Here is a 72,089-nt window from a genome sequence, read left to right as displayed (position 1 = left end):
AAAAACAGGGCAACCTCTGGTTGCAGTAAGTTAGGCAAGTTTCATGCTCTACCTTTGAAGGATTTCTCACACAAATATTTATCGGCCTTTTGTAAATTATTTATATGCTGCATACTATTAACGAGAATTCGAACATTTGCATTAATCTGTTTGTCATTAATATTAGTTAATGGTAAGTCACCATGGGTACTAACTGCTAAGTAAAAGGCAATGGTTTTGGCATCTTTTGCAACACACATAGTACCCGGGATTTAGATATAGGTAAAACAAAGTCCATATTTTCTTCTATAACTACTACCAATATTCCTTCATTCATCTTGTCGATTTCAAATGACATACATGTATGTTTAAAAAGTTTGTTTTTTATGCGTGAAAAAGGGCTTCTGCGTATTATACACTGTAAGTATTCAAGGCACTGGCTTTACCAAAACATTTTTATCAAAGCTGATATTTGACAGGGAATAGTGAAGCATAATATGCACATATATGTAAAGACTACCACTTAATTTATATATTACTTGGGAAGGTGATACAGTTATTGCAAGATTTGTGACCGCTAGCTTTCCACTAACAATGAAATTTTTCACAACTTTCAAGTTAACTTTATAAGTCAAAGGTGCTTAACATCGAGTTCTCCTCAAGCCGCCTAAATAAGATTATTTAAGACTCTCAGTCTAATACTCTCTAACTAATGGAAGACCCAGCGATACCCACAATTTCTTCCAATCTGTAATCAGATATCCGTATATAGGTAGATGTTTGAGGGGCTGGTTCTCAGGAACCAGGCAGAGCTTTAAAACCAAATATTCAAATATTTTAGTGACCTGACGGAAGACACGTACCACATGCGTGTGAGGCTTGGACAAAATCAAAAAAAAAAAGTGAAAATGTGTATAGCGTTTATGTGGACTAACAGACAGACACGCAACGACAACGTAGTATTTACTAATGTAAACTTGATTTAGCGTTTTGAATTGGCGGCTACAATTACATAAAAATGAGAAATGTCAGCTATAGCTGGAATACTAAGTGTAGAGAATTAGTCAGTTATAAGTGAGATACCAATTTTAAAAAAGATGCCTGATATATATGAACATGTAGAGAAGATGCATGTTATAGGGTAGACTGCTATTATTTTGGCAGCATGATAGAGTTATGATTGATTACTGCAATTGCGTATTGCTTCTTTGTGAATATATATGTAACGGTATGAATAATGTCTTTCTGCAGTATCTGCATGTACTCTCCTTGTTGTATTGGGGAGTTGTTTCCTCGTATTTGAAAAAAGCACAAACTAGGCATTCTGAAACTAGCCCCTAATGAGATGACAGAAACTTTTAAAACTTGTTGAGTTCCACCGCTTCTAGTGAAACAAAAGTACAAAACTGTCTAGTGTGAAAAGAATAATTGTCCTACTGACTCAATATCAAGTTGATGGCTCAAAGTTGGTAAATTGAGGCAAAATTAAAAGTTTTCCTTAGTGTCGATTGAAGCATAGACATCTTTGTGAGCACAGCTTATCACCAGCTATACACGCATACATTTTTGCTGTTTTAGGACAGTAGACAAAAGACATACTCATAACACATCCTTGCAGTCACAAAGCATTGACTTGTTGTTGGTTCAAGTTGTTTGAACTTGGATTGTGTTGTTAGCCTGCGTTTGAAATCACAGGCTACAGTTCCGTAAGTTAATGAAGGCCTTTATGACACCAGGCTATAAAAACATTTCTCTGAGGTGTTAAAGTGTTCCATTGTTTGCGCTAAACTGTTTGTAAGGGATGCTGGGGTCCAACTGATTGCTAGACAAACAAACAAGCAAAGAGCTATTGAGCTGTAGAGACGTTACTGCAGGGCTATGGATTACCAATACATTTAATCATTCACATTATAATATGCATCCAAAATGGTGAGTGAAATGATCTTGTTAACTTTAATTTTTCAACTGTGATATATGTTTGTTAGTTTCTATTTGGCTGTTTTGGTACCAATATTAGCAGTGCCGCAGGTACGTCAGAGATAGCACTTAGTCAGTGCCGCAGGTAAACGCAAGGTAGCACCTAGTCAGTGCCGCTGGTGCACACAAGGTAGCACCTAGTCAGTGCCGCAGGTGCACACAAGGTAGCACCTAGTCAGTGCCGCAGGTAAACGCAAGGTAGCACCTAGTCAGTGCCGCTGGTGCACACAAGGTAGCACCTAGTCTTTAACATCTCGTAAGTACCCTGATCCTAGATCATACTAACAACTTTCCATCTACAATGAAAGCACTTAAGATAACACAACTCCCTGTAAAGCACTTAAGATATCACAATTCCTTTTGAAATGAACTATATTATTTTGAAGATTCAAGCTTGCTGACAAAAAGGAAAAAACTCAATGAACAAAACCGAATTCAAATAGAGTAAATAAATCTTTTCACACATTTTTAAAGACGTGAGGTTTTAGAGGTAAATGAAGAAACAGAATGATAGCACTACACTGAGTCTGATAGAGTGTGTATATTTGTTATGAATAGAAAGATAATCAGTGTAAAGCTCTTATTTCTGAGGAGAACCTTTTTAGTTTTGTCTATCTTTGATCTGTCATTACTAAGAATTTCAATCAGTGTGTCATTAGCAACTAATATTCTGTCAGCGGCAATTTTTCATTTCTCAGTTGGTTAGAAGCGATCTCGATATTTTAGTAACATCTCAAGAATTCCATATCTCCAGTCCATTCTACCTAAAACTTACGAATTCCGCTAAAAACACGTTTGGCAAAAAGCGACAAAACTTTCATAACCATATATAAACTGAAACTGCAAAAAAGCGAAACTATGTACCGGTAGCCAAGTCTGCTCGGGCTGAAATCAGGTAGAAAAACAATTCCCCAGATGATCTCAGACCCAAGCTTCAGTGTGCTAAATCAAATCTTTACACAAAGGCTATGTATATTGGAAACACAGTATAATAGAACTACTGACCGATGGCAACTTTGTTAATGTCGCGCAGTTAGTAGATCGCATTGACTGTTCATAAAGCGTCAGTTTTCACGATTCCTACATGAATATTTAATCTGTTGTTAGACATGAGCTTCTACTCATGAGTGAACAGACTCAACTCAGCATCCATTACAGAGTGATAGAATTGGGTTGGGTGGATGATGATTATCAGGGAGTCCATTGCATGTTGAATTTTCCTGCTTATGTTAAAGATAGATCCTATATCTACATTGGTAAATCCCACTCTTTTATTTTGTGTCTGTCTGGTAGTATGTGTAGACACTATGCGCTTCCACATTTTTTGATCGATTTTGTCCAAACTTCAGAAACATATGCTTTGTGCCTTCTCCAAAATGGAGAATAATATTTGGCTGTAAACTATATTGGGTTCTTGAGAACCGCCTCTAAACACCTCTGGCTAACTGATTGAGAATGAAATAAGTCTCAGGCACTTCTTGGCTCACAACTATAACGAGCTGCAGGCATTTTAATTTCCAACATAGGCGTTTGAATTGAATGCCAGCAAGCACTCATCCTTTGCAACAACCATTAAGTTTAGCACAAAGCAGTACACAGTCTTTATTATAAAATAGCCATGTCCTTCTGAAACCACGGCTGAAGTTTGAGAATACAATATTGATTATTGGATTCATTGTAGTCATGTGTCCTTGGTGTGTAGTTTTAGCTGTGGCTGTCTCAGGCTTTATAACTAGTATATCAGTGAAGCAAACTAATTGTTTATTTTTGCTATGATAAGAGCTGTGTCTGTCCATTTGTCGGAAGCCACAGTTGGAAGTTGGAAAAAGGATTTTGACTTTCCACACGGTAGACTAACGCCCTAACAACTGCATCAATCAAGCATATCCCAGAATCTTGTATTAACTGTGCACTTAGTTATTACACCTGACTGTTTCTCAAGGCGCATCAAACTGCAAAGGTAGAAACCCTGGCAGTTTCCACTGGTTTGATCACTCTGGTGGACCACCCTGGTGGGCTACCAAGGTGGGCTACCAAAATGGTTTAACTGCTCTTAAAGGTGGTAAATCTGCTCAAATGAGTCCATACAACAATCTATAAAGGCGGGCGTTGAAGAGGGGCGGGTTTGGGAACGAGCTGCTTGAGTCCGGCTCACTTGACTTAGGAAGCAAACTGCATCACACTGAGACATTGTCTGTTCAATCACATATGACCGATAAGTCTGTGTGACATGTTTGCTTTTGAAAGCGTTTTTTCTTTTTGTGTGTCATTCTTTGTGTAGCAGCTTATGTATCTTAGACAGTCGTAATAGAAAGCTCAAGCATGCACTAACAGTCATTCCTAGCAATATATCATGACAAATGAATGGTGAATGTTACATGAGGAATGGTGATTTAAGCATGAACGATCAGTCTGTGTGACAGCTGTCTTCATTGCTTCAAATCTGTCTTTTGAGTACCTAATGTCTATCAAACTCTGTCATTTAATCAATAAATAAATATACAATGTATTCACCTTTAAACAAATACATGTATATGCAGGTTGGATTACTGCAATTGTTACTCCAAGATATGATTGTTAACGTATCCGCTCTCATCTGGCGCCAGACATACAGACACTTATAGCAAAAATTAACCACATTTTCAGTCTAAATTTGAGTATGTCTATTTTATAATATGTTTCTATACTAAAAAATGGCTCAACTATGTACGGTTAAATAACTATAACAGCCAGACTTCAAGTATATACTTTATTGCTTAAAGCTTAAAGCAAATCAGACCATGAGGCATAAACAAAAGTAAAGTAAAGTAAATTATGTGTATTGTAAGAAAAAACTTTCTCTGCATAATACTGTTCTATAATGTAGATTGGCAAGGTGTTGGTGTCTGGTGTAGTGTCGTGGTTTTTTGGGAAAGTAGGAATGTAACACCCTGATAATTGGTAACAAGAGGGTAGCATGTACGCCCGTCTTCCCAATCATCTTACATTGGTCCATAGGTTATGGAACACTTTATTTTTAGTTTTACCTTTAGCATGTATTCTTGTTACTAGCTAAATAGTAGTCTTTACATACACATACTTAATTATGTAGAATATATATTGAAATTTTATATAATATATATATAAATTATATATATAAAATTATAAAATAGGCCTATATACAAAATATATATTGAAATTTTGATATCATTCTTATACAAGGAATGTCTTTACTACTGATTAGCAACTATTGGCTAGGAGATAGTCCTAAAACTCATTTATTTCTGTAAAAACTCGTAATGCCCATAATATCCTTTTAGTAGGGTCGCCAACAAATTTAGTTTAAAAAAATTAAAATGTTGATAATAACAATAATAACAATATTAGTAATCATTAATATAAGAGTGTGTCTGTCTGTCCATCCTAAGCTTCTCTAAGAGTGTTGTGAAAAAAGGATTGTACAACACTAGAATTGAACTTTGATACTCAAAATACCAGCTGATCACACTACCACCATGGTACCGTATCATGGTAAACATGGTATGGTACCAACTGCACCACTTGACCAACTTTCCACATCAAAGAATAATTGTTCACATAGTTATTACACCTGATGATCTCTGACGGTGCACAGGACTGTCTGGGTACTAGTTATAATAATATTAACTTATAAATTACCATAACTGCGTTTATGACATTTATAATGAATATAATGCATTGACGCAGCGTGAATACAAGTTAAACAATGAGAAGAGGTAGATTCTGTGTTCTTACTTTCTACTCTCTACTCAGAGATTTCAAATTATGGAAACTAGTACTCAGTAATACTAGTACCCAGGCAGTTCTGCGCGCCGTGAGAGATCATCATGTGGAATAAGTATATGCACAATTATTCTTAGAGGTGGCAAAGTGGTTGAGTGTTGAGTGGTGCAGAGGTTATAGTATGACTGGTGGGGACTGTGCGGTACAATTTATTTTCCCAAAATTTTTAGCATGGCATCGGACATACAGACAGACAGGACTTTTATTTTAGTAACAACTAGTATGCTTGCCGGTCTCATGCGTTGTGAAAGATCGTCATGGCATCGTCATGGCATCGTCATCAACATGATTATTTAGTGTAGTGGTAAGAGAACTGAGAGGTGTTGTGGTAGCGTGCTTGCTTTTGAATCTGATGCGCTTGGTTTGACTCTTGTGTGTGGTACAATCTGTTTTTCCAGCACTTTGAGCGTGACTTCAGTCATACAGATGGAAACAGCTTTGATTATAATAACGACTAGTGGAATTCCTAGCGCTGCACGAGTGTTAAAAATCAGCTTATAAACAGTGAGAGGTAATGTAGTTGGCTAATGGCTAATTTGAGTAAGCTTACCAATAAGAGCGCCGGAGAGCGGTAGCATGTTTGCACCCTTATAACGACATACATCGCCTATTGAATCCTTCAAACTTGTGTGGCTTATTTGGTAAGGGGTTGGACTGGTGAACGGAAGGGTCCGAGATCAAATCTTCTGCGACATGGATTCTTCATTCCAAGGTTTTAGTAGCTATAGCCGGACATACCGAAGGACACACATACATACAAATTTGGAGAAATATATACATGTACATAGATGATTCAGTTGTTGTTAATAGAAAGCTTGTAGACTTCATAAAAATCGATACGAATTCAAACACTGTTCCTTGAATATGTATAACTTATTAATATCAGCATTGGAAGTTATTGATTTTATGCAAATAATTGATATAGTACAGCTTGTTAGTTCAATGTACTCAGGATGTTATGATCTATGCTTCATAAGATTTATACCACCTCAGCAAGCCATTTGTCCAGATCATTGCATATATACAAACAAAGGACGTGTATCCATAGTCCATAGTTGGGATTGGTAGATAATATAGTCACTGCCATCAGATTGCTCGGCCAGCGATTGAGCTACGATACAGTCCTACCAACCCAATCTCTGGAGTTGGCGTGTTATTACACTATTGGTGCTGCCATTCTTCATGTGTATGTAAACCTTTACTGACATGCTACTGATGTCTGGTATGATATATCACTTTTATTACTGTTTTACCTATTGTAATAGTTTAATAACAACAAAATACACTCATTTAATTTATTGTGATAAATTGGCATTGTTGGAATATGTTGCTGTTCTGTATTATAAATGTAGTAACCTAAATTCATGATGCAAGGTCATGTGAAAGGTCATGACCTAAGGTAGTGTACAAGGTAGTTAAGTAGTAGTAGCTAATTAATTACGGTTATTGACTGAAAATCTTTAAGGTTTTAGTGAATTGTTTATTTGTTGATGCAAGTTTATTTATTAATAGTTAAGTTTTTGAGACACTTCAAAGACTACAAATTGCATTTTTCATTGATTGCAACAAGTTGTTGTTATTAATCGAATGTATACATTTTTCTGTATTAATTTAATCCATGCTTATAATAATAACATTATTAAAATAGTCTTGCAATCTTGCTTGAAACCAATGCACTGAAGAATTGATAGAAATAGTAATGAAAGTGCTTTGTAAAAGGATGCTTGGCATGGGTCTCAAACTCGTGACACTCAGCATGATATTCTAATATTCTACCGATTTAGCTAATAAACCACCTGCGAACAGCCATAGAATAATCCTTGCTATAACAAGAGCTGATTCCATGATGTCAAAACTTCTTGCAAGAGGGCGGAGTTGAGCCCGGTTCTCATCTCACCGTGAGCAGCTATCCTGTGTAGCAGGTGTACCTGTGGCCTTTGGTGGTACCAGAGAAGGCTCTACGTTGTGAGCGCCTGTGGTACCAGCAGTAATCACGCAATTAAAGAATTGTCAGCTCCTAGACAATTGTATTTTTTACGCTTGAGGTTAAGATATAAAATGTGTTTTCAGGTCAAAGTTGTATTGGTTCATTTACCATAATCAAAACATAGAAATTAGAAAATCGAAATCATGTAAATGGTTCAAACAAAGCATTCTGGGCGCGCGAGTCGCCTGTGCACAGTTCTTATTACTAGCGACATCCTGCAACCTACACAGAGGACTGTGGAAAATTTCAACTCACTGAGCTTTGGTGGCGGCCATCGCCAGCAAAAAAATTGCCGCTGGCTCTTGCCGGTCCGCTGTTTCTCAGCAACTGCTCGTAGCCACCGGTGGCACCACCACCCCTTTTAACGGAGGGGTGAGAATAAGGCTTTATAAGAGCAAACTGCCAGAGCGCTATGCTGAGAACCAGGCTTTATGAAATCCGACTGCCAGGGTTCCATGCTTTATCTACAGCCTATATAATATAAAAAGCAAGCCCACTCTAAGCAATGCTGGGCTCAATTGGCAATCCTAAAATTTTCAGGCTCTGTATAAATGTGCCACAATTTACCTGGTTAAAAACTTGTAAATTCGTTTTCACACATTACGTACTATTGCCTTCTATGAACATGTTTATAGATTGTGAAAGCGGTTTAGCACTTTGAGCTGAATATGAAAGAAATTCCCATCAATGCCAGGCCTACTGCTAGCATAACAAAATAGTTGTGACTTTGAATGGCTTGATAAGAATGCATAAGACAGAGTTTTATACCCAAACATGATTGAGAATCACTTTAGGCCAATTAAATACCGTCCTGGTTAGCATATGCTACACAACGAAATGCTATTTGAAAAAACACTTCTTTTCGATTTGTCAAACCTCGATACAATGCTGGTTCATGCCAAAATCTGTACAAACAGCGGTAGGCAATTCATTTTCAAGTTTTCAGTTTGTTGGCGGTCAAGATCCAAAGTTAAACACCAATTTCAACTAAAAAAAACATTTAAAATGATGACAGAGGTTAATTATGAAAAACTGAGAAAAATTGTATATATGAACTTACAAAGGCCAATACTTACGATACAAAAAGCTAGTGTTTACATATTTTCATAGAGATGTAATAGTTAGTGGGCTCTGAGCATTTAGTTTTTGACATTAAATTTGTCACTGATCTATTTGACAAAAGTTTTTGGCTCATTGAAAACCCCTTAAATACAAGATAGGCTATATCAAAGACAGACTATTCTGAAGCTGCCAGGCCTTAGCATATTCATCAACTAAAAACATTGTGATTTACTTTATGTGATTTACTTAACGTTCCTATGGATTAACTTAACGTCAAGCTTCATGGGCAAGTCACCATATTGAATAAGTGTAGTGCATGGTTTTTCTCACTTCAATTGAAAAGCATTTTGGTTATTTCAGTCACAAAGCGGCGGTATGACGATCTGCATATGTGAGTTCTTTTCACTGCTCTACTATAGATAGCCATAAAGCAGGTTGACTTAATGCGCTTGTGCAACGGTAAATTATTAGTACCTGAGTTATAATTTTCAATTTGAAGTCGAGATTGATGTAAGATTTTGGTTAACTTTTAGCTACATGTACATGTAACAAAGCTTAATTTTGTACTCTGAATTTGCTTTCTTGTTTCGTTTTACAAGTGTCTTCTACTTACATGTACATTTACTTTCAAACATTGCTAAATCAAACCTCTTATTAATAAATCTCACTTTGTCATACTGTGTGTCTGTTAGTCTCCGTAAACACATGGTCTAATTTGCTTTAAATAGCATAGAATTGTGAAAAACAAATCATAACTATGTTTTTTCCACATTTTATGGCAAATTTTGTCCAAACTTGATCCAAACTTTGTCCAAACGTAAGAGTTTTGCCTTCTGTCAGGTCGCTAAATCATTCGGTCCCAAAACTTCATCTGGTTTCTGTAAGCCAGCCTTTCAAACACCCACCTGCTGGCAACCTGATTAAAATGGGAAAAAATCCCTGCCATTACCTGGCTTACTACTAGTGTGTAATACATCATTGTAAAATGAATGTTTGCAATTTATAAAAATTCAGTCATCATTTTAATTCGGCTGAAATCCAAAGTTAAATCTGCCAAATCTTAAATTAAAATGAAATTATATAAATTTTAAACCTTTATTTCTATCAGTGTCAATCAGATAGCCAGCAGGTGGGTGTTAAAAAGGCTGGTTTTTAGAAACCAGACAGAGTTTTGAGACCAAATGATTTTAGGGGCCTGATAGAAAACACAAAGCTTACGCATGGGAAGTTTGGAGTGTGATGAAATCACCCAAAAAGATATGAAATCACATCGCATTTACGCAGACTAATAGACACGCAATGGCACAGTGAAATATATTAATATAAAGGTAGATGAGGTAGCATTTTTACTATTGACAGAATCTCTAGAGGAGGTTGTTATGGCGTTTCTAACAAACGGCATCAGCACGCTTCCACTTTTTCATTGTCATATTTATCCTGATGCTTCTCTCAAACACTAGTGATTCTAAGCATCTCATCGGCTAGTTTAGTGATTCTAGGCATCTCATTAGCTAGTTTAGTGATTCTAGGCATCTCATTGGCTAGTTTAGTGATTCTAGGCATCTCATTGGCTAGTTTAGTGATCCTAGGCATCTCATTGGCTAGTTTAGTTCTCAATACACAAAATCATCTGCTTTTGTTATCAGCTCAAATCACACTCATATATAATAGATGTTTGCTGGCACGCTTATAAATTCACCTTGTAAAATTTGTAAATTTATGCGTGCTATCTATTGATTGAATAGAAAGCAAAAATATTTTTATGCAAAATGGTTTTGCCTTTTCATAGTAGATGATAACTAGTTTCTTTTATACTATTGACAAAAGTTATTGTAATGTTGTAATTGTTAATTAATTGTAATGAACATTGATTTTGGTTTTTATCACAGGTACTTTTTATCTAACCTAAGTCTTAAATATGCACAATCCATGTACATAAATTGGGTGAAATTAAATATGACATCAAAATATTCAAAATATGTATTGAAACATTACTCTACAAAAGCTCATCTAAAAAAATTATTTAGAAAAAATACTTTTAAGAACATTTAAATCAAAAAGCCAATAAAATTAACATTACTTCCAAAGTGTTGAACATAAGTTTTACACATGAGCTACAGCATTATCGGCTGGCATCAGCAGCCGACTAAATCATTCCTCCCTACCATTCTTAACACCACTAGTGCATAGCCTTGCTTCCCAAAGGGTTCCAATAGAGCATGCAGCGACATGACTTGTTACTAACAATGGTCTCACATATGTTGGCAACTAAAGATATCAAGAGAAACTTAGATTTTACTTTTAGAGATCTGTATTGTGGATGGAATTAAAGGTAGGTACATGTGTGAAGGAGCCTACTTACTGTAGGTTAGGTCTCGCAATAGATGTAGGTTAACAGTTTTTTCATGATTTGTTAGAATAAATTACAAATCATATGTAACTTACACGGCGTGACATGCTTTAGTTGAAATGATGGGAAAGCTACTGTAACTTTAGAATACACAAGAGACTCCGTCACAATGTGATGCGCATCCTTATTAATTCTATAGTTGTAATTAAGAGCTTTTCCTTTGCTAGTAGCTATCTTTCATTGGAGGAAGTATTATCAACTATATAACTGTAACTAACGGTTTGGTCAATACCTAGCTTCTACCTAACCACTGGTCTCCGACTGCTTTATGTGCTTAATTAAAGGCATTTGGTACCTATAGTAAGAGCAGTATCGGTCTATCTGTCCCTCTTATGTCACGCCTACAGGTTAAGAAAAAAGAGTGCTTTGAATGCATTCGAACTTACAACTTTCAGCTTGGAAGATCAACGCTTTACCACTTGCAGCAATTAACTGCCTTGACATGTTTTGGAATAATTATGCATTTTGTGATTACACCTGATGGTCTCTCACAGGGTACCGGACAGCCAAAGTACTAATGCGTATAGTAGCTGGCAAGAGCTCTTTATTCGAGGTTAATTGTACCTTGTATATGCAGTGAGAGAATGGATATCTGAGCCGTGTACGATATGATTACAAACATAATAAACACAACTCAATTAAGGTGTATAATGGTGAGTGTTTGATAAAGTTTTCCATTACTTAAGAGTCACTAGCATACAAGTGAAAACATACATACGTACATACATACATATAGACATACATTCGCGCATACATACACATGTATGTACATACGTACATACATGTGTATGTATGTACATAAGTATGTATGTGCATGCGTATGTACATATGTATGTATGTACATACAAACGTACAAGCATACATACAACAATACCAAACTAGTACGGTTTAGTACTGACCAAATAGTAACAGATTCAGCTAAAATAATGTTTGATTACAGACTTGCAGGCAACCAAGAGTTGTCTGCCCTATGCTAATAAGCATCAGATTGTTAGCAAATCTTTAAAAAATAAGTTGTAGAACATTTCTGATCATGGTCTGATGGTATTCCAGTACTATTATAGCTTTATAACTATAGATATTAGCTTTGAAAATGAAAATGCCCATCTTAACCAGCATACTGTTAAATATTTGATCTTTTGAAAACATACTGGGAGATCATCTGCACCAGCATTTGCACAAGCAAACATCTTGCGAGCTGATCGATATAAATTACTAGCATTTATTTAATATCTGATTCCTGTTGTTTTACAGGTCCAATGAAGGAATGGCAAAGCCTATTTAACCGAAGGAGTATATACCTCTGTGGAATATCTCTTCTTTGCGTGGCATCATTACCATTTTTTTACGCCAACAGTTACTTCTACCAGAACTCTAATGTGATTAGTTTTAGAAGATATGTCTCAGCTCCTACAAACACAATACATCAACTTTCTTCTATAAATAACAAGAAGATCATTTTTGGGGCTACAGATTTGTGGCAAAAACTGCCCTGGACAGATATTTTGAACTTTGAAGGGTGTGTGTATTCTAATTGCATCGGAAAGAATGCAACTGATTTCCAAGGAGTCGAAGAGGCTGATATAGTACTATTTGCCAAGGCTGCATATACTAAAAATTTCCCGCCATTGTTTTGGGAAATTCGGCAAAGACAATACTGGTTTATGCTGAGCATAGAGTCAGGTAGCTACGTACGTCATAAGTTTCCAACGGAGTTCGACGGCAAATTCAATGGATCAGTAATGTACAGAAGAGATGCAACCATTTACTATCCTTTTGGCAAGGTCGTTAAAAGGACAGAGCCTTCAAATGATATTATAGATTTTGCAAAATATAAAACAAAGGGCGCATTTGCATATGTTTCAAGGTGTATAGCAAGATACCCTAGAATGGACATCATGAATATTTTAGGGAACTATATCCAAATCGACATATTTAGCGACAGATGTAAAGGGGTAAATGTTACGCCTTCTCCCTGTTCTCGGTTACCAACTGGCAGCAACACACACTGTGAGTCAGAAAGACACCAACCATACCGGTTTTATTTGGCTTTTGAGAATTCTCTCTGCAAGGATTACATATCAGAAAAGTTTTGGGATCGTCTGGAGTCTCCTGGCTATTTTGTGCCCGTCGCTCTCGGAGGTTTATCACTTGACGATTACACTAGTGTCGCACCTCCTAACTCTTTCCTTCATGTTTATAATTTTACTTCAGTTCATCAACTTGGACGTTACCTCAAATATTTAATGGAGAATGACAAAGAATATAATGCCTACCATAGTTGGCGCTATGATTATGAAATAACTACAAAACGCAGTATGCCAGCCTGTGAACTTTGTCGTATCGCAAATGAAAAACCAGCTATGCCTGCCCTTCAGAGCATAGCCGATTGGAGGAACAATGCTTCCACATGCTGGGAGTATCAGCTACATAAAGAGGCAGCATCTGAAAATGAAACTGAGGTGTCAGATCTTCTAAGCTAACCTAATACTAAGTTCTAAGAATTATTATAAAATATTCCTGTGCTTGTTAATCACATATATTATCTCCTTCAATTTGTTAGCTTTTCTTGCCAATCTATTGTTTATTTGTACAAAAAAATGATAGAAAAATTTAACAATTTCGACTTTTTGGTTCCTCGACATCAGTGCCAAAGATCTCAGTCACACCATGAGTCAGGTTTGTGCTTTAACTGTGACCAAAGGAATTTAGTTGTGGCTGAGATGAGGCTTCAAATCTTCCTCTGATCATAGTTTTCTTTCAAACTAGTATTAATTTGCAAATCGCTAAACTAATTATTCTTAAGGATGAACTTGCATAGAATTTTAATATATTTAATCTTAAAGTGTCGGTATTATTCAATCATTTCTGATTGTTTTTGATGTTTGAAGTGACTGACTGCCTGAGTGTTTTAAGGTTAAAATCGACAAAACTCTATTCCAGTTTAAATTCTCAGACTCCAGCAAAATTGTGATTATGACGTTTATCATAATTGCACAGAGACCGACAGAATAGAGACGCTTAATGCTGTAACTTGGACACAATAGCCGATATCAACCATAAAAACTCTAGCAACTATTGGTGTCATTCCCTATGTATTTTCTCAGGGGCAGATCTAGGGAAAAAATGGTGTGGTGCAAAATTTGTGTAATTCGCCTGGGTCCACGCTAGCGGAACCTTTTGAAATTTGGGCATCTTAGAATGAAGGAGAGGAGTGTTTGAGCCCAAAAAAGTGTAATCATTTGTTTGCAGCAAACAATAAGTTTAGAGGTAAAAATAGACGTTAGATATGATTAATTAAATTGACGTTTTATAATTTCTATTATGCTATTTATATCAAGATTACATGTGAACAGAAAGTTAACAAACAATTGTGCAATAAAATTAGCTATTAGCTACACAATGATGCTCTTATGCAACAGACATAGTAAGGCATGCTTTTTGGAATTGTTGTTTTGTTGTTAAAAAATAATCCAAAGTTCGTTTTTGGCCTTTCTTCTGAGACATTTTGCTTTTAAAATTGCTTGTAGTACTTATTTTAAAAGGTTGTGGCTCAGTTGGTGTTGTCTATTGGGACCACCCTCATTTGTTTATAAGCTAAACAAATTCAGGTCAAGGTTATTAAAACTTGATCGTTATAACGAGCCCTACTAGGCCATTTTTGTTCATTTCCTCCCAAAGCAAGTTCTCAGCAAAATGAAATGTAATTCACCCAATTCTTGATGGATTTTGAACCATTTTTTAAAAGTGGTTTTGCCATATTTAGGGTGGTGCATTTGCACCATATGCACCATAGTAAAGTCGCCCCTGTTTTCTTCAGAGTGTTTTAACCGTGATCAAGTTTGTCGCTTTTAATCTTGAAACATCCTGGTAATCAGATCAACTCAACCATAAAAAAAACAATCGCGAAAAATACGGCTACTTTCTGATAAAATATACTAAAGTTTTGTGTAAGTTCAGTTTTAATAGGGAAATAGAAACAACACAATAAAGAGTGTTGTAAAACTTTAGGTTAAAGGTTGATAAAAAGCAAACATACTCATACCACAGCAGTTTTGAACTAAAGAAATTTAACTTTCTTTTTCATTTATTCAGACCACCGCTAGGAAAGGAACAGATAACACATCAGATTTTATTGCTGATAGCTCGAATTATGCAAATGTTTGTATCGTAATTGTTTGATTTCAGGGTTGGGTGATCACATCGCAAATTTCCCAAAATTTAGAAAACGGCCAACAGCCAATCTCAAAACTCCTGAAAACTTATTATAAGAATTTCTTTTGCCAAAAAACCTTTCAAACACATGTGCAGCCGGCCAACTCTAGCAAGCATTTACTTATAAGATCTATTAACTTCTAGACGTGTCAACCACTCGGAGCTGCTTCAAGAGATGTCAGAAATGTGCAAGCTAAAACTAGTTCTTTATTTCAGTCCAGCTGTTCAGAACAATATTTCTTAATGAAGTCGGCTCCAAGCATGTTATGGCCCAGGTAGAAGATAAATTTTGTTGTCTTCAGTGCCAGCCACATGTATTGTCTAGTATAAACCATTTTAGAGCAAGCCACTATCCATTAGAAATCGAAGCTATTTGGTATCTTCAAGCTAGTTCTGTTTCTGTTACTTTGACCACCAAAAACGTCAGCACCCTGAAAACCGTCAGGTCCCTTCCGGGGTCTGTACTGAACTCCCTGCAAAGAAATGACAGCGTCTGCACCATAAGCGACAAATATAATTATGCATATTTTCTTTTAGCCTCACCTGTCAGACACCTGTTATGCATTTCACCGAATGGCTAGTGGTCATAAAATAGCCATTTTTTTGCTTTGTATACTGTTATCAGGATAATGAAGCTGTTTAAACTCATATCTAGGAATGGCAAGGTAATTATAAATCCATTAGACTTTGATCATTGGACTTCCAAAAACAGGGTTCATTCTCTTATTCGGTGATATATAGTCACAAATATTTCAGTTTGTTTTATATCTGTAAAGAGCAAATCACTACCTTAATAGAAACTGTGCCCATCCAAAGCCACGATAGTTGGGAAAAAGATTGCGTGAATCAGGGTTTAAACTGGCAACTTACAGCGTGGCAGTTCGACACTAACAACTGCCCTGACATTTGTGAATCGTTGTACGTATAGTTATTCCACCTGCTGATCTCTCATGGCACCCTAAACTAACAGTGAACTAGCCATAATAATTTCCTATTTTCATGTGTCTACTTTGGCAAAGCGTGAACAACTTTATACCATAAATTTTAAGTAGGCCAGAACTATATACAGTGTGTGGACTTATTGTGGGGAAATGAGAATGTTATAGCAGACACTACTGGTCAGGTCTACTCCTAACAAATCTTGCAAGCTATGCTCAAGAGCTTGTGTAACAGGTCAACCCTGGTTTTTATGTACATAATTCACAGATTATGTTTCCACAGTTAAATACTTTAGCTATAAAAACGGTGTTCTCAATATTGAAAAATTAAACAACTGCAGGCAGGTATAAAACCCTATATCGATTTTGGACACATTGTAGAAATATTTTGTGCACATCAAACTGTGTGTAAAATCACAATCAACCTTATTCATCATAGGCTATAATAGATACCGCCCAGGCGCAGTGCAAACTTGATTGGAGAGGTATTTAACCAACAACAAACAGCAATTCATTGTAGACATATATCTGATGATCTCCTGCTAATTTATAGCATAAACACACTTATTAGCAGATATTAGAATAGATTATGTATTTGTACAAAACACAAGATGTACAGAACAATGCTATATACAATTTCTATGTCTTAAAAATAGACATGATAGCTGTACACTGAGAGATGGCTGGTTGAGAACATTATTACATGTGTTTAGCGAGTGTTACCCTGCAATCAGGATGGTGCATTCGCTGATGAATTGGATTCCAACACCCTCAATTCCTGCTGAAGTTTCTGAATTGCCTCCCTTGAATCTTTTAATCGGTTACTTAAATCCGTAATCTCTAGCCTTACTTTAGACTTGGCTGAGGTAATCTTGCTTAGTGTGGTCTTCTTCTTTTCTTCAACTATAGAAAACATATGATGAACTTCTGGAGAAGAAGCTATGGTTTCAAATAGATAACAAGAGTATTCAAGCTATTGTTTGTTGCTAGTGCTCCATACAACATGGAGTCGAAGACTCCTGAACTGTTAAGGTGAAGAGAAAATAACTCCTAATTCTTCCAAACCATCCTACAGAACTGTAAGGCATATCATATCGGTAGTTTTACAATTTTCAAAAACATCTCAAAATTCTAGCTAGCTGAAGCTAAAGCTGGACTTGTACCAGTCTTTCAATATCTGTACAATATGCTATTATATTATATTACGCACATATATGACGGTAATAATTAAAAAAAATACTGTGTTGTCTTCATGCAGAAAAGTCATTTCAAAATGGAAACTTGCTGATTTCAAATGATCAAACTTAACTAAAAAAAGATTAGTCCCAATAAAAACAAATTTGTCAGCTAAACAGTTTCTCAAATGCGCAGCTGTTATGATTTAGAGCATCCAAAATTGAACACTTTAAATTAATGGCCTAGCTGACACAAGGACCAGCGCGAAAAAGCAGAGAAGTACTCACAGTCAATCTCGTGTTTATAGACACCCAATGACAGGTGCTTGGTGTTAGACAAGCACTGTCTCATCATGGCAGATGGCTCAAGGAATACCAGCTCATCATATACCTCATTAACCAGATGTTTTTTGCCGAGAGTGGCTGATGAGTCGGTGTGGAAGAGTTTGAGTGAGTGGTAGATGGTAACCTGTAAGACAACACCTACAAACTTATACGATTGAGGAAAACTCTGTAGTAAAACAGAGAGATGCAATCTGTTGTATTACACCAAACCCTAATGCATCCACTCAGCTCCCTTTTGATGCCAATCAGCAGGCAGACTAAAAACAGTTCAACAAGTCAGTTTCCCTGGAACTTCATGTTTAACATATACACCCGAAAGTGTGTGTAAATAACGGCCAATTGTGTCATGTTTAACATATACACCCGAAAGTGTGTGTAAATAACGGCCAATTGTGTCATTTTTATTCGCTCTCTCTGTTTTGATCTCAGAATAAGTCTTAACTATACCAAACTTATGAAAACTGTATTTTTAAATCTTAACTCTAACTTATTGTTTCCATAGATGTTTCCATAGATGTTTCCATAGATGGTTCCATAGAGATGTTTACAACAACCAAAGGAGGTAAAATCTCATCCCAACATGTTAAGGCTGGCTCACACTATATCGCTGTATCTCGGCGTTGATGCCACAATACTTTGGTGATCATTGATGATAACAATGTTCACACTGTCTCAAACTCATCCAAGTTTGCATCAGGAAACACTCCGTGATGTAGTGTTCTCATTTTTCTTTTTGAGCTTTCGGGAAGAAACCCCCTTGTTTTTACCTACTTGCGTCAAATACTAGTCTTACAGCGACTATCATAAACAGAAATAAATCACCCTATCCGCGACTGCAAATTACTATCGCCGAAATGGTTCATGTTATACAAGCTGTCGTCAATGTTCGGCGAAATATCAGGAAAGTTTGACAGCTGAAAACTTTCCTGATGTATTGCTTTATCGATGCCATCATATCAGCCATATATATGCTTTATCAGCCCGCAGTTTACGTAGTTGACGACAAACGACGAAAGGAAAACACTGACATAAGGCGGCAATATAGTGTGAACAAGCCTTTACCCCTGTTTAATATGATCACATACCCTTGTCATGGCCACCAAAATGTGCACGAAGCAATTTTTTTCTAACTTTGCCATTTCAATAAACGCAATGTTAAACAACTGACAATATTTTCCCAAAAATCACATCTAGAAAATAAGAATTGTATAAAAAGTTATAACAACTAACTGTTATTGATAATTGATGCTATTAGCAAAACAGTTCAGTATTCCTAACATGTTTCTTATGCTACAATAAGGTGGGTATTTATAACGATTATATATTTATATACTAAAAATTCCCCTGTCATACAGCCCACGACCTGACAATGGAATAAGTGATAACAGAAAAAAGAAATGGCAGTGCTGGTTGTTGAAAAAGTAGTTGTCAGCAGGAAATGGCAGAGTATAGTGCAAATGAAAGTTGTTCGAGATGACATAAAATTTGAGGAAGCACGACTTCAAAAAGGTGCAAATAACAATTTCAACAAATATAGAAAAGTTAGATAAGTTCAGCGTTCTGTTTAAGGTCACGTAATCCAGTCTCCTCTCTTTTACGTTGTAGGATTTGGTCATTGATAGCTAATCGAGTGAAATGCAAAGTTAGAAGTAAAATGGCAAGCTACTGTGTACTTTACACAGTTTGAAAGTTGGTTGTGTTGAATGTAGAATCGTTTTGATAGCGATCTTTAACAGAAAACAAGTATGAGCGTTCACACGTCTGGAAGTTTTCTGCAAACTGCAGCAAAATAAAAAATGTTCTTGTCATAAAAGGGCATTGTAGTTCGGCCCTAGCTTGTACATAAGTTGTAAAGAATCTCAGCTAACGTTTTAAATAATTTAATGAAACCTTCGGTGATTGGACAAAAAACATAGGCTGATAAACTGTGTACCACAATTTCGTACCTGTAAATCGATCTACGCCTCAAACGGTCTACGTTTATTACAGAACACCTTCGGATAAATTCGATTACAAGTAAACAATGCCATAGACTGGTGAAATGAGCACAGTTTTCTCATGAAATGCGCACTGCTAAATAGTTATACTATCTGTCGCACGGCTTTATTGGCGTATCGTAGGCTGGTCTTAACTTTTATTAATCCAAGCTTTTCAAGCGTTTTGTGGCGATTTTCGGCCAAATTAATCTGTCTATTTGTGTATAATCCGATCAGATGGGTAAGTTTTAAGATACTGTCGACAATTTACAAAGACTTGGTAACCTGTTTAAATAGGCTTATATGTGTTTGTATCGTTATTAAACTTTAACGACTCTACAAAACGATGGTTAAATTTGTTGATGAGATTTCGAAACAAGGGTTTGCAACGTTAATGATGAATAATTTTCGTAAGTTGTGTGCACATGCATTTATCATAAAAACTTTCAAACTTCGCTCCGCTCGTTTGGTCGTGGGATAATTTGTTACGATTCAATGTACAAGAAAACTAAAAATTTGTTTAAATATACAAAGTTAGCACAGTATATCTAAATAAGGCTACAACTCTATGTGTACTCTTCATCTGTATACCTGGTGATTTTGAACACACAAAATAACTAAATACATTGTATACCATTATTCAGCATATTTGTTGTATTCCCTGCATAAGTTCAACTCACACCAATTACCCATCCTGCCATAAGCCGTACACTTATTATTTTTGCAATTTGATGAGTTAACATATAGCTTTTAATATATGTTAACATGTACAGATGCTACATGTACATATGTACATGTAGATGTAAATATGCTAACAAACAGTCTTTGATATATGTTAACAAGTAGTGGCCTATATATGCTAACATGTTCTTTGATATATGTTAACATATACTGGTTGATATATCTTAGCATACATTGGCTGATGTATGTTAACATAGTCTTTGATATACAATATTTGAACATGTAGTGGTTGATATATGTTAACACTCAGTGGTGAATATATGCTAACGTGTAATCTTTGATTTATGTCAAGAGAAAATTGTTGCGCTTGCTACACAATTGATTTCCGATTTACAAATTTGACAACAATTGTTCGAGTCTACATGAAAAATAACACTTTTTCATCTAACACGCGCTAATTGAAGATGCTGCCAACTAAACTACATGCTCACTTATACATGTCTCCTGGGCATATAAACACAGTAACCTGTGCAAAGAATATCTTGTGACAGCACATCTTCAAGCAGATTATATTCCAAAGATCAAAGATAAGATTTTATAAACAATACTAAACTCAACTGAATTAAGAACAAATTCAGGCTCACCGGACGTTCATTTGGGTCTTGAAAGTGTATTTTGATTGCAATCTCGAATTCTCCCCAGCCCGTCTCCGTTACTTCATAAGGTGGTTTCAGAACAACTGCGTAACAGTAACCATAACAACCTGACACAGCGCCGTGAAAGCTGTACTAGTACTATTATGATATGACGGAGTTAATCAGGATACAGACTACCTAAATAATCAGTCAGTTCATGTGATTAGAGTGAGAGTACGTTATTAATAAAGAGAGCAAAGCCAAACGTACCGAGTTTACAGTCTCAAAAACTGAAGCTATAGATAAAAATACCATTTTAGACATGGCAATTTGCTGTGTTGAAATTTGGCTTAGTTCATTGGACACCTCGATCATGGAACACTGATATGAAAATCTTACATAACCATGCTTAAAATTACACCTAAATGCATAACTCTATTTATTAACATATAATTTAATCAATGAGACTAGGATATTGAAATGGTTTCAATAGACGACCCAAAAAGCAGCTATAAAACCCGCACTTGACACACTGATTGATGTCTTTTGTTTGAAAGAACTCGTCTCTTTGACCTTGAGACCAAAGAGACGAGTTCTTTTATACTTGACCTTTTACCTATTTTGACCTCTACCTTCTGATTTACACTCTTGAAGCTCCTTTATACAGACAGTAAAGTTTCGTAACTCCGCCATTTCGACTGATGTCTCGCAATCCTACGTCGCTTCCGTTTGTATTTTATGTTTATCTACCGGAGATGTTTTATTGATTCATCTGGTGCTGTTAGAAGTGGACTTTAAATGAAGCAAAAACTGAGGTTAAGTGCGCCAACTCGCGATATCTGTGACATATAAAGAGAAGGCCTCACCTCTGTTTGAATTGAGATAACTTTCATGGAGCTTGAAATGCACTTTCTTGACATACGCTGACATGTCCTCATTGTGGTAGGGCTTTAGCATTACTGTCCACTGAAACGATCAAAACTCTAGCTAAGAACTATCTGTTCCCTCGGTTTGCCAAATGTGGATGAAAATAAACTGAAGATTAAAACTCACAGTAATTAGCGTTGTTTGACTATGTTTCACGTTCTGGCAGCAGCAAGATTGCATTTAAACCTACAGTCTAACTCTACATCTGAGATCTGCTTCTTAGATTAAACCGGGTTAAAGAAATTGTAAGAAGAGCTTTGACCGTAGCGCAAGCGTTTAGGTAACAAAATCCAAATTCAACTCAAATTACAAGCAAAAGGAAATAAAATGTAAAATAATTTATATTTTTGTGAAAAACAGAATTAACAGAAAAACAGAATTCATCTGTTATTATTACACAACCTTTGCTTTATGTATTGAAACCATGAAGTAATTTAATGCAACTATAAGCAATGCAGAAGTATGAAAATATTTTTGATTGTTCAGAAATTTAGAAAGCATTGTAACTAATATGAAATGAGAAATTCATGCGAGTGTCATCATGAAGCAAATATGTTGAGCCAAGGCTATGCAAATATGTTGAGCCAAGGCTATGCAAATATGTTGAGCCAAGGCTATGCAAATATGTTCAATGTTAATCATAAAGGTGATTGTCCTCATCATGTTTAGCTGACAACTTAAATGAAGCAGTACTCAACGCGTAATTTTGAGGATGATTATCAAATAAAACCAGACATAACTAAGCTTACAAAAAATGTCAGAATCGCTTTTGTTCGATAGTTCTTCCGCAACATTGTCTAGGAAATGCATACCTGATGTGTGTGACCATCTTCCTCCCTCTTTTTGCCAAAGTGTTTAGCAATGTTTCCATATATTATAGGTTTTACAACAGTCACACCCTAAAAAAATCAACTTGTACTAAAAAATATCTCATAAAACACAAAAAGGATTCTATTTGATGATTAGTTAGACAGCTGGAAAGAGCGTGAGGTGAAAGAATGTAGGAAGGTGGAAAGTAGGTGGCGAGGATAGATGTAGAAAGGTGCTGAGTAGAAGCGATTATCGATGGAGGACAGCAAAAAAAGATGGCAAAAAGCGAGGAAGAGTGGAAGAAAGCGAGGAAGGGTAGATGTGGACAGGTAGGAGTGGAGGAAGGCAGGAAAGAGTGGAGGAAAGCAGGTAAAAGTGGAGGAAGACAGGGAAGAGTGGAGGAAGGCAGGGAAGAGTGGAGGAAGGCAGGGAAAAGTGGAGGAAGGCAGGGAAAAGTGGAGGAAGGCAGGGAAGAGTGGAGGAAGGCAGGGAAAAGTGGAGGAAGGCAGGGAAAAGTGGAGGAAGGCAAGGAAGAGTGGAGGAAGGCAGGTAAGAGTGGAGGAAGGCAGGTAAGAGTGGAATAAGGCAGGTAAGAATGGAAAAGGCAGGTAAGAGTGGAGGAAGGCAGGTAAGAGTGGAGGAAGGCAAGTAAGAGTGGAGGAAGGCAGGAAAGAGTGGAGGAAGGCAGGGAAGAGTGGAGGAAGGCAGGGAAGAGTGGAGGAAGGCAGGGAAAAGTGGAGGAAGGCAGGGAAAAGTGGAGGAAGGCAGGGAAGAGTGGAGGAAGGCAGGGAAAAGTGGAGGAAGGCAGGGAAGAGTGGAGGAAGGCAGGTAAGAGTGGAGGAAGGCAGGTAAGAGTGGAATAAGGCAGGTAAGAATGGAAAAAGGCAGGTAAGAGTGGAGGAAGGCAGGTAAGAGTGGAGGAAGGCAGGTAAGAGTGGAGGAAGGCAGGTAAGAGTGGAGGAAGGCAGGTAAGGGTGGAGGAAGGCAGGGAAGAGTGGAGGAAGGCAAGGAAGAGTGAGGCGGATGAAAAGAATAAAGAGCAGGAAAAGTAAAGTGTTAGTAAAGGTGGAAGAGATGAAAAGGTAAATGTTGGTAGAACAACGCATAAATAGACAGAGGAATGTGGAGGGCAGAAAAGAAAAGATGGTGACAGGAACGACCGAAAAAAGAGAAAAGGGTAGAAAGGAGTAAGAGAAGGGAAATATTGAAAGAAGGATAGTGTTTATAGTGTAGATTGCAGTGCTACGAAACAATAACACCGCATATAGTGATGTGACTGCAACTGACTGGATGAAAAATGCAGGATATAGATAAACTACTTGTTACGTAGTAGTTGTGCAGTTTATCTCCACAAAAGTGAAAATCCATAAAATAGAAACTAACTTTTAAAGTATGAGCAATAATTTTAATACCAGAACACTTAAAGTGCTTTCTAAACTTATTGTATTTATTGCTTGTATTTCATATATAATAAGCAGATAAACTGAATTTCCTTGACTGATTTGTAGTTTATATTTCAAATTCAGTCACAGTATTTTAAGCCAGAGAATGCACCTATGCATTAGTATGGACTTGATCTGGCCTGAATATTCGTATTTGTGATTAACTGGGTTCATTGTGGGAAAAAAATCACATGTTTAAAAATATGAGAGCGATTCATGTATTTTGAGGTTTTATTATATTTATTTTGTTTAATTTTCAAGTGTTTAATAAATATTTTTTTATTTAGCGAAGTACTGAAGCTGCAAAAGTTGAGAGTTGAAATAGCGAGAGACTACTGCATATGGTAAAATCTAACTAACTGCAGAGCCACAACTCACACCATCAAAGTTTGATGAGAAATTAAATGAGTAACCGCTTGATTCTTGTAAACTTGACCTCAAATTGATAGCCAGTGTCAATAAAACTAAAAAAGTAGTTTGATAAGCAAAAAAGATCTTGAATTTCCTCGAGGGCTCCTGTCTTTAGATTGATTTTCCTGAATTATTCACAGGACTGTATCACATTTCGATACATAAACTATGAAAATTATCAGCCAATTGATCGATTACTGTCCTGAGAGGTTTATCAATTGTGCTTAACATAAAAAATGCGTACAAACAACTTTAAACCCAGTCTTTAAAACAAGTTGGCTTACCTTAACTCTACCTCCTCCATCTGGTCCAAATTCGACAGCAACATTGGACATAATTTATATGTAATTTCTTCCTAAAATGGAATCATAATATTTCAACCAAGTCCTGAATGAAAAAATTAACGCTAACACATTACTGGGAATGAAGAATTACTGAGTGAGAAAGACGAGGCACGATAGAGAATATTATTTGCACACAAACTACAGACCGTTTATTTCCTTTGTCTGCTGAGAAGGTGGTGATGTTTTGAGTTTGAATAGATACATGACCAAGGAGTTTGCTAAGATTATGCCCTACTTTTTGCATAGAGTATAAGCTTGATTATTGCTATTCAACTTTTCTATTTTTGGGCAAACTAATTCAGGATATTCTTTTTAGAGCTCAGCTATCTGTTATTCGACTGCTTTGATTGATTTGGCATGTGATTCTAGTAAACTGACCTCTAAGCTACCAATAATTGTGAATATATAAAAGTGAATGAACTAATAGCTGTACCAGCGAACTCTCGAAATTGTTGCTCAAAAAATGCAGGAAAGAGGTTGTTAGTGGAATATCATAATTTCTAAGAGCGGAATTTCTCAAAGAGAGTGAGAACTCATATTAAAGTATTATCTGGAGACATATATACAGTTTGCTGTTGCGGTTGCAGTGGTAGCCATCAATGTGGAATTAATCTATTGGTCAATAAAGATGCTTAAAGCTCAAAATGATTGTTTACTGCGTGCAAACTACAACAGCTTTTTGTACAGCGCTGTGTATGGAGTTACAAAAACATGCTTAACGCTATGACGCAAACACGTCCCTAAATAACTCAATATCCTTTTTTGATGTCAAATTATCTGTGAATTAAACTTCACAATTTATTTTTTTGGAATAGAGGAATGCGAGAAAAACATTAACTTCAATATGAGTGTTGAGGTTTTCAGACTAAATACCTTTGAAAGTACCAGTAATTTGTATTAAATTTCGTTTTCAAATGTAAGGTTACAGCACCGTCTTAAATACACTATAATCGCTATTAGCTTATACACTAGTACGCCATTAAAAATAAAATATTCATAAAGCTGACTAGGAAATACTTTATAAAAATGATCTGCAATGATCCATGATAAACTTAATTTGATAAAATCCCTTGGCAACAAGTTTGCTCTTTATAAAAATATACAGTCATACCTTGACATACGAGCTTAATGCGTTCTGCCACTGAGCTCGTATGTAAATTTACTTGCACCTCGAGGCACTATTCTGTATATAAAACATTTAAGGAAAAATTAATCTGTTACTATATTATGAAAAAACCGCTTAAAGAGGATATTACGGTGGAAGTGTTTTTAATTGTTATAATTTAGTACCGACACCAACAAAGTAGCAAATACCCATTTAGTTATTATTATCTGCAATGAAGTGTAACATCACTATGTACACTATTGAATGGAGTTTTTACCTTCGAGACAAACATTAGGGATAACGGGAGTCTGAGAGACTTGACAGAGACTTGACAAAGACTTGACAACAACGTGTTCGGCACACTAAACTTTTGTAACCCTGCGTAATAGAAACTTTGAATTTAGCTTCAATGAATTTACTTTACTAAACACACACTTGAAGTTAAGTTTTAATCTTTTACTAAACTTACTTTAATTTTGTTGTCATATCTTTTTAGTATTTATTGTCAGTTATGCACTTTTGCCTCATATTAACTACAACTTTCAGCCAACCTGTTAAAAACCTGTTAAAACAGAGTAAAAAAAACTGAGCGATGCTGTTCTCGAAAACAGCCTCTCACTTACTTGGTCAAATAGTGTAGTGTCTATCAAGAACCGGTTCACACTCTCGTATCTCAAATATTACTCATACCTTAAGAAAGAAACTTGCTAGAAAGTCAGCTCGTATCTCAAATTTCTCGTATGTTGAGGTATGACTGTATATGTAAATACTTCAAATAATGTAGATAACTCATCACAACTTGAATATAAGTCATAAAAATGTTACTTTCTACTTTTTTCTATGATTTGTCCTCACTAACTGTCACATTGCTTTTTTACGTTTGAAAGAAGTTGTAATACTGCAGCTTATTGGTCAAATCCAGAACTTCTGTCACATTTATTGGTAAATGTTTGAACGCAGCTGTGGGTTTGGCTTGTTATAACTTAAAGCTCAAATGAAGATCTTTTGTAAACAGCATATTATGCAAGTTTTCAACTCAGTAAGGTGCAAGTATCTGTCAAACACTAAGGCTCGACAGCAGAGTAGACGCTCCTAGAATGTTAACTATCCATTTCGAGATCGTTTACGTTACACAAACAGCCAACTACACGCAAACTGCCTAATCAATTTTTTCCCTTTATTTCTACGCTGAAAAGAAAAAAATTGTATGTTTATAGACTAGAAGAACAGACAGAAAAAATGTCAGTGATTCCTTCAGTTACTGTATATCTGTCAATTCAAGAATGCGAAAATAAGTTCTCTGATTGTAATTAACTCTCATTGAAAGTAAACGAAATTATAGTATGCTAGCTTAATTTCAACAATAACTCAAACCTTATCAACTATCATTATTATTAAAAGTAAAACATAACAATAATGGTTACCACTATCATTAACACTGTCACTACAAGAACTTTTGTTACTGAAACTGTTAAACATTCGGTAAAACCAAAAATTTGAGATCGGCACATATAAATTGTCTTAACATTTAACCAAATTAATTAGCATAAAATTTGACATCATTTGACGCCATATGAAGGCCACAAATGTGTTGCAGAATAAGTCTGAACACTGTGACTGAAGTGTGAACGACGGTTTGGTGAGAACACACAGTGTTCTCACCAAACAGAATATACAATGCTCTCACCAATGGCCCTTTTTAGGACTACCACTTTGTTCAAGAGTCTGGTTTCGACTATTGCAATTTACTTCAGGGTGGTTTCTGCATGCTTGGTGTGTAGCATCCTAATTACCGATGGTGATACTAAGAACAAAATGGCTATAGATTATTGTGACGAAAGATGCTGCAGCTAATAAAGTAAATGAGCAAAACAAAAAGGGAAGATCAATTAAAAAATGAAACGGCACCTAACAATCATTGTTGTATAGAAACATTAGCAAACACCGATGCCAGAAGGATACAATGCCTAAGCCACCGCAGATATGCACAATGCTACAACAAAGAAAACACCTGGTACATCAGAGGACCATCAGGACTAAACAGCCATCACATACCCATCCACAAGCGGATTAAAAACCTCAAAAGGAGGTAGTCTATGAGAAAAGACGCATACACTGGACCGCCAGAAAACTATCAAAAGAAATTAGGCCTTTATCAAACACGACCAAAATAACTGGAGCTAGCCATCATTTCCAATCAGTAAACTCTCATGGCACACTTAAGACAAGTCCACTAAAATGCCAATTCTTTGCAACATTAAAAAAAAGAGTCTGACTGTTAAATAACATTTTCACAGTCTTCAAACAGAAACATCAATACAATGAAACAGCTCCAATGATTCAGTCTCTTTGCCCTCCGCCTGCTGAGGCTCTTTTCACTCCATCTGTGAAGCATCTTTCTCCATAATCTGCTAAGCTAGCTATGGCCAAATGGCTGATCTAGATCTGAATGCGGATCTCTGTAATTTTTTTGTGGATCTTTCAAGTTGGCTGTCAAAAAATATTTTTGCAGTATTTTTTCAAAAATTTGGTTTAAAAAATGCTTTTGTATACTTTTCTTGGAATTTTTGTAAATTTATTGTTTTCAGCAATGAATTTTGTAAAAAAAAACAATCGAAGAACACGGCTCACAAATACTCCTCTTCATGAATTTTAAGAGTCGCTGTAAGTGGCAGGAAACTGCGTTTTGATAATATTGTGAAGTCAAAGCTCACTCATAATTTTTCTCACTGACATCAGACATATTTATTACAACACATTCATTCAGTGATTTTTAGTTAAATTATGTATATAAACAATGTTTTTTAAAATCGCATTTGTCACTTTGTTGTGAGATGTACACAAATAATTGCGTGTTCATATATGGCAAAAAGAAAAATGCACATTTTCAGCTTGTTGTGGATCTTTAGTTCATTAGATTCGGCCGCAGCGGATCATGACCAAAATCATTTGGTCATCCCTGTGCTAAGCCTTTTCTCTCTCACTGCCCAGGTTTATTGTATTTCAACTGTTGAGCCTCTCTATCCATGGATTGTTATGACTCTCGTTTAACTGTCGAGTTTCACGCCGTATGATACCGAGCAAATGAACATGGACGACTGTTCAAGTAAGTGTATCATATTTATCGGTTATTTTAACCTTGTATCATTACTAATATATGTTAATTTAGATTGTAGTGTATTTTAATTAGAATAGAATAATGAAGTATATTTGCTGGTAAATATTAGTATTGCTTAAAATAGCCTAACACCTCACTAGCACCTAAACCATTAAGAATCAAATTAATTTGCACAACCCAAGTAAATGTGCACAAACTGAATGTGATAGTAGTATTCAAGTGCACATGAAATTTTAATGCTCGTGATCGAGATCTCGCCAAGACAGCCCAAATTGAAGTGGGTGTAATAAACAAATACAATAAAACACAAACCTAATTTAGATTCTGATCACGGCTCACAGTTGGTACCAACCTGGCCGGTCAGTCCTGTATTTCTGATATGCTCTGACACTTGCTACATTTCCATACCGATATACAGGTAATTGCCTGCAATACCTATCATTACACTGTACATAGTCGGAATAGAGTAAGATGACAAAGCAAATTCTGTTGTATATTCGGGTTAGTGGGCCCCAGGCTATGCTCATGTCAGAGATCAAGGCAGTTACAGGTAGGGAAAAAAGCTAAACGAGAAGTCAATAACGTAGTGGTGACACAATAGAGAGAAGGTTATAAAAGCGCATGCGAGACAGAAGCACTTCTTTTGTTGCTTCAGTTCATGTAAGTTCATCTATTTATACAACTTGGCGCAATTGAAGAAGCTCTAACTTCTTTTGTAGCTATCGTTGGCAAACGTTTTTGGTGGTATTGTAAGTTAAACGATTGACAGTACCCGTTCATGGGGTGCAGGCTAGGTGATGGTCAAAGCTGTGTGTGTCGTGATTAAATATATAAGGGAGAGGCGCTTACATTTATTATTTGCAAAAGAGGAGTGAATTAAAAATAAAAGGAAAGGTGTAGTGGTAAAAAAAAGAAGTCGTGTTGTGATGGAGTTCGGTTATCCAAAGCTTGTGTTTGGTGAACACGGTGATAGTTCGTGAGGGAGATTTGTGAAAAAGATGAATTTTTGTAATGAAAATGCGGTTGAGAGGTAATGAAGGTGGCAATATACACCCTATTATGAGAGATAGAGCTAAGATGACGCCGTTATTTAGAGCTATTAGGCACAGTGGTGGAAAAGTATTAAAAGGTGAAGGGTTCGATGTAAATGATGCAAATTCCACTTATGAAGAGGCAGTGAGGATTTTACAAGAATATAATGGTAGACAGGAGAACATGTTCGTGAAGAGGCATATGTTTTTGATGACTACACAGGCACTCGGTGAAAGCGATAAAGAGTTCTTGCAACGAGTTGAAAGTTTCAGCAAATATGCCAAGGTAACGAATTATGCTGATAGAGTAAGGTTTGCTCTTATAGTGGCAGTTAACAAGTTGAGCAATAGAGAAAGGAGTAGAGACTTGATGAAGAATGCCAATTTGACTTGGGTGGTGTTGAATGAAACATTGAGGGCTCATAAGATGGCAAATAACTCAGTCAGGTTCTTGAAAGTAAAGAGTAGAGGTGGCGGCTTGAAAAGTAAAATTAGGAAATAGGTAGCAAAGGTGTCAGAGTGCAACCCTCGTGTGAAGTACCGAAGTGGTAGTAATAGAGGATACGACTCAGGAGGTAGATATTCTCCTAGAAGTAGTCCTAGGAGTGATAAAAAGTATTATGATGATAGTAGTGATGAGCGTGATGTTAGTAGGTATGGGGCAAAGAGTCGAGAGTATAGCAATGAGGTATAGAGAAAATAGCAGAGAGGTATGTCTCTAGATATATAGCAAATAGTAAAGAAGATAAAAAGAATAGATTTTGTTACACTTGCATGCGTAGTGGCCATGAGATGCGGAACCAACCCTCCATTAAATGTTTTTTCTTGTAGACAATGTGGACATGTATTCCAATATTGCACGAATAAGGGTGGAGAAGTAAGGTATGAAAGACGAGATCGCAGCAGTAGGCAAGTAGGCAAGAAGGTAGCCATAACAGCAGTGTTGGGAAGTACGACAGTCGGGAGCAGTAGGGAGAGGTATTGGGGCAGATACGGCCTTCTTGATGTAAGGGATAAGTGGAGTAGACCCAGAGATTACATTAAGAACAGGTATGAGAGACAGCCGGTATGAGAAGCGAAAGATGCATAGGCATGATGAAAGGTACAGTGACAGTAGCAGGAGTAAAAGTGTAAGATTTGCTGGTTATAGAGATACGTGTGAATATGGTAAAGATCAATGAATAGGCTGGAGAATTGTGCAGTATGTGGAAGTCAATGGAGTAAATGTCGAGTTTACCTTTGATACTGGGGCTGAGGTGCCAATAGTAACCGAGGCAACAGCCAATAGGTTAAACATTCGGTAAAAGAAGCCTTCAACAGCTTTGGAAAATGCTGATGGTAGTGAGTTGAACATTGTTGGAAGTGTGGTTGTTCATTTGGAAAGAAAACACAGAACCATGGATGCTGAAATTTACGTGGTGAAAGGATTGAGAACGAATTTTTTGGGCATAACTGAGTTGAAGCAGCGAAAACTATTTGCTGTAGTAAAAGCATTATGCGAGAGCAAGTTTGAGCCTGTTAAGGAGTGTAGAAGTATTAAGCCAGTTAGGCCGTTTTTGTCCAGAGCTATTACTGCTGGATTAGGTTTTCATGTTTTAGATGATGTCAAGTTGAAAAACCTGACAAATAAGTTTGTCAGGGAGACCGATGTTGAGAAAGGCTATACAGGTCAAAATTTGTAGACTTGTTAAACCAAGGCGGTGACGAGTGTGGATGCGCAGTAATAGAAAGGTATTTCGGAAACCAGCACAGAGACAGTGGTGGAGACAATGGTAGCCGAGAGGGACAGCCCAAGGCATCAGAGAAGTAAAAGTGTCTATGGGGAATGATAGGGAACAAAGTCCTGCTGAGGTAAATGAAAGTGCTAAAAAAGTAGCTGGACCAGTTTCTGTAATAGAGAAGGTGTGCTCTTTTTAGCCAAGAAGTCCAGCGATGGAATGTTGGACAGAGATGGTTATGAGAGAACAGTAACAGAGATTGAAAGAAAGGAAACGAAGGTACAAAAGACGCCTGAAGAGAAAATGGCTAGAATAAAAGCCAAGAATAAGGCAGCAGTCATGGAATTGGAAAATGCCTAGGCATTGAGGGTAGCTATACAGCTGGCAGCCAAGGCTTGGAGAAAGATTGCAGATAGTAGCCCTGCCCTAGTAGAAGGTCAGGACAAGCTAGATAAATCTGGGCTTATGCCAATTTCTAACTCTGTGGTGCCATCCTCGGTGCAGCCGGGTACGGCCCGGTGGAGACCTCCCACAGGATGCCTGCCAAGCCCGTCTCTATTGGGGAGAGCGAGATGAAGACGGAAGATACGGAACCCGAGATTGATGAGTCATTGTTGACCCAACCACAAGTTTCCGACCTTGTTAAAGGTAGTGGTGATGTTGGCTGTCACATTAGTGATGGTGTTGGTAGTGACAAAGGTAGAGAAGGAGCGGTGGTGGTAGCGCAGGATGTGGAGGGGAGCTCAGGAGTGATAGTGGCTCAAATGCATTGATGGACCAGTCGTAAGGAGAAAGGTAAACTTCACCAGCATGGTGAGTCACTGGACGAGTTTATCCATATTTCTTGTCATCTGTATTTCTGGAAAGTTTGAGGCCAAAGAAAAGAAGAGGCATGTTGTATAATCATTTTAGTGGCCCCAAACTACGCTAATTGCTGAGATCACAGCAGTTACAGGTAGGACGAGAAGTCGGTGCCATAGTAGTAACGCTGTAGAAGGGAAGGCTATAACTGCAAGAACAACATGTAACATATTTTTTCAAGTCTCACATGACAATATATAACACTTGCCAACTACAAAAGGATAAAATCTGATCGCATAAAGTCTAGGAGCCAAAATAATAAAACGCACACTAAGCTAACTAATGAATTAAAAGTATGAAAGGCTTCTGCAAATTGCTTGCTATTTGGCGCACTTTTTGCTTTCATCGTCCCTTTCTTTTTCGCTTTCATCATCGGTCGGCGCACAAAGTTCCATTGATGTATGCAAATGTGATCATATATGTAAACTCAAGCTTATCTAGGTAATTCACTACAACCTTCGACTGAACGAGGTTGTTTCAAATATGTTCGAACTTCTAACCTTAATTACAATGTATAAAAGTTGGTGGCCGAAGTTCGCGGAGTAGATACGTCCAAAAAGTTGTTTCACACGCTAGTTTCTCTTATTTCGTAAGCAACCAATCATCGAAGTTCTTTTTTACTCTTCGCCAATTAAAACATAGTATATTTTGTTTACATGTTGTCCTGTTCGAGTACGATTTAAACAGTTTGCCCAAATGTTGTTTTGCCTTGTTTGTTCGATCAAATAACCTCACCTGACAATCACTTGGCGTCAAAACGATGAGCGACTTGTCTGTCATGCTGTCTCGAAATACTCAAGTATCGCTCTGCAGTTCTAGTTTCCGGAAACACATCGTTATTAGTGAATTAATCTTCATTCGCGTAACGAGTCGCGACAGCAAGGTCGGCTTACTAACTGTTCATAGGTTCATAATGCTGAACTTTGCAGCAGTTTTTTAAAATCAGTTTTAAATAAGCATACATTGATATAGTATAATAATGTTAAACCAGAGCACCTTTTTTACATACTAAATGTTAATCAAGTCTTAAACATTTTATGACCATTTGCTAGCTCTGATGAAACTGAAAAAAAGGCACCATCAAATAACCATAATTGCTTGTTTTTTTTTATAAATGTGATGAAGTATATAATAAGTATCTGTTTGGTGTACTCTTTTCAGCGAAGTAATTTAGCATTAACGCATTTTGCATTACACAATTGTTTAGCTTGGTGGTTTAATGTAGCCTAACATTTTTTCAATTTAGTAGCTGTTTAATTTTTGAGATTTGGTGCTAGAAGCATTTTATTCTCTATAACTTTGAACCTAATGTTTAATAACTTGGTTTAAATTAAGAAGTTGTCAGAGAAAATCTAGGTTTTAATCACCACACTTGAATTTTTAGGTTCCTTCATTTTTTTAAATGAACTTTTATCAATCTTAAACGTTGCAACTGTAAACTTTCACATTTTAGTTACAATAAAAATTCACCAAGATTTTGCTCAAAATACATTTATATTCACTATTGCATTACCATTGCTCAAAGGGCTGATCAAGGAAGCACCAACTAACTTTTAGCTTAAATCTAAATATGGAAACGCTATTGCAGCTTTTGCTTCTCAAAAAGTTTTTCATGGTGGTGAAAATAGCTGCATTCTACTCTTTGCCACAACTTATTAATAAGCATTTTAGTGAATCTTAAAGCATCACTTCTAGGTTGAAATACGAAAGCTTTATTAATAAATCTATGACTTTGGATAACTTAAAGGATGACATATGCTTGTTTATTTTGTGGCAACTTAATCTTTTAAACTCATTTATTTTCATTTTGAACAATGAAAACTGCATGTTTGTCACCTTCAATAACTTTGCAACTTTAATATACTAACTTGCATTTAAAAAATGGGTGTACGGGTATGCTGTTTTCACTGCCAGGTATTCTGATGATGGTGTGCCTGGAAATTATATTTTGGATAAGTCTGTTCATAATATTTAACCTTTGCTAAAATTGGATATCAAGGCTATGTTACGCCGAGTTGGCTGATATTGGAACCGAAGTCCACGTTGTGTAGCCTTAATCAAAATTGCACACCAAGGCTATGAGGGTCATTTTTGGCCAGGATGGGAAATCAAGATTTAACCATACAGCTTTGGCTAATTATACTAAATCTACGCAAATCAGCCATGACTAAGAATTGACACCAAGGCTGTGCTATGTTACACTTTGTTATGGTATTATGGTATTATGGTATTAGGACTAGAAGCTTTTTGAGCATGTCTACATAAGCATTTTGTTTTTCTCATTTGCCTCTTTGTTCAAATTATTCAAGAGGTATTTGTTGTTGAGATCAGTTGAGGTTTTTATTGCTTTTGAGATCTAAGAGATTGTAGAAAAGTCAATGTTTTGAAGCGATTTCAAATTTGGATAGTGCATGTTTTTTTCTGTATGGTCTGGTCATTATGTTGAGCAAATTACAGGAAAAAGATTTTGTAGGGTCGTTCAGTCTGTAAATAATCTATTTACATCTTATTTTATTACATCTTTTCTAAAAATAGACTACTTTTTGTATTCTGTTGGCTCAAGACATGACATTGATAATTTTGTAAATTTGGTGTCTCACGAAGCATCTTTTTGTCTAATAGAGCGGAACACTGGTAGATCGTCATTGGAACTGCTGTTCAAGAAGGGAACTTCTTGCGGGATCAGCAGATACTTCTACCAGTAAGTAATTTCATTACCGATAGATTTTCTTTAATTCATTTTTAAGCAAATTATAAAGCACCTTTAGATATGTTGATTCAACAGTTTGTTAGGTCTTGCAAGAGATGACAACTCATGGTATAATGGTAGTGGTGTGTCATTTTTACCGATTCTATGTAACCACCTTGCGGTATATGTCGGATGGAGTTACACTATATACACATTTTATATAAACATTTATGACACTTTAGTGCTGCTAGAAATGACATGCATTGCTAAAAAGTAGGTCATCCAAAGCCGGTTTGTAACAGGGATTTAGGCCCTTTTGAACACACATCTTGTAAGTAGATATATTAGCAGGTGCTGCATTGTATTAATAAACAGATGTTGAACCAATATTTGCACAAACATCTAGTGAACACAAGGATATTTTAAATGAAAAAAAAACAGAATTCGACTAGATTTACATGTGAATAATTTAATGCTTTACTAATTTTAAAATCTTTTTAGTCCTTATCAAGCCCGGAGAAGCTCAAAATGATTGTTTACTTTGTGCAAACTACAACAGCTTTTTGTACAGCGCTATGTATGCAGTTACAAAAACATGCTTAAAACCATGATGCAAACATGTCCCTACATAACTCCATATCCTTTTTTGATGTCAAATTATCTGTGAATTAAATTTCACAATTTATTTTTTTGGAATAGAGGAATGCGAGAAAAACATTAACTTTAATTTGAGTGTTGAGGTTTTCATATGTGAAAATGACCAAAAGATTTGTTCTTAAAAACTTTTGAATGGTGACAACCTTGTATATGAGCAGTGCCTCTACCAAGTAGCTTAATCATGAAGCCCAGAATGGTAGGCACGATATTTTTAGATGTTTTATTTTATGCCCTACTTCATATCTTGAATCATCTGTTCCGCAATTTTTGTGCATTAATGTACCTTCCTGACTGGATCAAATAGGCTTTTCAGTCTTCATAATCCACTGATGCGAGTTTGGAATGATTTATCACATTCGATTGACAAATAGAGGATCACACTACTTTGTCATGCCGGCCCAATACTTTACTGCCATCATCGTGTGACTATTTCTGGTTATGCATATTTTGTTTAGATTGCAGTTAGTGTTCAAAGTGAAATTCCTTATTTCTGATTAAGCATTTACTATGCTGTTGGACTGGATGAAGCAGCCCTGAAGCCGTATAAGCTAATCACCGTTGACAATTAATCTAAACAAATAACTAAATTGCATCTCACAATCATTTAGTGCATCCATTCGTATTAAAGGCCGAAACACACTGAAAAATATATTGCTTGATTCGCTGACCAATTGAGATGCAGTAGTGAATGACAGCAATGCTGTGTGTATCGGCAGTGCTTGATAGTTACATTTGTTCATGTGTTGTAAATTGAAGCCTTAATAGTGAACAGAAATGCAATTTGATTTGCAATAAAGACTAATTTGCTCTAATGTAACATAGTATAGCTTAAATAAAAATTGTTCAAAATCAAAACTATTAAAAACTTCTACTCAAATATATAGTATAATTTACATTACAAACTTTGTAAGGTGCTGTTTCATTGTATTGGTATATCTGGCCAAGTATTGTGCCTCCTGTGTTTTGCAAAGCAGTCATTCCAATATTGACTCTTGTACTATTGTACTGTTAGGCCTCATATTCTACTTCTTCCGCTCTGGTTTTTGGTCTTCAGTTTTTCGTGGACTGTTTGGTAATCGATTTATTTGCTGTAACATTGTGCTTCAATGATAGAAATTAATTTATGACATCTGATTGTAGTGATTAACTACTACCGACTTTTACTGTACTATCAGCAAAAATCAGATCTGGTTATACAAGAACTGAACAGTCTATTGGCTTGAGTATGAACATGCGTATAAAGCTGATATCAATTACTCTTCTCTCATGATCAGTGTTTTCAATCAAGGAAACAAGATGTTTCATGTTTGCACTACATAAAGCAATGATTGAAGAGATCATTGTTTTATCACATCACTAATTGCTAATAGACATCTTGCCAATGCTTCTGTGGCTACGCAATAGATGGTGCATGATGTCAGTTTCCTATCTTTTTTCATGATATCTGTTCAAGCTAAAGGCCTTTTGATTAAAAAGTTACAGTTCAAAATGTCAATCATGTTTTTTATTACACTTAAAAGGTAGTACCACAATAACGTTGTTGTCAAGTTTTCAAAATGCAGCAATTCTGCTCAGCTGTAACATAATTCAAGAATGAAGAGCACACGGTATAAAATTATTCTAAATATACGAAGAGGGTCAGAATGGGCAAATTGGTGAGTTGAGGCAGTTGAAACCACATTCGTGACCATTTCTGATGGCAAAGGCAGGCGCTTTGTATAGACATCCAAACAAGTTTACTCGCTAGAAACGATTTTTCTCTTAGTGTTGATTTTTTAGTACTATCAACCTTCAATTCACTATCTCGACTTGTGCGCAATAATATTTAATTATAAACTTTGGTTAAGTCACTTATGGCCAACTCACTCAATAATTCCTCTTTTCTGTTTTATCATTTTCCGTTGGACACGTAACTGAACACATCATTTTGTTGATGGTTGCTGTTGCTAATAAAAGGTTGTGCATGTACATCAAGTGCCCCAAATAAACTACTATAAATATATGCTGGTTTTAGTGGCGATGTGATCAGAACACATCAATGCTCGTGTTGTGGAGGTGGAAGGTGTGCGTGTTGTGAAGGTGGAAGGTGTGCGTGTTGTGGAGGTGGAAGATGTGCATGTTGTGGAGGTGGAATATGTGCGTGTTGTGGAGGTGGAATATGTGCGTGTTGTGGAGGTGGAATATGTGTGTGTTGTGGAGGTGGAATAGGTGCGTGTTGTGGAGGTGGAATATGTGCGTGTTGTGGAGGTGGAAGGTGTGCGTATTATTCAATAGCAGTTGGAGCTCTACTTATGACTAACAAACTGCAATGGAAACACCCGAGTTAGTTGAACAGTATAAGTTATAGTTGAAGATCAGAGGAAGAGAGTTATTTGAACAGTATAAGTTATAGTTGAAGATCAGAGGAAGAGAGTTATTTGAACAGTATAAGTTATAGTTAAAGATCAGAGGAAGAGAGTTAGTTGAACAGTATAAGTTATAGTTAAAGATCAGAGAGAGTTAGTTGAACAGTATAAGTTATAGTTGAAGATCAGAGGAAGAGAGTTAGTTGAACAGTATAAGTTATAGTTAAAGATCAGAGGAAGAGAGTTAGTTGAACAGTATAAGTTATAGTTAAAGATCAGAGGAAGAGAGTTAGTTGAACAGTATAAGTTATAGTTAAAGATCAGAGGAAGAGAGTTAGTTGAACAGTATAAGTTATAGTTAAAGATCAGAGGAAGAGAGTTAGTTGAACAGTATAAGTTATAGTTAAAGATCAGAGGAAGAGAGTTAGTTGAACAGTATAAGTTATAGTTAAAGATCAGAGGAAGAGAGTTAGTTGAACAGTATAAGTTATAGTTGAAGATCAGAGGAAGAGAGTTAGTTGAACAGTATAAGTTATAGTTGAAGATCAGAGAGAGTTAGTTGAACAGTATAAGTTATAGTTAAAGATCAGAGGAAGAGAGTTAGTTGAACAGTATAAGTTATAGTTGAAGATCAGAGAGAGTTAGTTGAACAGTATAAGTTATAGTTAAAGATCAGAGAGAGTTAGTTGAACAGCATAAGTTATAGTTAAAGATCAGAGGAAGAGAGTTAGTTGAACAGTATAAGTTATAGTTAAAGATCAGAGGAAGAGAGTTAGTTGAACAGTATAAGTTATAGTTGAAGATCAGAGAGAGTTAGTTGAACAGTATAAGTTATAGTTGAAGATCAGAGAGAGTTAGTTGAACAGTATAAGTTATAGTTAAAGATCAGAGGAAGAGAGTTAGTTGAACAGTATAAGTTATAGTTGAAGATCAGAGAGAGTTAGTTGAACAGTATAAGTTATAGTTGAAGATCAGAGGAAGAGAGTTAGTTGAACAGTATAAGTTATAGTTGAAGATCAGAGGAAGAGAGTTAGTTGAACAGTATAAGTTATAGTTGAAGATCAGAGGAAGAGAGTTAGTTGAACAGTATAAGTTATAGTTAAAGAGCAGAGGAAGAGAGTTAGTTGAACAGTATAAGTTATAGTTAAAGAGCAGAGGAAGAGAGTTAGTTGAACAGTATAAGTTATAGTTAAAGATCAGAGAGAGTTAGTTGAACAGTATAAGTTATAGTTAAAGATCAGAGAGAGTTAGTTGAACAGCATAAGTTATAGTTAAAGATCAGAGGAAGAGAGTTAGTTGAACAGTATAAGTTATAGTTAAAGATCAGAGGAAGAGAGTTAGTTGAACAGTATAAGTTATAGTTAAAGATCAGAGGAAGAGAGTTAGTTGAACAGTATAAGTTATAGTTAAAGATCAGAGGAAGAGAGTTAGTTGAACAGTATAAGTTATAGTTGAAGATCAGAGGAAGAGAGTTAGTTGAACAGTATAAGTTATAGTTAAAGAGCAGAGGAAGAGAGTTAGTTGAACAGTATAAGTTATAGTTAAAGATCAGAGGAAGAGAGTTAGTTGAACAGTATAAGTTATAGTTAAAGATCAGAGAGAGTTAGTTGAACAGTATAAGTTATAGTTAAAGATCAGAGAGAGTTAGTTGAACAGCATAAGTTATAGTTAAAGATCAGAGGAAGAGAGTTAGTTGAACAGTATAAGTTATAGTTAAAGATCAGAGGAAGAGAGTTAGTTGAACAGTATAAGTTATAGTTAAAGATCAGAGGAAGAGAGTTAGTTGAACAGTATAAGTTATAGTTGAAGATCAGAGAGAGTTAGTTGAACAGTATAAGTTATAGTTGAAGATCAGAGAGAGTTAGTTGAACAGTATAAGTTATAGTTAAAGATCAGAGGAAGAGAGTTAGTTGAACAGTATAAGTTATAGTTGAAGATCAGAGAGAGTTAGTTGAACAGTATAAGTTATAGTTGAAGATCAGAGGAAGAGAGTTAGTTGAACAGTATAAGTTATAGTTGAAGATCAGAGGAAGAGAGTTAGTTGAACAGTATAAGTTATAGTTGAAGATCAGAGGAAGAGAGTTAGTTGAACAGTATAAGTTATAGTTAAAGAGCAGAGGAAGAGAGTTAGTTGAACAGTATAAGTTATAGTTAAAGAGCAGAGGAAGAGAGTTAGTTGAACAGTATAAGTTATAGTTAAAGATCAGAGAGAGTTAGTTGAACAGTAGAGGTTGTAAGTTGTTACATCTTAGATATGTGATAACACTCTGTAGTTTCCTCGCAAAACATTTACATGCCTCTAAGCAACGGCATTGATTACAAACAAATAATATCCCAAACCTTGCCAGCGGTGTAGGGTGATTGCCAACGCTTATCCTACTTTGAAGCAATGTAATACAATATCGTAACGCCCATATCATTCAGGATATTAAACACAGATCACACATGCCTAGTAATTAGTGCAGGAAGATGGCGTACATTTGTATGTTTATCAAGCGTTATAAGGGCAGTCAGTGGCTAGGCAGTCATCCTTCAAAGTTTGACAAGGAAAGATGATAGTTGGCATATTCTTTGTTGCAAATTGTTATGCATGAATTCAAATAAGTGGGTAATGCCCCCATTATTCATTTGAGAATTACCAACCAAGTGACATATTCATTGAGTTTCCATACTTGGACGATATTTTTTCTTAAAGTAAAACCTCCTTTGAAGACTTTTGTAGTCAGACAAGATCATATGTAAACCAATGTCGTTAGTTTTACATGATTGTTGTATGCCTAGACCAAGTGGGTTTGATACTACAAACAGTTGATCACATTTTCATGTTGTTTTATAATTCCGATATATCATCAGTTCACAAGTTCAACTTTTTTGTGGTTACTTATATTTGAACTTTTTGTTGTACATGGTTTGTCGTGGTAGTTATAAATTCAAAGTATGTTAAATCCCATTTTATAATGACAAACTGCCGTGGATAGTAACGGTAATTCCTCGTATCTAATAATCTCCTTTCTCAGTTATCGTAAGCATTGTCTTCAGACGATTCATTAGGCGATTTTGTGGGTCAAGGGCATTTAAGAGAAATGAAGAGTTTTACAAGTACTTTAAACTTTTACACTTTCTAAACATAACCAGAAAAACAGGGAACTGTGGTGACTGCTACCACAATGATGCTTGTGGAAGGATGTCACTGGGCCAGAGTATGAAAGAGATTTTAGTTATTTTTCTTTAATTTTCTAATGGGTATTTTTTTACCCCGCTAAGTACTAAAACCTCAAGCGATGTACGGCAAAGTAGCAAGGAATTACGGTAATGGCTCCCCCACTATCTGAAGTACAATATAAGTATTGCTCTCCTAATTTAAACATTTGAAGGATAACATGTCCACAAAAATCCATTCATTAAAGGACAAGCATCACAGAGAAACATTTTTGTAGATTGTCAACTTTTCATAGTATCACACATTCTCATGCTATGAATGACCATTCTTGGAAGCTTCGATTTGTAGTGATTTTAATTTATGCACCTTCCTTTTAGCTTAAGTAGGGCAGTCAATCTCTGGCTACCTGTCACGTTTCATAACCAACCTAAGCCTATTTTTACTTTTCCTGACTGGTGGGACTAACTGCTGCTTTGGGTTTAAATCTTTACTATTTTTCCATGACATGGCAACTTCACCAGTTTGTGTTCCCAGCAAGATGGAAACGAAAAGAGCCTGCAAGTCAAGCGCGTTATGTTACTCGTAAGTGTTATCAATAGTTTCATGTTTGCGGAAGTTAGAAATAATACTTGTGAATGATGCGCAAGAAAATGTTGCGGCTGCTATTCAATTTTAAACATTTTTCATGCTTAAGTCTCGTTTCTATTTCGATTTGATGAGACAGGAGTGGGGCACTATGACCGTAGGCATAGAATTCCTTATCTTTTTTAACAAAGCGTCCGCATTAATTTGCAGCACACGAATGTCCATTGAGTCACGTATCGCATGTTAGCTCGGCATACATGCGATTCCAAGTCTGCATCATCCACACAATCAAAACAGTGATTACGTCACAGGGAAATGCACTACACTAAGAGTTCTTTTTTGTTATATATATTTTTTAACTTCTACGAAAGCTTTTGGATTTTCTGTGTGTACCTCTCTATTGTGGTATGAATGAAAAATATTTATCATGACTATCGTAAAACTTTATTTAAATGCCATGGCGCTTTATTTTTTAGCTTAGCTCTTTAGTGGCGTTCTATTAGAGGCGGCGTTCAAATAGAGATCTTGCTGTAAATATATTAATTTAGGATTATTTTGTACTTTCCATTTTCGCGAAACGCGATTGACACAGAGATTAATCTACTGACTGCAGGACGTCCCATGAATCCATCCAATAGTGAAACTCTTATCAGTTCTAGTGTAACGTTTCTGTAACCAGCAAGTAGCCCGTTATCATATATTACAAACAATGGATATCACCAAAAGATCTCGTGTCATGATTACTAGCGCTTACAAGAAGCACCAACATGCCTATCATCAGGGAAGCCTACTATGCTAGGTGCTCCTGTGGTATTGGTCTATAACTATTCAAGATATTTTATGGAAGGCTGAACTGCATATGCAGGAGTGAGCAATCTTTTGAAGATCAAGGATGATGTCTGTTTAGCTCACTGCAAGCAGAGGCTGTGTGTGTTCTTAAGAGCATTGTTGAATAAACATTATAGCTCTGTAATCTTGGTTAATCATGTCTGATTCCACCGGCAAGGGAACCTCAATGACTTGAAACATGTCCAGTTGCAGAGAGCAATTTAAGGTGGGATGTCATTCATGTCTCCACTAGTGGCCTTTTTGGGGAATTGAACCTCCACTACTGTTTGCGAGTCAGGCCTTCTAGACCACTAGACCACAGCTGCTCTATTCAAAGAGTTTCTATTCCATGGTCTATTTCTGTACTTAACCAATAGATAAAGCCATCCGTGTTATAAGACACATTTTAAATACATGTATAAAGTAACATAAGCAAAACGGTGAACTTAGTCAACGAAATTAGATAAAATATTCACTCCTCTTCCAACGTTCTAAGTTTCTCCTCATCGTTGTCTTAGACTCGCTGGCCGGTTGCGGTTTAACATTGACGTTGGCTTTCTTGAAAGCTCTGACGGTGTAGGCTGGCTTTACCTTGGCCCATGCGTTCACAATCCACCCATATAAGGTGGGTGTCTGCTGTTGCCTCCTAGTTTAAACCGATCCTCAAAAGCATGTCACTTTACGAGTGCTATTTTAGGTCTTTTTAAACAAGTAATTACTAATTAGCAGCAACTTCCTTTTATATACATGTACTTAGCAGGAGTTTTCATTGTTTTAGCAAGAAATGGTCAGTGGAGCGGTGACCGTAGTGCACCTACCAAAGGCACACACCAGATTTTATAACTCAGTCCACACACAGGGAGCTCCTTATTAAAGATCAGTCGATTTTTTAAAAATATTTATGCTCAAGTGTGACCTATGGTGCAATAAATTCTGTATGTTAAATTATTTTCTCATCATAAAGCCAGACTGACTACTCACTTTTTATAATAGTTCATCGTTTATCTTATCACGATTCTATGTTTCTCGTAACCATGTGACATGTTTAGTAGCTAAACAAAACTAGTGCTAGTTGAAGCCATTTAGTTTCAGCTGTTACTAACTTCTGTCATACACTATGCTTCCATGATACGCAGTACTTCGATCACTAACTTCTGTCATGGTTGATAGTCATGGTGTAGCCTGGCTGGCTTGAGTCATGGTTGATAGTCATGGTGTAGCCTGGCTGGCTTGAGTCATGGTTGATAGTCATGGTGTAGACCAGTTGGCTTGAGTCATGGTTGATAGTCATGGTGTAGCCAGGCTGGCTTGAGTCATGGTTGATAGTCATGGTGTAGCCTGACTGGCTTGAGTCATGGTTGATAGTCATGGTGTAGCCAGGCTGGCTTGAGTCATGGTGGATAGTCATTGTGTAGCCCGACTGGCTTGAGTCACGGTTGATGGTTCTAAGATTTATGCAGACTAAGCTCAATTTTATGGAAATAAACATCATACCTCATTAAGCAGTCTTGGAACTTTGTAGTTTTATTCGGTCACATACTTGTACTTGCTGTCGAATAATCCTGAAAACCAATGCAACCTGTATCATGGGTCGGATTACTGGAGACTAAACAGGACATCAACATGAATCTGCGCAGCCTGTTGGATGAAGTAAAACACTCAACAAAAAGTTACTAGCCCTTCTAAATAGTTTGTCATGGCCATACTCAAAAGGCCATGTAAAACACTCAGATCTGACACACTATCAGATAAACTTATCCTTGGCTAGGAGCTGCAGCAGACTAAAGATGCTAGTTTGGGAGTTTTCATAAGGTGGATCTGGCTTAGATTTAATATAGCTTTTAAATTCAGAATGAGCCAATGTGCAAATACGTAAAAGATATAATTCATGAATAGGTAGAATATTTGCTTTTTTGTAAAGATCAGAAGTATGATAGGTCTATTAAAAATTATTCTCAATAATCGATTTTGAATTACCAAAATTTTATTTAGGTGACTCCGTGGTGCATTTCCCCAAGCCTCAATACAATAGATAATTTTACTGAAGTACGTAGAGGCACCTCTCCATGTAGTCAGATAACATCACACGTGTGTAATTCTTTCTTTTAAACTTTTCGGATGCTTTTGAAGTTTCAAAGCATTAGGTCAGGTACTTCTACCTGAATATGGGGCGTTTGAATTTCATTCACCTCAGAATTTTAGTTTGGGTCCTGATTAGGGTACCCAATGGTACGCTATAACTACGTCTGGTAGAGTTCACTGGCAGCGGGAGGCGCGTATATGTGGCGGTTTTATTAGCCCTTTAGCCTGAGATCTTTATAAATGTTTTAATTAATTAGCAATGACAACTAGAGATACTAGAGATAACTCCAAGATTGTGGACTAAGCGGATGTATAAATTGATTTATTTAAAAAATTTTGAGTTCATCAATAATCATTACCATTGTTAATCATATTAGCGTCTAAAATACCATTTTTATGGATATGATAGAACTAAATGAATGTATTTTGTGTACCCAATTCCATGATAGATACATTTACGACCATTTCGACATTTTGTTTTACGTACCTTCTAGGGTATGTATGGAAAGCCCTTAGATGCCTGTCATATTAAAGTCACAAGCTAAATGATTGTTATATCACTATAGAGTTATAATGGCGGTGCTGGGTTGTTCAAGTGGTTTTAATCCAGTTTATAATTTTGATAAATTAGCTGAAGTTTTAAAAGCATCATGAGATGACAACTCCAGGTTTATGTGTGTGCACCCAGTCAGCGATACATATGGATATGTTTTTCATGTGCCTCAGAGGATATGCATTCGGAATCCAACAGCATCTCTATTTTAAATAAAACTTAAGTTGAATGGAATATTCGCTCATTAGTAGCAGTAAGCTTGCCATAGCTCGAGATTTTTTTATTTCAAAAATAGATTTTCATTGCAAATTGCTACACTGCTTTTACGACAATCCATGAACACATTGGTTGATGGCGATTGTCCTTAATGTATGCAAAGGTGCATTTTAGAGTTTCCAATGAGATTGATAGTGGAGCATTTATATAGAAATCGAAAGTTGTAAGATTATACTGATTGACCCAGCATGGCGTGGAGTTGCCTGCTTTTGCACATTAAATAGGCTGTAGTGAGTCTGTTCTTATAACTCTTCCGTCACATGAGAATTTTCAATATCCTGAGCATCATTCTTGTTATAATAAAGATTATTCCACAACTTTTGGAAATCCATCAGTTACACAGGTCGATTATACAGGTCGATTACGCAGGTCGATTACACAGGATTATTACACAAGTCGATTATACAGGTCGATTACACAGATCAATTACACAGGTCGATTATACAGGTCGATTACATAGTTTGATTACACGGGTCGATTATACAGGTCGATTACACTGGTCGATTGCCCTGGTCGATTACGCAGCTCTATTACGCAGGTCGGTTATACGGGTCGATTACACTGGTCAATTGACCAGTTCGATTATGCAGGTCGATTGCTCAGGTCGATTATGCAGGTCGATTACACGGGCCGATTACACAGGCCTATTACACAGGCCGACTACCCAGGCCGATTATGCAGGCCTAATACACAGGTCGATTGCACAGGTCAATTACACAGCTCGATTGCACAGGTCGATTGCACAGTTTGATTGCACAGGTCGATTGCACAGGCCGATTGCACAGGTCGATTGCAAAGATCGATAAGAAAAAGCATCTTTCAAATGGTAAAATCTTTTAAACTTACCTGGCTCGGTGTATTAAAGAATCCATTTTCTAGCATATATTGTTGTTACTTAAAAATGTGCAAACTAGGGATTTTTTATTCAAAAGCTTTTCCTATGTTTATCATTTCAGAAATTAATAATTCTGTGAATCCAGTGAATGAGTTCTCGACGATTAGCATTGGTAATTTTTGAAGGTGTAAACGATTAGCATTGGTAATCATTCAAGGTGTAAACTGCGGTCACGATATCCAAGTTAGTTCAAAAGCACATGTTATGAAATATCTACTGTGGTACTTCATATCAGTTTGCTGTAATTAAAGTTAGTTTAACTTGATTTCAATTTAAAGCCAAAACTGAAAATTAAGTACTACTAACTTTTTGACTATAGATAGCCTGAAAACTGATAGCTCTGAATGACTAAAAAAAAAGCTTCTCCATCACGATGTTTCCATTGCGCGGATGATGCAAATTTGGAATTGTGCGCTCATTGAGTTACTTGCGATAAGTGTTTCCATTATTTATCCGTTTTAACAAAGTGCCCGGATTAATCTGCAAACACGTAAATGTGTTGTGGTTTAACTCAGGCGCTTAGGTAAAAAATTAAGGATTTCTACTCCAGAGGTCATAGCGGCACACTCGGAATTGCTAGAATTGAAATAGAAATGCCTGAAGTGTAAAAAGTTGTTAAAATGGAATAGCTTGCGCTGTACTTTTTTGCGCATCATTCGCAATTGCCATTTCCATCTTTTGTAAGTGTGAAACGTTCGATAAAAAGTTGCGAGTAACAAAATTCGCTCGACTGGAATGTTTCTGTTTCGGTTTTGAGGATGACAGAAATTTGTGGATTAATCGCATTGTGGAAACATAGCTAGTGAAAGAAACGGGTTGACAGCCTTGTAAAATGCTCGGCAGCTTGTGAAGATACCCTCAACTTGAACCTATCAGTTAGGTTGCATATGTTCATCCTAATTGTCTCTTCTCAGGCATATAATGGAAACATTATAATAGTAAAGTTCGTTGTACAGGAATAATACATGTAGTTAGTCGTATGAAAGGAAAGTCAACACTTAGTGACAACTGAAGCATGGGGCATTACTAGCTAGAATCATTTCTTGTTCAGTTTGTAATTTTATGATGTGTCTTATGCGACCACAAGCTATACAAACATTCAGCCTAACTCCAAGGGTCAATTTTTAGTTTGTTTTTTGTTTGCATGCTGCCGAGTGGCTTTGCCAAAAAAGTAACTGATAGTATGTAAATTGAGTTGAACACTGTATTGTATATGCATGGGGTGATACTCTACATTAATGGTCCAATTTCCATGAGGCTGCATTGAGGATTGTGAGGGTACATCGAAGATTGTGAGGGTACATCGAAGATTGTGAGGGTGTATGGAGGATTGTGAGGGTGTACCGAGAATTCGGTTTTTTATTATTGAAAATAAGTCAACCCGTTAGATAATGAATGACCCATCGACATGCTAGAGTTAGTTCTTCGACTGAGGTGTGAGGAGAGCTGGTTTTATCAATGTCTCATTGTTGTACTCTGTTTAAAATCACAGCATTCTAGTTTTTCAGCCAACTTTCACCGGTTAAAAGCACGAAACTAATATTGTATGGTAAATATTAAAATGATTAATACCCCGAATGCCAGTTTTTTCGCGCCAGATTCGCAGAACTTTCAAACATCATCGCTATATATATATATAGCATATAGATGTGTATTGAAATTCATTTTTTATGGCTTAATGTTCAAAGTTTTATTTCATCATAGGAACTTACTGAATGTTGCTAGTTTACCCAATTCCAATACATACCTGCATCGCATCGGAATCAGAAATAATACAGGCAATGTTAATCAAACAGGAGTTAGCGCTATCACATTTCTATTGCTGAAGTGTAGTTATATTGTTAGATGAATATGCTGGGTGATCGCATAAACGCAGTTTCAAGGCACATGTTCCCTTACAAAATTTCAAGCAAATATGCTGGCATTGCTGCGTTGACTGACGCTAGCGGTTAACGCTAGCATGTTTAATTTATAAGGAGTGTTTGAATATTTTTGCTTGCTGCTTTGTCACAATTGGCTTAATGATTCTCTGATGGCATCATTCAATACCAAATTTAAAGTGTGTCAAAAAATTAGATTACTGTAAAACCTTTATTTGAACGCTATTGCGCTTTATTTTTCAACCCCTCCTCCATAGTAGCACTTTATTAAAGAGGATGCTCAAATAAAGGGCGTCGTTATATTTTATAAAGACTTCGTCCGAATTTTCGTAAGATAAAGTTAACCCTTGCTAGTACAATGATTTTCGCCTATATTTTGTACTCTCCTTTGGGCGGAGTGACTTTGGCCTTTTTGAATGCAATAAATCTGCTAACTTACCTCCAACTTGTCGTAGATCTCTAAATAAATATGGTCGGGACAGGTAATACATGTCTCTCTACCAGTTGATATCTATTGCTTGCAATTAACAAGCGATGATCTAGCCTGTGTTCAATTTGTTGGAGCTTTCAAGTTATTCATTTCAATCTAAATTTGAAGGCATATCTTCATGTTATAACTATATTTAACAAGGTCGCAGAAATGATCAATGCACTCATTGATATGTTTGCTACAGTTTGCAGCCAGAACTGGCTTTTTATGTGCAATAGAAGAGGAGTTATGAGCATCAATCCATTGTAAGCCGAGTTTATATAATCACAATGATGCTATCAAATAATATGCTGTAAGTCTGCATATTTATGAGTTTTATAATAACAATCTATCAAATCCTACAAATATCTATTGAAGAATAAGTGACATAAACAAACCATATTTGTAATACGTTCAGAAACCAAAATTGACATTTGTTAAAAAATAGCACCGTTTGTTCGGCTAGTTACGTTCTGATTGTTGCTTTCATTTAAAACCCTTTCATATTCTTCTGGCTGTTCAATACCTTCTACAGTGTCTTCTGACTTCAACTCTTCTTCTGCACAGCTGAGCTAGTCGATATTAGCATCTAAATAATTTTTTAGCAAAGCAAAACTTTTACTCGGTGCCATTTGCGCTTCTTGCACATATAGCGAGAAACCGCGCGTAATCAAAATTGTTTCAAAGTTTTAGCCTCAAAATAAGTAGTAGCAAAGATTCCATTGTGAATGCGCAAATTTTTTATAATTAATATCGACGTATCAAGACCGCGTTAAACAAGAAATTACTAGAAATTACTAGCCTGATATAGTTTTCAATTATTTTATGGTGTTGCATTAAAAATGCTTGTTTAAATTATACATGTATGCTTAAAGTTAGATCCTGCAAACATACATTCTAACTAAGTTTAAAGTTTGACAAAGGCTAACTGGGTAAAGGTTATTCATAGAAATATCTTCGGTCGCATCATTTCATCGAATCATTTTCTTTAATGCCGAAAAACAGATGATCCTGTTTAAACTGTTGTTTTAAGGTGAAGACACTGCGAGCTAACAAGTTGGTTACAAAATATAAATTACAGTTAATCTAGATAGTTGGAATTTAACGTCAATTGACAATTTTCAATTTTTGTGATACGTGAGCAGTGCTTGTATTACTAGGCATTACGTATTCGCCTCTCCATTCTATTAATAGTTAGTAGCCGGTCTGTTCGGTTTCTATGTTTAAAGGTGAACTTACACCATTAAAATGATGCAAGTGAAAATAGTTTCAATAATAATTTCATTACTAAAAACTAAAACTAAAAACTTTTAATAATAAAGTGAAGAAATCAAACTTCAATTTGCTGTAATTTGAGATATAATGGTTTAAATAAGATCAATTTTTGAAACGCTCAGATTCAAGCCAAGTACAATTATGACATCTATAGTTGCACTTCGGCAATAAGGCCGACAGAATAGAGACGCATGACGCTGCAACTTAACTCAACAGCCGATATCAATAACTAGAGAGACAGGCAGCAGCGCAACTAGTGCCGTCATTTTAGAATTCGCTTTCCTTCTGAGCGTTTAACCGCTATCAAGTTATTCCGATTTTAATCTTGAAACATTGTGGCAGTCAGATCACTTCAAACATGAAAAACAATCGCAAATGATAGAAAAATATCGATTTTACCTATATTTTAACGATTTTAATAAATTTTACTAAAATGTTGTGTAAGCTCATCTTTAAAGACAAACAGCTGTTTGACCTTTGACATAAGATTATGCTTAAGTGATGTCCTTGTCTTGCCATATAACAGGGCACAATAAAAACGTATATGACAGCGATATTCACATTTATTGATGGCATGCTTTGCAGAGCTGCAAGAGGAATGAGGCAGCGGATCCAATGCTGACCTCATCGTGATATGAAGGCTCAGCGAGTCAGACCCTTCCAGCAGTGTCGTAACGTGCTTTGTATCGGTTTCCTGGTGCTAGTTATCTGTCTCCTTCTCCTCTTCAGCAACTTCCTTGGAAGCGTTGTAGAAAGATGGAAGCAGGAGGCTCAATCAATCTGTACTAACAGGTAGGTTGTGGTTTTATGCTTAACAGCAGCGATTGGTTTCTCAGCGAAGTCTGTGGTGTTTCGTGTGAAGAACACAACTTGCTGTTTAGGTTTTAACCTCTTGTTAAAGTTATCACACGAGACTCCCTTCAAATACGATGGTACTAGGGACATCTTGCTTTAGTTTATGCAAAATGTGACGAATCTGCGTATGACCAGGAAGACCGGAGTATTCCATCAAGCTAACTCAGAGAGACTATGCACAGAGCATCTATTTGTCTATAGACGAATAGGGTATAAACTATATATACTAAAGACTATAATAGACTCTAGATTATTATCTACCAACTAAAAACTTGGTCACTGTGCATTCGTGATAATGATCAGTCGATTATAGATTATAGACTCTAGACTAAAAGAAGCTGTAGAATATAGGTTTCAAACTATTGACTATAGACTATTGATTACAGATAATATAATGTAGACTATTGATGATAGATTATTGATTATACGCTATAGATTGTGGACTATTGATTATAGATTATAGACTATAGATTACAGACTAAAGAATATATATAGACTATAAATTACCGACTATAGAATATAACCTATAGAGCATTTACTAGATTATAAACTGTAGAACAGGACTACAAACTATTAACTAAATACAGGTTATAGATTTTAGACTGTAGAATACAGACTGCAAATATAAGTTATTGCCTATAGAATGTATACTTTATGTTATAGAATGTGAACCAAAGGCTACAAATCATAGTCTACGAACTATAGATGAATGATTTGGGTCTCTCGGTGAAAGCGTTTTTGGCAAATTATTGGCTAGTTGTGTTCAGTAGACATGTTTTCTATACTAAACCAGCTAGCTTTGTACTTTAGAAACCTTCTACTTCAAGGCTGCTGCATCTTCTGACAGCATTTTCTTTCGTGTCTTTTGACATTCTGTATGAAGCAGTATTGACAATGTTTCAATAATTCTTATTGGTGACAAAATATGGATATTTTCGCTGAGCAAACATGTAAGGTGTCTCTGACACTAAAGCCTGGTTCACATATCGATTGCGAGACTCTGGCGGTAACTTGTGCATCAAAACGTTTGCGACGCTAGGCTCGGCGGCATATGTTCACATATAAGCTGCATCGCTAAACATAATCGCTTAATCAAATAAAATGTTCACTCGCCACGCTGTTTCTATAATGATGACCTTCGCCTGTACAGTGCATTTCGGGAAGGTTTTGCCTGTAGCCTTTCGTGAAATTCGAACATCACTAAATATTGCGTTGCCACCGGCAACTACTGGCGGTCCTCGGTGCATAGGTTCCCATTTCAACACTAATAGCCTGCGGTGCTGTCGCCGGGTGCTTTGCGACGTATGTGGAAACCAGGCTTTAATCACTGCAACTCAGTCTAGGGGACATTCTGTTTGGGGGCGGATCAATCATTCATCGATCAATGCGATTAGGATATATGTCGACAGCCATATGGCATCAAAGGTGTCATATAACAACACCAACTTTCTCTATCTCCGCTTCTTGCTTTAGTGAACAGTTTTTTATGCATTTCTTATGATAATTGTATTAACCTTCTCCGCTATGATTGCCATTTTCTGTCTGAGGTAGAATATATATTAGCGCATAAGTTGTTTCCTGTTTGAAGTGCTAATAATATTGCTTCCTATTTTGTATTGTTTGTTGCATTGCTGTGTATATAGCTAGCTGAACTGATCAAAAGATATTTCCAAAAAAGCCCATTTTGCTTGAAGCAGTCAAAATGTACATGTTTTAAGTAGAAAGATGACCTGAAACTAGGGACAGTTGAGAGCCTGGTGGCTGTTGTAATTCAAAATAAAATGGTAAAAAGTATACAATAATATACTATACAATAATATAGCAAGTAAATATAAGTAAGTCATATTAATTTAAAGTTCAAAGTTAGGCCAGGTCTGTTTGTTTATCGCTAGCTCTACCTAGGCACCTTCTAGCATGAAGGCAGAATGTCAGAAACGCCTCTCTATTGATATATACTTGATATATCTCTATAGTTTTTTACAAGTAGTTTAGTTAGTAACATTCATGTGACAACTCTTGAGAGATGCGTGACACAGATGTGACGCTGATGTGACACTGTATGGCATGTCTTAGAAGATGTGTGACCAAGATGTGACACTGATGCATAGACCTATTAACCATTAAAGGTTGACTTGCAACAAAATTCATATTACAGTTATTTGATATCAAAAGATTCACCATGTCTCACTCTGTTGTAGGTGCAAAATATATAGGAATGTGATTACAAGCTCTAAAAAGCTCAAAAACGAACAGTTAATCGCAGCCACACGAGACCGCCGTAGTTTGGATTCTCTTTCCAAAACGGCTCAAATGTGATGTAGTTGTGGTAGATGGTTTCTGTTTACACTTTCATGCAACCTTATTTGTCGAAATATTTTCACAAATATACTTTACGCATTCAATAAAACCATGTCTATTGTTCTTACGCGTCTATTTTATCGTCATTGTAATGCTGTCATTTTTAGCACTGATATCTTATAACTTACCGTAAAAATTTTTTAAACTTTTTAACCTTACTTCGAAGGAGTGCATATCATTGTCTGATAATCATGACGAGCCAGTTGGTCACCTGTGATAATCGAAAAGTGCTGCAAAAATTATTTTCGAAGTATTAGGTCACATGATCAGATTACAACTTGACGATTAGTTCAAGCCGAAACAAAACTGTAAAGTAGCGAGCATCTATATTTGATACGGGTTCTTCGGTAAAACCCGAAGTGTTTGTCATAAACTAGTGCTACGATAAGTTTATATTGAGCTTTTTATTGGCCTTTCAACTCATGTGAGAACATCACGTGACAAGACAATAACCAAACTATCATGACTACATCAGAGAAATAAAGAGATTCCAATCTCCGGCGGCTTTTCGTTTTTGAGCTTTTAAGAGCTTGTAATCACATTCCCACATATTTGGCACCTACAAAACAACAGAGTAAGACATGGTGAATCTTTTGATACCAAATAACTGTAATGTGAATTTTGTTGCAAGTCAACCTTTCAGTATAGTTAATAGGTATATCATGCACTGATGTAACGCATCATAGATGATCAATGTGTGTGACACTGGTCCGATATTTATTAGGAGATGTGTGACATGTGTGCTACTTTTTAGGAGATTTGTGACTCTGGCCAGTATCAGCGCACTGCTCTTTGACTGCACACACTCCCTTGTCACCACCCTGTATTGCATCAAAATCTTGTCTCGTGTCAGCAAGCTGCCTTTTTGGTAGCACTTTGCCACATGACAGCATCCTGCCAGTATCAGTGCACTGCTCTTTGACAGCACACACTCCCTTGCCATCACCCTGTATTGTATCAAATTCCTGTCTCTTGTCAGCAAGCTGCCTTTTATTAGCATTCAGCACTTTGTTCCTTAACAGCTGCAGATTCTTTCTAATCATCAACAGGCTGTAACATGTCCTTTCCAGCAATGGCATGAGCTTATCACTAAGTTCATACAGATGTAGAATGCCGAAACACTCTCACGTCTGTGAGGCTGCAAAGTCTGCATGTAAACAACCGTGTCGCTCTCATTCTGCTGTGACTCGGTCTCACTGTTTGGATGTGAAACACTCGTGCCAGGCGCCATCTTTGTGCCATGGAAACAGTCTTAGCGACCAATAGTATCACACTTGTGCGTGCGCCATTTTTCTTCTTGTCATCCATGGTTTGTTTTGTCTTTGACCTCGTTAAGATACAACCTTGACAAAAGGCGTCACACAATCATCATTCTACTATAGGGCCATCCAAACATGATCTGCTGGTCGGCCCAGCGTAGCACTTTGGCACTAGAACACCTAAAGCCCGGTTCCCATATACGTCGCAAAGTACCGGCGACACACCGCAGGCTATTAGCGCCATGAAATGGGAACGTATGCGCCGAGGTCCGCCGAGGACCGCCGGTAATTGCCAGAGGTATCGCAATAGTTTAACACTGTTCAAATTTCGCAAACGGCCGCAGGCAAAACAATCCCGAAATGCACTGTATGGGTAAAGGTCACCATTATAGGAACGGCATGGTGAGCGAACATTTTATTTGATTACGCAATTATGTTTACGATATTATTAACGATGTGGCTTATGTCAACATATCCCGCAGAGCCTAGCGTCGCAAGCGTTTTGCTGCGCATGTTACCGCCGGAGTCTAGCAACCGATATGGGAACCAGGCGTAAGTGTCGCTACATTATCACTGTATGGAAACTTTATGCATGCCACCTCTCTGACTTGTTTGTCTCCCGTTACTCCCATTTAAGCACTCTATATCATTTGATAGTTCACTGTTAGGAAAAGACTGTTACCCTAGGACACTTATATTTCGCTAGTATTTAGTTTCGTGAGTAGCTCACAGAGTAAAATTTCGAAGCAACTTAATTTCGCAGCTCTGATGAGTGCGAAAATATAGTGATGTGAAAATAAATGCAGTGGAACAAACATAATTAGATTCCTCAGGTTAAGTTCACCGATAAAAAAAAATTTTAATTTGCGACTAGTTTGTAATTGTGAATCGCAGGTAGAATGGTGTGGGCAAGGTCGATAATGCAATTTGATCGCTTGCTGCCATTTGTTTCTTGGACTATCAACAGACCCGTTTTCACTGGGGCGGCTGGCCGGCTGAGCCGCCCCATCTTTTTGGGAATTTTTTTTACGGTAAGTACAGTCCAACTCGGATAACTCGCCCTCAGATAAAATGTAACATTTCATCTCAAACACAAGGTCAACTCAAACAGATTTGTTTGGTCAGTTTCAACGCGATGATAAATTTCTTCAGATAACTCGACCTCAACATCATTTATTCGAAAAGTTATTTGTCCAACGGCCATGGATGCGGTTTTTATCGCTGTAGAATATCACTTCATTCCAAGCCATAGAGACAAACATCAACTTCTAGTAGTTCTTAGGCATCATTATTATCATCATCAGAGGCAAAATATTTTTGTTAACGACTTTTATAAAGGTTTGCAGAGGATTAAGTTTTATCAAACACTCGCTTGGCCATGTCCCATCGAAAGCGTAAAAGCCTCCGAATGAACTTAAAATAAAATCCGCAAAATTGATCTTTGTTAAAACGCTCAAAAGAAAAAGATGTCTTTTTTCTGAACGTTTTAACTGCGGTCATGTTTTCCCTATTTTAATTTAAAAACGTCTCGGCAGTCACATCACTTAAAACAAAACAAATCTCAAAAAATTGCAAGTTATTGAAGAGGTGTCAGCGGTGAATCCAAACCTTTTCAGAGCCATGCTGCTTGTGTAGTACTGCGAGTGTCAGTGTGTCTTATTTTCTTTCAACACACGGTGCTCACTGCATTGATTGATGTCCCCAGCAAACGATAACGCTACTAATGCATGTGCATTGACATCAAATTCCTATCATTATAAATCATTCTTAATGGGAAAATAATCATAATTAATTGCAAAATAATAACGTAATAAAATTTTGCCAGTCAAATTATTTTGTTGGTTTATATTTTAACGATGCTATGGTGGTCGTTAAAAACGTTGAAATAAATGTCGTTATAAATTTCCATTCTACAGTATCAACGAACAAAGCTATTTAGTTTCGCTTTTTCGCTCGTTTGTTATGATAGTTTAGTTTCGCACATGAAACTTTCGCGAGAGGATGACACCGCGAAAACGCGAAAGTTAGATGCCGCGAATACATAAGTGTCCTAGGGTATGTTGATATCTGATCCCTTGCCTGCTACAGTCAATGTGTTGTGTGAACTTTGTCTGTTTGAGTCATTACCAATGTTTATATGTGACAGCAAACTGGTCGGAAATGAACTTTTTTTATCACTGGTCAAAGCTGTGAAAAGGAAAGTTGACCGTCCGACAAATAAACAAAGCAAATAAATAAAGGATCATAAAGTGATCCCTCGCTATATCGCGCTTCATCTTTCTCGGTTTCACAGATTTTGTTACAGTGCATTACGCTGAATCCTGATTGGCTCAGGGGCTTTACTGTTGTCTAGAAGTAAAATGTTGATGCTGTACTGTATTGTTTTTCACTTGTCAACAGTTTTCGTTTCTATACATTCTGACAAATTTACGTTTGCAAATTTCCTCCGTGGCAACACCCACCATGTTACAGAAATATTTTGCACCGACAAAGGTACCTCCAGAAGCGCTGAAAAGGCCGAGAAAGATGCTTACTAATGCAGAAAGAATTACACTTCTGGACATTCAAAAGAGCGGTAAAAGCTATGTGGCTGTAGGGCGGACAATGGTATTATCTCAAGTAGGAATAGCCTCTACATTCTCTCCTCATTCGGTCAGACAAAGTACCAGACAAAGACAGTCCAATATCTCATTTTTACATTTATACTAGTATCGAGAAGTACCAGTATCGTTGTATTCAAAGGCTTGATGGATAGCTTCTACTGGAACAGTATTCTTTTTTATACACACACTTCTATGCGCGAATTGTTATTAATTCAACATATTAAGGATTTTTATTTTTAAATAAAGGTAAAAACTATGCGGCTGTAGGGCGCCATGACGGAATAAATGAATCTTTGGTTCGTTCCATAAAGGAGGAAAATAATAGAAGGGCGAAAGTAGCAATATTGATAACAGATATTAAAATTATTGTTTTTTAAACAAATTTTGGGCCTTCAAAAACTTTTTGGTTTATGGTTTCATTTTATAGTAGAGTACTACACTGTAAAATAATAATAATAAAATAAAGCTGACTACTTCACAGATTTCACAAGGTTATTTTGTAACCGCATTTCCCGCGATAAACGAGACATCACTGTAAAGTGAAATTATGTCTGCTTAAAGAAAAGCTCTTTTTGGCATAACACTGCTCTATAATGTCAATTGGCCAGGTGTTGGTGTCTGGAATAAGGTGCAGTAGATTTTCTAGGAAATTAGGAATGTAATAAATGGTCAGGCAGATTGGAGATGTGATTAGAGTATTTTAGACAGAAACTATCTAATGACACAGTTATCTCATCAGTTTCAATGGCATTTAGGTATAGGCCCACAGCTAGCTGAGAGTATATGAGCAGTGACTGGCTATAGGCTTACAGTTGAGATGCTTCAAGTCTTCTGGTCTCCTCTGCTTTTTCATTATTAAAACGCTCAAACACAGTTGATGATAATAATTTAGACGGTCTATGCTTGCATTATTAATTATGACAGTCATAAATAAATAGTGACAGATATTTGGAGTTGCTCTATGTCAGTTTCAGTTTAATTGTTTTGTCTAATTTGATGCTGATAGAGTGATTTTCATAGATAGCTTGATGGGTTATTCTAACAGTAGGAGTAACCTAGTACGTGTGCTCTTAAATGGGTTTGAGTTTAAATATTTCGTTCAACGAGTCTAATTACAGCAGTTTCATGTAAAATAGGATTTAGGTGTGATATCGTATTTATACTCTCTGTGTGGTGTCGTATTTATACAGGCCGTGTGATGTCGTATTTATACTCACCACATGATGTCGTAGTTATACTCACCGCATTATGTCATATTTATACTGGTTGCTAGAACTTGTTTTTTAACAGTCATGTCTTCCCTTTGTTAGTTAATACGCTTGCCTTGGCTTCATGTATTATCTAAGTGACTGGTAAAATTCAAGTATGATTTTTATATCATTCATAGGAGAGCCAACATGTCACAAAGAAGGCAAAAGGTTGTAACTGACCAGATATTTGGCTTTAATGCCTCTAATGCAGGGATGTCAAACTCAATTGTACAAGGGGCCAAAATCCAAAACACAATTTAGGTCGCGGGCTGAACAGGGTAAACATTTATTGAACACAATAAAACTAATTGTTCATGGAACATAAATATGGATAAAAAACGGACAGGAATATCATTCTGAAACAAACTTCAGGTTAAATTGACCCCAGAAGTATGCAGCAAGGCAGCTGAAGCGTTGCATTATGGGATCTGTAGTTCTGTGCAGTATTATGTCACCAGCACTTCATATCGATGGGCCATGAATAACAATAATGTAAAATGTTCTTGCGGGCCAGATATGATTACAAGATGGGCCGGATATGGCCCTCGGACCTTGAGTTTGAGACATGTGCTCTAATGCCAACAGCTAGCTTGTCGAATGGTTGTTTATAGGGCTCCTGGACAGCTATTGAATGTCATAACATTACAGAGATATGTCAAACAGCTGTGTATACCGTCTGCGTATACTTTAGACCACATAGTCAGTACTGTAAGCTTATGTTAGATTAGTATGAGGTTTTCCTGTTTATGTATCTGAGATCTTATGTCGACTCTAGGGTGTTCTTGTTCTTTGCAAGTTTAATCCTAACTGGAGAACAGGAAGTGGCTTTTGCAGTTTTACATATCATGGCTTGGACGGTAAATGGGCCTCACTTTGGCACCCTTAAGCAGGAAATTACAATAATCAGGAAAAAGATAATTGTTTTGGAGCTTTTTTTTTAATTGTTGGCTTGATTGCCTTTAACTTTGCTTGATATGTGTCATCATCCTGGCTGATTTAAATGAATTGAAATATTCACAGGCAATGTCTGATAGTCACAGCAAACTGAAGTGATACTAACTCTGGGGATTTCTGTGGAAAAACACAACTTGCTGTTTAGGTTTTAACCTTTTGTTAAGGTCATCACACGAGACTCCCTTTAAATAGGATGGTACTAGGGATGTCTTATCAGCTTGCTCTAGATGATTCAAAACATGACAAATTTACATATGAGCAGGAAAACTGGAACATTCCATCTTGCCAACTCAGAGGGACTATGCACAGAGCATCTAATTGTCTATAGATAAATTATATAGTATAGGCTATCTGCTATATACTTAGTCATAGGACATTTATGTTAATGATCTGTCGATTATAGACTTTAGACTAGAAGAAGCTGTAGATCATAGATTGTAGACTCTAGATTAGAAGGAGCAGGTATTGATGCTGCTGACTTGGCAGTAAACACTAACGTAAGTCTATGTTTAAATACTGATATTTTCATCTGCTGCTTTATCATGATTGGCTAGCTGAAATGCACCGAATAACAGTAGCTTCACTTGTTATAAAAAATTAGTTGTTCTGAAACATTACATCATTTTGAATAAAATTTGTTTTTTGAATAAAATTATTATGAGAGAATGCTAAAAAATATAAGATGTATGTATGAATAGGTCATAATAAAAATTTATGTAAGTGTCAAAGACAAAGAATTAAAAATGTTTTACAACTCGTCTGCTTTGCAAAGCATAACAGTTAATACTATTTTGAATAAAATTTGTTTTAAGAATAAAATTATTAAAAGCTGATCATAAAAATTATGAACTTTATGTTGCAAATGTTGTAATAAAAATTCATTTTCTGTCAATGAGAAAAACGTGTTCAGGTCTGACAACTCCAATTTTCTTCACAAAGCACTGGTTGCATGGCTGAATCTGCTACTGGCGCTCCACAACACCTCTCTGTTGGAATCCAGTTTGTCTCGGACTTATTTATTTTATTTGTTTATTCATTTCATAGAAACTCTCAAAATCTTGCATTATTTATCTGTACAAGTATCTATTGTAGCCCTAAATGGTTCTATTGTAGTCCTAAATGGTATACGGAAACATCGTGCGACTTTGATTGTCATGTTGGAGAGACTCGGCTGAAACAGAGACTGAAGTTGTTAGCAGATATCAGTTCGGCTCTGAACAAAACGCAAGGATTACACTGGCTCTGTTATGGTACCCTCTGGGGTGTGCTCAGAGGGAGTACCCTCCTTGAATATGACAGGGATGGTGACATCTGCACCATAAGCATTTCTCAAGAGGAGCTCGTAGACAGTGAGTTATTCTGCGCGTTACGTTGTTGTTATGTGGGAAGGTAGGGCAAGCTTCGCCGGATGTGTTGGATTCGGCGAAATATTTTGACAGCATTTCGTTGTAAAGCGGCCTTATCTTCATATTAATTTAAACCATTTTCTCTGTTTGTGACTGAAAGCAAGAGTTAGACAGTCGCTAAAAACAAACTGTAGAAATAGTGAAATGATGCTATTGCATTTGAAAACAAGGTAGGCATATTAATTAGTAGTGCTAAAAGGTTATGGTACTGTCGGTTCTATTGGTTCTATGTCATTCAAACATGCGCCTTGTCTGTTGTTATTGGGTACGGCTGAGGTCCACCTGTGGTACGTATCGTAATGCTCCGTGTTGCAGCCATACTAGAATTAAAACAGTTTGTTTGGAGCTGTGCACTCATTTTGCCTTACTAAACATGATAATAGCTGCATTTCATTTAAACATGCGCTTTGTCTGTTGTTATTGGGGTCTGGCTAAGATCTACCTGCTGGCATGTGCTGCAGCATTCCATGTTAGAGCCATACTAGCATTTAATTTTTTTTAGTTGGAGTTGTGGCCTCAATTTAGACATTTTACACAAACTTTTAGGAACATCATTAAAGTTCTTCCTTTGTAGTAGTTATCCACAAAAGTCAAGTCTGTATTACTTCGAGTACTTACCGCATTATATCATGTGACTCTTTCTTCAAAGATTTTTTTCTATCAAGCTGTCAAGTCAATAAGGGTGTTAATATACTGTACATTCAAAGTTATTACAAGGGTAAATGGTTCATCATATCTAAGCTACAATGCATGAGGACCACAGTGAAGGGGGAGGGTAGGTTGTTGCCGCAGCTGTTTTAATTTAACATTTAGGGCTACATTTAATGCCAGCTTTGTTTACAAAGGTACAGCTTCTCGGTATGTTTATCAACATTGGCCTCATAATGAGACTAGACTAAGTTTATTTAGCCTTCATGCACACTGATGCTTCAACTAGAATAATTTTATTAATGGCAAAGAAAATGTCAAGGTCATTTGGTTGAGAAAAGTACAGAAACAAATCCTATTACTGTCCATTATTAAAGCAAAATTAGGTATTATTTATAACAAGCATTAGTGGCTTGCTGCATTTTATATATAGGCATAAATGGACTCGTTGTAATTATGTTTTTATCTAAGAGTGTGAAGAAACTTGTTACCTTTGTTTATGGCAGACTGACTGCTAAGCTCTGTGAGTGCACGGGACAGCGCTGGTAAACTTTACTCTTTCACAATACCTGTATTCTGTGTAGAACATACTGTTATATTAAGATATTGTTTCATGTTTTATGTAGAGCATATATATTCAGATCGCTGTGACATGACAAGTATTGTAATTGGAAAACTTGCACAAGTACTCCTCAGTTAATGACGGGGTCACCTCACATTGACTTGGAGTTACGATAGCGTGTTGAAAATTATGTAAATTATTAAAAATATGCTTGAAAAGCTAAATGAAAATCACAAAAAAATATATTTCTTAAATCCATTAAAGTAACCATGAATGTATATATATTTCACATTCACGCCGGCCAAGACATGGTTTTTATGCATGTATGGTATCGGGTGCTAGGTTATCATCTGCCATTATATAAAAATACATCTGGTACAAATGTTAAATGAAAAAAGAAATACCAAGAAAGTAAACATTAAAAATAGGTAAAAATGCATAACACCTACTGCAAAGTATTCTACAGTAACCTAATATTTGTTTACATACCAGAAGCACTGCTTGGTGACTGATGGTAACAATGCCTGTCAAAGCTGTCTACTATCTCAGTTTACAAACACCTTTGGAAATTCCATGTAATTTACTAGTTTAATACTAACATGATTTACTTAACAAATTAAATTTTAATCAAATTGAATCCTCTACAGACGGAATGGCGGCTCAGATTTGTAAGCTTGCTCTAATTTGTCCTTCATACAGTTGCCGCTGCCTGACCTCTCTTTATAGATTCTATAGCTGCCAGCGTTTTTAAAGTGAGGCAATTCTCATTCGTCTTTTGGTTACCATCATCTTATCTAGCTCACTCTTTCCTGTGATCACAATAGAGTCGTGTTATAACATCTACTGATCACAATAGAGTCGTGTTATAACATCTATTGATCACAACAGAGTCGTGTTATAACATCTATTGATCACAATAGAGTCGTGTTATAACATATATTGATCACAACAGAGTCGTGTTATAACATCTATTGATCACAATAGAGTCGTGTTATAACATCTATTGATCAAAACAGAGTCATGTTATAACATCTATTGATCACAATAGAGTCATGTTATAACATCTATTGATCACAATAGAGTCGTGTTATAACATCTATTGATCAAAACAGAGTCATGTTATAACATCTATTGATCACAATAGAGTCATGTTATAACATCTATTGATCACAATAGAGTCGTGTTATAACATCTATTGATCAAAACAGAGTCATGTTATAACATCTATTGATCACAATAAAGTCATGTTATAACATCTATTGATCACAATAGAGTCGTGTTATAACATCTATTGATCACAACAGAGTCATGTTATAACATCTATTGATCACAACAGAGTCATGTTATAACATCTATTGATCACAATAGAGTCATGTTATAACATCTATTGAAAGTGTTTTAATTTACTGCACATCAGAAAGGTTATAGGTTTTTTGGGAAAATGCAGTCAAACCTTCACTTATGATTATTTTAACGCATAAATTTTGTGACATTTGTTCAATTTGAACAAATGTTTGTCTTTTATTACACAGCAATTTCTATCATAACGACTTCTGAAGTTTCTCTGAACAATCCCGTTTCTTTAAGCAGTCCGTCATTACACAGTTTTCTTCGTAAGACTTGGTTCTACAGTACTCGTATAGTACTAAGCAGGGCTTCGTTTAGGTTAAAAATCATATCTCAAGAATATGCTCAGTGCAAGTGCAGTGGGGAAAAAGGGAAAAGAATGATCAATTTGCTATAATTAGAAACAAAATTATGGAAAAGCATGTGTAATAGTTTTTATATCAATTTAGAAAGTGCGCAAAGTCAGGTAGTAGTGGTTTTTAAAAAGAAAGTTTAAATGATACTAAGAAGAGATGTCCCGAAATGAGTTGAAGAAAAGAGGCGTGATCGAAACTATTTAGTTTTAATTAATTTTAAATGTAAGTAATTAATTGAAAATGACATGAAATTTTAAGTATTAAACTGAAACATACAATTAAATCATATTAATTTAAAGTTTACATAGTCTGAGTTAGACCAGGTTTTTATTCTCATCTTTCTACCTACCAACCGTCGGTCTGCTGTGTCACCAAGGCCACATCTCAGTGTTGCAGCGTTTAATACGAAGGTCTCGTGACACCGGATACTCCATTTATTTATAGACACTCATTTATGTAGCACTTTATATAATATTTTTAATGCTTTATGTAATTAGGAGATGTATCTGACGTTAGGTATTTTGTATTAAGGAATAAATTAGGTGATAAGCAGCATATTTGTAGCATAGCATTTGCTTCAACATATGAAAATTTTGACATACGAAGTAAAAATTCCATTAGATTAACTTTTGTATTTCAAGGAGTTGTCTTATATTTGTAGTTATAACTCATTTACCTGGAACCATAAAATATACTCAAAACTATACTTCCTATCACATATGGAGGGACCTAGCTGAAGTGGAGATAACTTCTTTTGTATACTCCAGCATCAGGAATGACAATACAGATGAGTACATGATTATACGAGAGGGTGAGTAGGCATTTTCTCGACAACAGCATTTTATTTTAGAATCGTAGGCTATTTTAAACCTGCAGTGTACAGAATGTTGTTCAAGCATGCGCGTTACATACACCTTTTGGTAAACAAATGTATGGCAGTCATTAAATGCAAATGGGAATCTTTGGCATTATCAAGTGTACTGCCCTATTAGACCAAGGAGAGTCATGGGGCTTTCTAGCTTCATAGAATATAGATATAGTACATAGCAACTTGTACGTGGAATATAGATATAGTACATAGCAACTTGTACATGGAATATAGATATAGTACATAGCAACTTGTACGTGGAATATAGATATAGTACATAGCAACCTGTACATGGAATATAGATATAGTACCTATCAACTTGGACATGGAATATAGATATAGTACATAGCAACTTGTATATGTAATATAGATATAGTACATAGCAACTTGTATATGGAATATAGATATAGTACATATCAACTTGTACATGGAATATAGATATAGTACATATCAACTTGTACATGGAATATAGATATAGTACATAGCAACTTGTATATGTAATATAGATATAGTACATAGCAACTTGTACATGGAATATAGATATAGTACATAGCAACTTGTACATGGAATATAGATATAGTACATAGCAACTTGTATATGTAATATAGATATAGTACATAGCAACTTGTACATGGAATATAGATATAGTACATAGCAACTTGTACATGGAATATAGATATAGTACATAGCAACTTGCATATGGAATATAAATATAATACATATCTATCAACTTGTTCATGGAATATAGATATATTATACATACCTATCAACTTGTACATGGAATATATATATATATATATATTATACATACCTATCAAATTGTACAATGAATATATATATATAATACATACCTATCAACTTGTACATGGAATATATATATAATACATACCTATCAACTTGTACATGGAATATATATAATACATACCTATCAACTTGTACATGGAATATATATATAATATATACCTATCAACTTGTACATGGAATATATATATATATATATATATAATACATATCAACTTGTACATGGAATATATATATATAATACATACCTATCAACTTGTATATGGAATGTATATGAAGTCCGTACTTTCAGGTTACTCAAATCTATTGGTCAGTAGATCTTGCAAGCCTGAAGCATTCCCAGAGAGATTCATCAAACCTCCCCTGTCCCGCAAGCTTCTAGACGGGGTATACTTCCCTGTACCTAGAGATAGTTATGAGATACAGATGTATATCTACCCTGAGGATTGGTATTACACGGCTACACCAGTCTGCTGCCAGTGACAATTACTTTCTTGTTTTATCCATGTCCCTTCCTCCAACTCAATTGTCCTAGACGTTTCCCAGTATTTTTAAATTGTTGAAATAATCTCTTTACATTATATTTTCTCATGTGTTGTTCATAAGCATATTATAATGCATTGATTCATGCATAGGTATCCGGGAGTCACCAGAAAACATAGCTGTTAATATATGATGTATTTGCTTTTCATTTATTGTATGCGATTGTTAGCGAACTCATAGCCGCATAATGTAGTCTGCATTTTGGTCTGCTCATAATTAATTATCTTTACGAATGTCCTTTTTTTGATGCTATTTTCAAAGGCCTCGAGGCTGGTACAACACTTTTATCATTCCATTTGAGATTGTACACGTATTTAATAATATAAGAAATCAAGAAATAAAATTTTTATTTTCATGCAATTGTAAAATGATCATAATCAAGTGTACAATCATCAACAATTATCATATTCCGCGACTCGAAGTCACGAACGACCTTAAGTTGCCTTATTAAGCCTTAAGTTACTTTATTTGCCACGACCCTAAGTTGCGAAAGTATATTGTGAGAATTTTTATCTGATTTGACTGTGTAAAAATTAGCGTAGCTTCCTGCCAAACAAGTAGCAGCAGTTCTGTTACATTCACTTCTTCAGGACTTTTCTGCAAGAAACCTGGCTAACCATAAAGCTCTGCAGGAAACCTGCCTAACCATAGAGTTGACAGTTATCGATCATAGCTTTGAATGGTGACCAGATTCAAACTAATAGATGTTATTCTTAAATTTTAATTTCCAGAATTAGTTATAAAAAGGATTTAAAGGTTGACTTGCAACAAAATTCTCATTACAGTTATTTGATATGAAAAGATTCACCATGTCTTACTCTGTCGTGTTGTAAGTGCCAAATATGTGGAAATGTGATTACAAGCTCTTAAAAGCTAAAAAACAAACAGTTAATCGCAGCCAAGGAGACCACCGTAGTTTGGATTCTCTTTCCAACACGGCTCAAATGTGATGTAGTTGTGAGAGATGGTTTCTGTTTACACGTTCTTGCAACCTTATTCGTCGAAATCTTTTCACAAATATACTTCACGCATGCAATAAAACTATGTCTATTGTTCTTACGCGTCTGTTTTATCGTCATTGTAATGCTGTCACTTTTAGCACTGATATCTTATAACTTACTGTAAAAAATCATTAAACTTTTTAACCTTAGCTCGGAGGAGTACATATCATTGTCTGATAATCATGACAAGCCTGCTGGTCACCTGTGATAATCGAAAAGTGCTGCAAAAAATATTTGTGAAGTATTGAGTCACATGATCATTGAACGACTTGACGATTGAATAATGCCGAAGCAAAACTGTAAAGTAGCGAGCATCTATATTTGATATGGGGTCTTCGGTAAAACCCGAAGTGTTTGTCATAAACTAGTACTACGATAAGTTTTATATTGAGCTTTGTATTAGCCTTTCAATTTACGTGAGGACATACGTGACAAGACGATAACCACATTTCGTTGTTACATCATCGAAATAAAGAGATTCCAATCTACGCCGCTTTTCGTTTTTGAGCTTTTAAGAGCTGGTAACCACATTTTCACATATTTGGCACTTACAACACAACAGAGTAAGACATGGGGAATCTTTTGATACCAAATAACTGTAATGTGAATTTTGTTGCAAGTCAACCTTTAAGCTTTTTATCTTTTCATACACATATTTAATTTTAAATCAGTTGTAATAAGGAGGCAGGAACAATCATCCCATCATACAGGCCGAGGGCTGTTTAATGCTGCATTTATTTAATTGAAATTTCTTTCTGTCCAAAACTATCAAATCATTTACTTTGTCATCCGAAATTATTGCAATAAAAACTGTTTCAGATGCTATATAGCTGTTTCCAATACTGTTTCAGATGCTATATAGCTGTTTCACATGCTATATAGCGGTTTCCAGTACTCTTTCAAATGCTATATAGCTGTTTTAGGTAGCATTTCAGTTACTGTTTCAGATGCCATTATGCTGTTTCAAGTACTGTTTTGATGTTATATAGCTGTTTCCAGTACTGTTTCAGATGCTATTTAGCGGTTTCTGGTACTTTGATGTTTTGATGCTATATATAGCTGTTTGAGGTACTGTTTCGTATGCTATATAGCTGTTTTTGGTACTTTTTCGGATGCTATATAGCTGTTCGGATACTGCTTCAGATGCTATATTGATGTTGTAAATGCTATCGAAAACACTGGCTGGCTGATAAGCACTTGCTATGATATTGAAGTGTAGGTAGAGTTTCCATGCCTCCATCACGAGCCATGTTTCAGCAAAAGGCATGCTTTGGGAGCCCGGGTAGGCTAAAAATTGTCCTGCTCATATCATTCAACAACACGTTGGCCATGGATAATATACACTATGACATAGCACTGAAATATTACATTTTATCAAATCATAGTGCAATTAATATTTGTGTTTGTACTAAAACATGATTTTTGTAGGTTTTGATTTTGCCAACTGTGCCCAGACTATCAATATGGTCTATAGCGAGCGCATTGTCAAAAATAATTGTTGAACCAAGTTCAAATTGTATGCACAAGCACATTGGAGTTGTCAGATCATTGATATATAGATGACTTATTCAAGCTACTTAAAGACATTTAGGCTAAAAAGATTATCTATTAACATGGTAATTATTATGATAGACAGAACTAACAAAAAGCTTTAGAACCTCGTATTAGGGAGAAAAATCTTTTTTTACTTTGATCATTTTGCGTTGAGGCTTCTGAATGCATCAGGCAAGATTTGATACCAATGTTATTAGCCTTAGCTTCACTTTAGCGTGTTTGGGTTGATTTAATTTTTTGGTCTGATGGTTATTAGTACCAGCAATTGAAGTATGACAACAACAAGCAAAACCAATTTATTGTAAAAACCACAACCAAAAGTTCATGACATACCATACAAATATAACAGATACAAATGTGCATGTTTATAGAACAGACATGACTATTTCTAGTGTACTCTCTAAACACGCCGTCTGGTCAGTTTTCACATGCTTGACTGCCAAACATTTCTTTTTGGATTTGATTATGTTTTCAACCTGTAAAATAACAAGTTCTGTCAGTAAGCTTACTACACACCATCTGTATAAATATTTCTCAAAGTTTGTGGGCATGTGTGTAGCTATTAAAATCTTGGAATAAAGAATCTGTACAACTGAAGATTTGATCTCAGACCCTCCGATTCACCAGTTTGACGCTCTACCAATTTCACCACACTAGGGGATGGATTCCCTAGGTGATATATGTCGCTACATGGGAGCAAATACACTACGCTTTTGGTCACGACACAAAGTCATTGGAAGCCGTAGTTCTTATTAGTTATAAGTTAATTTGCTTAATAAGTTAATAAGTTATTAAGTGTTTATTAGCTAATTGTAATAACCGGCAAATCCGGGTAGCACAGCTAGTAAACTTGCAAAGTAGCTATTCAAAATAAATAATTCTCACAATTCCAACAATATAGAATTATATATATATATATATATATATATAAACAATTATATGCATTGTTAAAATTACATATTTTAAATAGCCACTGCCAAGTTAATAGTAGTTAAATATATATATAGCGCTAATATATATAATATACAAATATTTTGTATCATATGACTAAGACTTGTCATAGCAGCTACAACACTGTTTTGTCACTTTTTAGTCAGACCAAACAGCGTCTAGTTTTTACATATCTATAAATCTCAATGTTTTTGTATCCCTCCTCTGTTTAGTTATAGCGATAAAGTTCTAGCTACAAAAAATCCTCTCCGTACTAGATTTGAACTCATGGCATTCAAACTGCAAGTCTACTAACAAGGGCCCGTAACCACAAAGGTAAGTCATTCTTATCACACCCATTACTCTTACCATATACTGTGTCTCCTTTTCACGATTGCACACAATAAATTAATAATCAATACAATGCCCCCTCATGTTACAATGCTTCTGTTAAAAGATATTTGGTGCTTTACTAAATGAAACACGATTGTTTTTTTCATTTTTTCCATATGAGGACGTATTTTTTGGACTTATCATGATATGATATCAACAAATAGTTTCTCAAATATAAAATTTAGTAGTCAGTGTACTGATTACGACGAATTTATGAAAAATGATATGCTACCCGCCAAAACCCTCCTACATCCCCTGAATGAGATACGATGCATGCTAAATCAGTTCAGCGTTGATCGTCATAAGTTATAGAAAAAGTGAAACTGAATAATAATTGTGATAATTGCTATGGGTTTCCATACCACTCTATATAACAATTTTGCCTTACAATGCCACCACCAAAACAGATAAAAATCATATAATTGTATACCAAATAATTTGTCATTGTAGTCGTAGCAAAATAGACTTTATTTAGCCATTATACTTGCTAGTTATTGTACACTTATGTTTAAACACCTTAGCAGTTGTTTTATTTTTTCTCTTAATTTATTTCAACTGCACAAAATACTTTGCTCATGATATGAAATTTAAAATCTACAGTTGTTTGAAAACCTTTAAAGTTGGTCTATTTTTTCCGTGAGTTTATTTGAACTGCACAAAACACTTTTTTCGTGATATGCAGTTTGAAAGTTAAAATGATAACTATTGTTATAATTTAAAAAGAAATTCTTTCTGCAAAAACTTTTATTATCCTAGCAACGCCGGACATTCACCTAGTATATCTATATACTAGAGAATGCTTGGCATTGCCCAGGTAATAAAAAGGTCTTTGGACAGAACCTGTATTTGTATTTAACATGTACAACATTTACCATTCTAACTTTTAAACTTCATATTTTGGGAAAAGTGTTTTTTGTCCAGTTCCAATGAATTAGGAAAAAAACTAAAGGTTTTCATAAAATGTTTTGTTGAAATAAATTAATAAGAAAAAGAAAACTGTAAAGGTGTTTAAATGTGAAATTAGAATAATTAGCAAATAATGGTTAAATATAGTCTGTTTTGCTATGATTACAATGAAAATTTATTTGGTACACAATTATATGATTTTAGTTCATTTCAGTGCTGGCATCATGTGGTGAAAATATTGCATAGACCTATAGAGTGGTCTAATAACTCATAGAAATTATCTAAAGCAATCACTTTCTGGTAAAAACTGTCATCATTAAAAAGTAGGAGCAAAGCAATATGTTAACCTTAGTAATTGTAGTTACCTACAACAACTTTAGCGTATTTTGTTGTTATGATCTGCAAAAAAATGCAACATTACATTGTACTATGCGCAGAGTTCTTACCTTCTAGACGTGTAACATGAGTGTTGAATCTAGCTTAAATGAGTTTAGCTTACTAAAACATACTTGAAGGAAGTTTTGTTATGCATTTTAGTAAACCTTCCACTAAAACTTAATCACTTACCTGCTTGCGAGCTCGCTTTCATCTTAACGGATCACACTGAGCTGAGATACAATCACCAAATTTTAATTTTGAGAGAAATTTTTGTTAATATCGTTTGGCAGAAAACAAATTAGACCTAGTACGGCAAGTAAAAAAGCATAATGTTTCATAGAGTTAATAGAGCTCATAGGTTTCATAAAGTTTCAAATAATACTTCATTTAGCATGTTGAAATCCAAAAAATTAAATAGGGTATACATTTATAGTAACAGCAATCTGATTGTAAGAGCTTCCGTAGACTTGTGGTT

The 72,089-nt window shown here is 36.0% G+C and overlaps 3 protein-coding genes across 5 annotated transcripts; 2 read left to right on the top strand and 1 right to left on the bottom strand.

Annotated features, from left to right (window-relative positions):
- The first annotated feature begins 13,105 nt into the window (after positions 1-13,105).
- On the top strand, positions 13,106-13,699 carry LOC137402643 (alpha-(1,3)-fucosyltransferase fut-1-like). Its single transcript, XM_068089148.1, has one exon. The coding sequence runs from the start codon at positions 13,106-13,108 to the stop codon at positions 13,697-13,699; it is 594 nt and encodes a 197-aa protein (XP_067945249.1).
- Positions 13,700-16,944: 3,245 nt separating this feature from the next.
- Positions 16,945-33,532, bottom strand: LOC137401471 (YEATS domain-containing protein 4-like). 3 transcript variants are annotated; one of them, XM_068087826.1, is made up of 7 exons: positions 33,449-33,532; positions 25,056-25,126; positions 22,921-23,007; positions 22,048-22,147; positions 21,191-21,285; positions 17,833-18,013; positions 16,945-17,272 (listed from the first exon to the last, which is right to left on the bottom strand). In XM_068087826.1, exons 2-7 carry the CDS (start codon positions 25,104-25,106, stop codon positions 17,100-17,102), a joined length of 687 nt encoding a protein of 228 aa, XP_067943927.1. In that variant the 5' UTR covers positions 25,107-25,126; positions 33,449-33,532; the 3' UTR covers positions 16,945-17,099. The 3 variants fall into 3 exon arrangements, with proteins under 3 accessions (XP_067943927.1, XP_067943928.1, XP_067943929.1); XM_068087827.1 differs by lacking the exon at positions 33,449-33,532 and adding an exon at positions 33,282-33,445; XM_068087828.1 differs by lacking the exon at positions 33,449-33,532 and adding an exon at positions 27,908-27,968.
- Positions 33,533-33,793: 261 nt separating this feature from the next.
- LOC137401807 (uncharacterized) lies at positions 33,794-66,785 on the top strand. Its single transcript, XM_068088288.1, has 6 exons — positions 33,794-33,831; positions 35,571-35,649; positions 51,228-51,434; positions 61,035-61,270; positions 64,902-65,051; positions 66,202-66,785. Exons 3-6 carry the CDS (start codon positions 51,277-51,279, stop codon positions 66,390-66,392), a joined length of 735 nt encoding a protein of 244 aa, XP_067944389.1. The 5' UTR covers positions 33,794-33,831; positions 35,571-35,649; positions 51,228-51,276; the 3' UTR covers positions 66,393-66,785.
- Positions 66,786-72,089: the final 5,304 nt, after the last annotated feature.

This window comes from Watersipora subatra, chromosome 8 (genome assembly GCF_963576615.1).
Source record: "Watersipora subatra chromosome 8, tzWatSuba1.1, whole genome shotgun sequence".
Classification (NCBI taxonomy): domain Eukaryota; kingdom Metazoa; phylum Bryozoa; class Gymnolaemata; order Cheilostomatida; family Watersiporidae; genus Watersipora; species Watersipora subatra.
This window is presented reverse-complemented; position numbering and strand designations above follow the sequence as displayed.

What these genes read in the sequence shown, in the direction of transcription:
- LOC137402643 (XM_068089148.1), top strand. Translation starts at nt 13,106, where the DNA reads ATGGACATCATGAATATTTTAGGGAACTATATCCAAATCGACATATTT.
- LOC137401471 (XM_068087826.1), bottom strand. Translation starts at nt 25,106, where the DNA reads ATGTCCAATGTTGCTGTCGAATTTGGACCAGATGGAGGAGGTAGAGTT. An exon ending in AAGATGGTCACACACATCAG is followed by an intron (nt 22,148 to 22,920) that starts GTATGCATTTCC and finishes TGATCGTTTCAG; the next exon opens with TGGACAGTAATGCTAAAGCC. An exon ending in TTATCTCAATTCAAACAGAG is followed by an intron (nt 21,286 to 22,047) that starts GTGAGGCCTTCT and finishes ACTGTTACGCAG; the next exon opens with TTGTTCTGAAACCACCTTAT.
- LOC137401807 (XM_068088288.1), top strand. Translation starts at nt 51,277, where the DNA reads ATGAAGGCTCAGCGAGTCAGACCCTTCCAGCAGTGTCGTAACGTGCTT. An exon ending in CAATCAATCTGTACTAACAG is followed by an intron (nt 51,435 to 61,034) that starts GTAGGTTGTGGT and finishes GTTCTATTGTAG; the next exon opens with TCCTAAATGGTATACGGAAA. An exon ending in TCAAGAGGAGCTCGTAGACA is followed by an intron (nt 61,271 to 64,901) that starts GTGAGTTATTCT and finishes TTATATTTGTAG; the next exon opens with TTATAACTCATTTACCTGGA.